Here is a 72089-nt window from a genome sequence, read left to right on the forward strand (position 1 = left end):
ACTGGAAAAAACGCTGTGCCACCAAAGTGTTTTCAAAAGCCACCAGCTCGTCATTTTAAGAAGAGCGTCTGACCGACTGAAAACTCTTTGGTGGACACGTTATTGAATATTTATTGTTAGGCATTTGGCCTACTAGTCTTTTTTTACATTTACTGGAGCCAAACCTGAGAAAGTAGACCAAAATATTCCTTTGTTCCTGGACACGCAATTTGCGTAGCTGTAATTCATAGGAGGATTATGCTAATTGTGAATGAGTGTGCACGTACGCCCTGCTTATGAATGATTGCAATTCATTAACATGTTTAACTAACAAATCGGACATTTCCAAAGCATTTGAATTGTTCTGCAAATGTTTTTATATGTAGCAGTGAATAGTTGTATGCAGTTGAATTGGTGTTAAATTGATACATTTTTAGCAAAATAATTTATCGTCTTGAATATTACTTTTTCACCCTATGCACCGTTCGACCAAAACGTAGTGTTAATTTAGAGCCAGATGTGTGTGTTAATGAAAGTATAGTGATATAAAGATGAAGTGGTATCCAAAAAAGGCCATAAAAACTTTTTGGCAAAATATTAGTTATCATTTTGAATGTTACATTTTTACCTTCTCAAAAAGTGAGAATTCACAGCTGGACGTCTGTGTTAGGGAGTGTACAGTTGAATTGGTGTTCAGATAAAGGGGTCAAGATCACCTTGTTATGCTTCTGCCAAAATATATGCTGTCATCTAGGATTGTACCCGTTTGCCCTGTTTGCCTTTGTTCACCTTGTTAATAGATTGAATATGTTGGATATGCATTTTTGTGATTTTTTTGAAGGTATTATGAATGTTATCTGTTGGGCTTAAAGTCTTATGTTTTTAGATAAAAATCTGTCATCATCCTGAATGTAACCGGTTCACCCAATAAGTACTGTGAATCTAGAGCAGGACCACTTTGTTTTTACAGCAAGATTTGTTATCACCCTGAGAGCTTCTCGCACCCAGATTTCCACAAAACCCTCACCGGCTCATTTTTCTTGCATGTGTCTGGGTCTCGGAGCTGCCCAGAGGTGTCACCTGGACCAGAGAAATGACCGCCATGACCGGTCACCTTTAAATGTCAACACATTTTCTCATTCTGTTCTTACATGGCTGGAAAAGCCGGCGGACCGCAGACGTTCTCTCTTCCCTATGTATTAACGAGAATAATGACCGGTGTGGTGAATTATGGCGCTGTGGTATTTTGGGGCGCTACAGAGTTATTGACCTGTTCTCTCTTTCGGTAATCAGCGTGGAGCTGGACGTTTCTCCCTAATGAGATAATATCCGATACAAATTACTACTGTGCTACCTCCTGCTGCCTCTGCTGCTTTAGTAATCCATATCTTTTTCATTTATTCTTGCTGTTTTGCATAGGTAACGTTTCTTGGTCAAGCTAGTCCTGAAGCGAGCGTTATCCGCCCCCCACCCCCAACATGCTTATTAGAAGGCATCTGGAAATTTTGCCACTTATCCTGAGGCTATTCCCACCGTGCTTGCAGACTCCATCGGGGGAAAGCAGAATAAACGCGGCTGTCACGTTTCCTCCGCAGGCGAACGGCATCTTGGGCTTCAATTAGCCAGCAGTGCCAGTCCTTCCCCCCTCTGGTCTTTTGTTATGCAAATGAGACGCATGTAATGTGCCGTTTAGCTGGAATTTTTGCAGATTTTCTCTTTCACTGAAAGGAGCTGCTTGGTGAATGGGGAGTTTTACTTTTACTTGACTGGCTTTGTGCAACTGTCAGTTTCGACTTTTTTCCTTTCTCTACAGCGAAAACGGCGGTAGTTGTCGGCGCAGTCAGTCACAATCACGTCAAGGTGACGATTGTTTGTTAATTTGTAGTTTTGTCTGGGTATATTGTTTAGTCTGGAAGCGTGTTTGCTTTGAATTGTCTAGATAGACTGCGGTTTTGAGCATCGTGCCTACCTACCTTGATGACATTTTGGAAATCGAACATATTGGGCTTCCTACAGCGTTTTGGAGCATCACACAGGAAAGCTGACTACCTAGGCAGCTGTTTTTGGGAATCAAATCTCCATTTTTTTTTTTTACGTCATACTTTGTAGACTGCCAATCTAGACAGCATTTCTGGTCATCAAACCTAGGGAGCCACCTAAATAAATGTTGCTTCTTGGCATTTTACTTATTTAGCTCTCTTTTCAGACAGCTATTTTGGGCATCAGACCTAATTAGCTCTCTATCTCGATAGCAGTTTTGGTCTTATACTTGGTGAGCTGATTAAGTAGACGGAAATTTGGGCATTATACAATAAAGTGTTTCTTGGCATTTTACTTACTAGGCCACCTATCTACACAGCATTTTTTGAGAATCAAATCTAGTGAGCCATCTACATAAACAGTGTTTCTTGGCATTTTACCTACTTACCACCCTATCTATACAACATTTTCTGAGCATCAAACCTAGTGAGCTCCTTTTTTGGACATAAAACCTAGTGAGCCATCTACGTAAAGTAAACTGATACTTAGCTCCCTATCTAGACAGCATTTTTGGTGTTATACTTAGCAAGCTGCTTAAATAGACAAATATTTAACAATAAACAGTGTTTCTTGACATTTTACCTACTTAGTTCCTTTTTTAGACAGTAATTTTTTTAGCATCAAAACTCATTCCTGGGCATTGAACCTTAGTTCCCTATCTAGAAAGCATTTTGGGCATCAAACAAAGTGAGCTCCCTAACTAGGCAGCATTTTTGAACATTCAACCTAGTGAGCCACTTATCTAGACAGTGTTTCTGGCCATTTTACCTAGTTAGTACACTATCTGGAAAGCATTGCTAAGCATCAAAACAAATGAGGTCCCTATCTAAAGCATCAAACATAGTTAACTTACCTAGACAGTGTTTCTGGGCATTTTATCTGGTTAGCTTCCTATCTGAAGATGATTTTTGAGCATGAAATATAGTTAGCTCCCTATCTAGACAGCATTTTTGAGCATCAAACCTTGTGAGCTCCCTATCGTATGTTACGTTTGGTTTGCTGCACATTTTGTTTGGTTTGCTGTGGTTTTGTTCATTGTGGTTTCCGTCATTTGTTTTTTTGGCCACATTTCATCAGTAATGCGCAAACCCTTTTCCGTGACCCACTTTTCCCGATGACCTCACCTGCCTGCATCGGTCAGCAACAGCAAAGACGTTTGCTTGTTAAACCTGGGCGTCTACCTAACCTCCTTCCAATTAATTTAAGGCATTTTTTGTTTGCGAAAATGTGCACAGAATTCTGGAGGTTTTTTTTTAAGGCACAAAGGGATGTCACTTTAAGCAGGGCGTGTGTGCGACTGCGGCACTGGGTTCGACGGGTAGCTTATGTGCAACCGAATAAGGTGGATTTGCAGTGCTGGCGTGCTCATACCCTGACAGACTGTCCCACAGTGGCACTTCGCCACAGTTGGTCGTGTGTGTGTGTGTGTCTCTTTGCCGTCTGCCTCTCTCTCCGGTCCACAGGGGCCATCTGATTGGCTCTCGAGGGTGGAGCCCTGCTTAGCGCTGACATACTGCACCCAGCCCTCAGGGCGCTCTGATTGGCCAGGGGAGGGATGACATCACAAAGGCCAGCTGTTGATTTGGCGGAGAGTTTGTGTGCGTGAGAGAGAGAGAGGAGAATCAGGAAGGATTGCGGCAGCGATGGCTTTGGGCAGGTACGCGAACGCTCCGCGCTCAGACGAAGGAGAGCAGAGCTGCACTGAGCGCGCTCCGTTTGATGGCACTCGGGCTGCTATGGAAACTAATGATGTGAGCCGAGCAGCGGATCATGAACGCCAGGCAGGTGTGTGTGTGTGAAGTCTTGGACGTGTTGATTTGTATTCTGACATTTTTTTCTTGCTTGTTTAAATTGCAACGAACGTGAACAAAAAAAAAACAAAGTAGTAAAAACTTTTGTTGTATATTCGTAAATGTAAATTTTGTACGTTTTTTTTTTTTTTATTTTATTTTTTTATTAATGAAACAAGATCACTTTAGACTATAGATTTAGATTTGTTTTTACAAATATATTCCAAATTGTACGTGAAAGCATACATGATAAAAGAATCTAAATTAATTTTACTGTTAATTTATTCCATGCAAATGTTAAATTCATTGCGAATAAATTTGCGTGTCAGCAAATTACACTCCATGCCTGTCTATGTGTGTGTGCTCACTTTGTAATGACGTTCTCATAATTGCTCTATTTTATAATTTAAAAAAGTGCCTGAGGCGGCTATCAGCAGAAAGCTGGGTGTTTGTGTCGGTGTAAATTACAGCCGAAGGCAGCCCGGCTAATATCGTTAATGTGGCGAATCGTGTAAATGAACTGATGAGGAGAGGAGAGGAGAAGAATAGCTTGACTGTGACAGCGGCCACACACTGAGAACACGGATTGAGACGGGAGCTTAATTGTGAAATGGTACACATATTGTTAAATAGGTATCCAGAATTATGGGCCATTTGCATATTAGTCTAAAATGGGGGTGAAGTGAAATACGTGTAGCCTGGAGCCCGGCGCGGTGATGCGCTTCTTTTGTCAGGAGGGTAAGTGCTCATTGCTTCCTGAAATATGTTGATTAATAATTGATAATGGGAAATAACGGATGGGCTTTATTGTCTTAGACAACATGCTTAGAGCAGGATGATGAATGTTGTGTACGTTTTTGTGAAAAGGTCAAAAAGTTGTGGCTGCGTTTGTCTTTTTTCTTTTACTTTGCATGTATTGTCTGTTTTTTGTCTTTTGTTTGCTTTAGTGGTTTGTTTGCGACGTAATAAAAGGAAAACAATAAAACAAAAGCGATATTTGTTTGTGGGCTGATGTTTTCGTTATGTCTGTATGTCCGTCCCAGAATTAGTGATTTCTGGATCTCAAAACCCAGGTAACTACCTCAACAGCATTTTTGGGCATTGCACCTAGTGAGCCTTCTACTTAGACAGCATTTCTTTTTCAGCTCATACCTACCGCGCTGCCCATCTAGATTGCATTTTTGGTCATCAAAAGCATGTTAAATGTTTACTTTGACAGCATTTGTGTGCATTGTAATTAGTGCGCTTCCTTCCTAGACAGCATTTCTGGGCATTACACCGTTTGAGCTTTCTAAGTAGCCGGTTTGGGCATCATTTTCACCTGCTTAATGCATAAATGTAAATGTAAAAGCTTGTTATACGCTCACCGAGACAGAATTTACGGCTATCAAATCTAGTGAGCTAGTTTCTTCAATGCATTTTAGGGCATTATACCTATTGAGCCGCCTACCTAGACTGCATTTCAGACACCAAAAGCTTATTAACTGTTTGCCCAGACAGCAATCATCCATTATACTTAATGCGTTACCTTCCTAGACAGCATTTTTGGGCGTAATACCTTGTGAACTGCCTTTCTAGATACATTTAGGACGCTATACTGTTTGCGCTGCCTAAGCAGTAGTTTTGGGCATCATTTTCATCTGCTTAATGCATATGTATAAATGTAAAAACTTGTTATACGCCTACCCAGACAGCGTTTTTGGCCATCATATGAAGCGAACTGATTTCCTAGATGCATTTTAGGGCATTATATCTATTGAGCCGCCTACCTAGACTGCATTTTCATGCAGCAAAATCATATTAACTGTTTGCCTAGGCAACAACTGCATGCATCATATTTAGTGCGCTACCTTTCTAGACAACATTTTTGGGCATTCCAAATGAGCTTCCTACCTACAACGCATGTTTTGGCATCAAACCTAGTGAGTGCTATACATAATCTAGTGAGCTGCCTACCTAGATGGCTTTGCTGAAAGTCTCCATAAACACCATCGTACGTTGTGTGCAACCTATCTAGACAGAAAATTTGGGCGTCTTACAAATACTAGATAGCTTTTCGGATTGTGAGACCCCAAAAGCTTGTAAGCTGTCTTTATAAACAGCGTTGTCAAGCTAGTGAGCAGCCTAACACGACAAGATTTTTGGGCATCATGGATTAGTAATTATGTAAGGTCTCTATATAGTCTGCAGTATTGAGTATTTTACCTTGTTATAGGAATATCTTGATTGTTTTTGGGCTTCATACGCAGTAAGCTGCATTTTTGGAAATCTTTATCTACCTACACATCGCTTTTAGTCATCATACTTTGTGTTTTTTGGACATCATAACAAGCATACTGCCTACCAAGGCATAATTTTTGGATGTTATTTGGATATTTATTTGAATAAAAATGCTCTCAAATACAGTGTAGTTTTCGAGACGCAGCTGGAGTATTTGTGTGTTTCTGCAGTGGTTGGTTTTCTATTTATTTTTTTATATCCTCAAGCGTCAAACTTGGACATCTGTACTGTCAAGTTTGTGTAAATATACAGCCGTCGAGGTCCACGGGGAGTCTTCTCTCTAGTGATGCTCGGAAGAACTTATTGAATATGGAGCGAAAACTGTTGTGCGAGCAGGAGGGGAGGGTAGTTGCAGTGGAGGGCGTATTTTGAAATGCAGATTCGGATTTTCACTTCACCTCGACATAAACGGAGAAAAAGATACGGCAGTGTCGAGATTAGCCCGCAGCAAGAGAAATGCTTGGATATTTATGAACAGCGCTCGCGTAATTCCTGCCCAACTGTAGGTGTTTCGATCCATGTGTGGGTGGAAAAGCGCTCTCATAAGTCATAATTGTCCTTGAGAGTGTCACTTGGTGCGCAGTTGTGCCGCCCATTGTCTCTGCGACCTGGAACGGCTCTTGAACCCAATGGAGATGAAGAGACGCATGCTTCCTGTGGTGACGTGGGATAACGCCAGTGACCTGTGCGCAAACACTCATGGAAAAGTCATGGCACGGTCTTGGATCATTCTGATGGACCGTCTGGCTGTTTGGATGACAGCTTGTGTGTTTGTGTGTGCGCGTGTGGTCGTACCCACCTGTTCTTGTCATTGCCGCCACCTGCGTTACTGTCACATCGCGCGCGATGCTAATCCCTTGAATTTTGATCAGTGTGTGTGTCACTATGCGTCTCCTCTGATGGTTTTAGTAACATAAATCTCTTGCCGGATGGTGTATTCGGACCCAGTTGGCGTACTTTGCGGGATTACTGAGTCAGGTTAGGCCCGTTTGACCTCGAGATAAAGGGTGGGTCTTGACTTGGCATGGGGTTGTTGTTGGGTCATTGATACCCAGGTGGAGACTGGCCCATATGTTCAGTCTATTTGACACAAGCTTGAATGGATGAATCCTTCTGTTATGACAGCAGTACTTTAGCGTGATAGGAAGGTTATATAACAACTTATAAATATGCATTATTTTCACGGGAATTTTAATGAATTGAATCAGTAGGATTGGTAATTTGCTGCTGTGTTGATTTGTTATAAACACCTGAAACTATTCAAAACATTATAATAAAGCTTAAGAAATATTATATGGAAAATCTTAAATGAAAATCGAAATGTTGCCAACTAACTGAAATTAATTAACTGGAAATTAAATAAAATAATAATAATAATAAATTAAACCTAAATAGAAAAATTTAAATAATGTGACTAGCAAAATAAATGTACAAAAAAAATTAAATAAAACTAAAATATTTATTATTTTTAATAAATTCTATGGAACTAATTCATAAGGATTGGTAGTTTGGTTTTTGATTTGAAAACATTACTGAAAACTTTAAAATAAAATTAAAGTATAAAACTTAAATGAACATTAGAGGTGTCACCAACTGAAATGAATTAAAGCACTAAAATTGCTAACTGGAAATAATAAAAAAAAAGTTAAACTAAAATAGAAAATAAAAATACAAAAATGAAATTAAAATCAAACAAATAGCAGAGGCACATAAAAATTACTACCAATTAAACTAAAATTAAAATGAAAATTTCAAATCTTAATTATTTCTAATACATTTAACAGAACTAAATCAGCAAGATTAGTAATTTGGTCATCTATATGAGGATTAAATGAAATAAAATATTAATATTAGATTAAAAGCTTAAATGAAATTAGAAAAATTTATTTGGCAAGTAACCAAACTTAATTAAAGCACTAAAAATAAAATAAAGAAAGAAAGAAAAATAGATAAATTTAAACCAATCATGATTTCGCCACTCATGTTAAGTTTCTATGAAATTTTCTTTAAGATTTGCAGTTTTGTCAAATTGAGTTGATACTATTAATTATTTGCAATAATTGGAACTCTTGTTGAATGGAGAGTTCTTGACTCAAGAAATTTGCTAATTAAAGTTATTGTACTCAGTAGGAAGGTTAAAGATGCAACATCAGCTAGACCTGTTGTCATTTCTACTATTATTGTATTCTAATCAACACAAAATATTTATAAATAGAGGGTGGAGTCATATTATCGGCTTTGTATTCGTTATAGCTCACTGAAACGCTTGAAATGCGCCAAAGGTTCAGTGTTAAACATGACTTCCTCTCTGTGTATTTTAATGTTCCTGTCTCTATGCGGCACAGTCTGTTCTTCATATTCATGTCACCACCCTGACACTTTTTCAAAAGCGCTGCAGTGCTTCTGCTCCCGAAAGACCTTCAAGACTTTCCGTTAAACAAGTTCAGTTCTCCCTCACGGACGCTACTGTATCCATGCATCCCTGACCTCTTGACCTCGCCGTGTTTGACCCCTGACCTCTGTCCTTATGTGTGTGTGACAGGTGTCCGAGGGTGATGCGGAGCGTGTGCGTGAGCCGTGGCTTGGCGACCCGACCCGAGTGCTGGTGACGGGGGTCATGGGACTGCTGCTGCCCCCTGTCCGTCTCTCAGTCCACCCCGCTGCCTCCAGAGGCCCCAGGGTCCTACGCTCCCTAAGGTTCCAGCCCAGTCCTGAAAACAGCACAGCCGGTAAACACAGTCACTTTGGTACTTATGTCATTTTATAAATACAAACACCTTTTGGTTGTATCACAAAATAACAATTTCATTAGTTGCCCAATCATTTGTCAAAAACAAAAACAAAAATTTGAAGTATAGAAGTATCTAGTTCTCTTACGCGTATCTAGATTTCAGTAGTTACATAACTTGCTTTTAATAGTTACAGACTATAGTTACCATATCTAGATTTCAATAGTTATGTAATTTGTGTAGCTCATAGTTACAAACTGCGCAAATGCATTGTCTTTTGCGTATCTACCTTTTTAATAGTTACGTAACTAGCGTAACTTATAGTTACGTACTACGTAAATGCATACTTTTCGACCAAAACCTCTGAAAAGTCATAAAAATATATATTTTGCTTTTTTCAATAGTTACATAACTTGCGTAACTTTCAGTTACAGATTACATGAATGCATTCTTATTTGCATATCTAACTTTCAGTAGTAATGTAACTAGCGTAACTTATAGTTGCGTACTACGTAAATGCATTCTCTTTTAATTTTAATAGTTACTTGCGTAACTTGTTATGGACTACGTCGTAAATGCATATTTTTTTCGGGGGGAAAAAAAGAGTAATGCTTAATATATCTCTAGCTTATCTATATTTCAGTAGTCACGTAACTTGTGTAACCTATTGTCACAGACTACGTTAATTGTTCTTTTTTGTGTATATAAATATATCTCTAGCTTATCTATATTTCAGTATTTTTTGTATTACATTATAGGTACTTGCACAAAGTACAATTAACTTCTCTTTTTTGCTCTTTTTTTTTTATTAGTTTCGTTAGTTGTGTAACTTTTAATTTTTGAATTTTTGGATTATTTATATTTTTAGTAGCTACATTTCGATAGTTACATAACTTGCATAATACATAGTTTCACACTATGTAAATGCATATTTTAATATTAATATGTTTACATAATTTCTCTATTATTATTTTTTGTGATCAACGTTTTATTAGTATTTTACATATAACAAATAACATTATAACGTCCATTCCGAATAGCACGCAAAAACAACAACAATGATTTCTCAATTATTTTTATGACATCAGTGACTAATTAATAAGCTGATATTTTGACTATATATCTTAAAATTACAAATCCTTTGGTGAAGTCTTCGTAAACGCATCATGACTATTAATGAGTTTGTGAATGCGCATTCGAGAAATGGTTATGACTCAATGTCAGCATGACATTATTGATACTCGTGATTAATAATACTCGTTTTAGATCTTCAAAGACATAGCCTTCGTTTAGTTACCAAATTGAGTCCGAAATTTGCCTTTGAATGAAATCACTCATGAATTTTAATTATGTAGATTGACATTAGCCTGTAGGCTTAACTGATTGGTCGAGATCAATAATCAGGCACTTAGTCAGGTGGCTAATTAACAAATACTACTATGGGAAATGGATATTAATTAGGTTACATGACCGCACACTCCAGGAAGGTTACGAATCACCTTCAGACATCATTAATATTCATGAGGCAAGCCTTTGGCATTGTAGAATTCGTAATTTTGCCCAACCTGCTACTTTTACAATTTTAACTTCAATTTGTTAGTGAAGAACCAGTCATTTTGACATCACAAGTTGAAATAAACATCATTAAGCTGTCAACTAAATCAGCAGTGTGTGTTTTTATCTCATAGGTGGTGATTTTCGGTCTTGCTTCTGAGGATAATGTCTGAATCTTCTCTGGACACCAGAAGTTGTGACGTTATGAAGGTTCTGGATAGTGACGCGCCGCACATGGCCGAACCGCCCGCGTCCCTCAACGATCCCCAACACGTGCCCCAGAACAACGGCACACACGCCCAGGAGTGTGTGACAGACCAAAGTTCCTCCAATCAAACTCAGGTAAACCTAGTGACAGCAGTGATGCAATATGGGTAATGTAGTCCAAAGCCAACAGGAAATGAGACTGTAACCTCTTGCTAATGACTTGTTATGGGATGGTAGTATGCTGTTGCAGTGGTTTCCATTATCCTAATGTCTCTGCTTAAATATTGAGATAAGAGAAGAGAACGAGATGAGTAGAATCAGCCAGTGGGATCCAAGCTGGCGTGTGATTGGCTAATGCCAGGGAAGAGAGGGAGGACAGTTAATCTGCACCTGAAATCCTGCTGGTTTATCTGCAAACCCTCAGGGTGTGTGAGCGAGTGTGTGTGTGTGTGTGTGTGTGTGTGTGTGTGTGTGTGTGTGTGCGCGCGCGCGTGTGACTTTGCCACCATCTGCTCTTGGTGCATTGAGAAAGGGCAGCGGCCAGGTGCATTGAAACACATGCTGATCTCAGCACTATTCCTCACTCATTGTTCATTTCTCTCTCCTCTCCTGCACAATTAGCTGCTTCACTGGTGCACATACTCTTTTAACAATATATATTACCTGCGATAACACGCAACGCAACTTTTTGACCTTCTGGATTTGACACAATTTTCCAGAACTGGGCGATACTTCAAATTATTTAATATAAAAGGAACATTATACTTATTACATCATACTTGTCTTTTGCAGACACGTTTGATTTTTTTTTTTTTGAATAATATATAATATATACATACTGTACATACATGCATATACATGTGTGTGTATATATATATATATATATATATATATATATATATATATATATATATATATATATATATATATATATATATATATATATATATATATAATAAATTAACTATTAAAAAAATTCAAAATTCAAAAAATATTTGTTATTTTCATTGTTTGTGTTTAAACATTGTTTCACAATCTCACGCCAGTGGTTCGTGTCTGTGAATTATGTTTTTTCTGCCTATTTCAATACGAAGGTTCAAAGATTCGTTTGTGTCATTACACAAAAATGTTCACCTTCATTTTACATGTCATAAAATGTTTTAGTAAAAATATACATAGGTAAAAATGGCTGTTTATTATTACTGTGTATTGTTATATCACTGCATATAAGTGAAACATTTAACTTTTTTAGATTATGATTTGCAATGGCAGTTTGATCGAAATTATAGTTCTGTAATTACAAAAAAGAACCTTTTAATGTTTCACATCAAATACATAAACGTATCTCTGTATATTTTATATATTTAATGATATATTTATTATATATTTATATGATATATATATAATATTGTAAATTTATATTATATACTTAATTTGTTTTAATTTATTATAGTTAATATAAAAGCAATGTAAGTTTTATTTTTTTATTTTTTATTTTATTTTTAAGCATTTCATACGTTATGACGAACAATGTGCATTTTCCTCCCTTTCTTCTGATTACCAGCAGCTTGGCCAATCAGCACAGACTATTAAAAGGTCCAAGGTATGGTATGATCACAGCATGAAGTGGTTTTCTTTTTTTTGGATCAGTTGGTTCTGTTTTGTTTGCCTGCACTCTGTGTGCCTTGCGAGAAAAAGAGAGCGAGAGAGAGTTCGTCAGTGCATTGTGGGAATAAAAGCCCCTGCTCGAGTCAGAAAAGAATAATGAATGTGCTTTGGGGGGAATGCTGCGTTTAGCACTTCTGCAGCATGTACCGAGATCCGGAGATTTTCCCACCTACAGTGGCGAATTCTCCTCTGCTCTCAATGCGTTTCATCACTGCATTTTAAACAGCCGCACTGTTTCTTTGCGATTATGTTGAGTACGTGTTTTCAGTTGTTTTGACATTGCCTGCGAGAAACCTTGCGAGTCTCTTGTGTTTATTATCATATTAAAAAATAATAATTTACATATGAAAAACTCTCAAGCTGCTTGTTTGTTTTGTGTTGTTCGTACTTTGAGATTTTCAGACTTTCAGGGGTGTCAGATCTTTACGCAAGCGTCGGTTTTAATAAACACGCTTCTAATTAACGATCTAATCGTAAACCCCTCCCTGAGCTCTGAAAAGTCTCCTGAGATGCTGCAAAATGGTGCTTGTGTATTTTTAGTTGCGTTGTTGGACGTTCTTTTGCGAATGAGTGCCAGACGTTTTGGTAACCATGGTTACTCTCCTCCAGTCCAACGGCAAGTTAAAGTTAGTCCGCAGCTTGGCGGTGTGTGAGGAACCGTCTCCGCCTCCACTCCGAGAACTGACGCACGAACAGGTAAACGTGTGTGTGTGTGTATGTATGGACTAGCATACTTCTTACTTATTAGGTTATGTGACTTACTAATTCACAAAATGTTTAAAATAAAAATAGTACATTTGCAATTAAGATTTTCTTCATTTTTTTTTTTTTTTTTTGAAAGAATTCTCTTTTCTGATCATCAAGGTTGCATTTATTTGATTTAAAATACAGTAAAAACTGAAATATTATTACAGTTCTAAATAACACTTTTTCTATTTTGATATCTTTTAAAATGTAATTTATTTCTGTGATTCAAAGCTGAATTTTCAGCATCATTGCTGCAGTCTTCAGTGTCACATGATCCTTCAGAAATCATTCTAATAAGCTGATTTATTATCAGTTATGAAAACTTATTTATTTTTAATAAACCATTTAATATGTTTGTGGGAAACTACCATTCAATAAATAAATAAATAAAATTAATACTTTTCTAGAGCAAGGATGCATTACAGTGGCCAAAATGGACAATGAAGACATTTATAATGTTACAAAAGATTTTTATTTTGAATAAATAGTGTTTTGAACTTTCTATTCATCAAAGAATCATGAGGGGAAAAAAATGTATCATGATGTATGAACAAAAATAAGCTGTAATAAGAACCATTATTAATAATTGAGTTCTCTAACTACCAAACAACAACTTTTATATTATCTAAATTTCTATAATTTCTCATTTCTATTACACAAATTAATGTTTAATATTTAATTTTTTATTAATTTATGATAATATATATAAAAAAATACTATGTAATAAAAATAATAATATATAAAATATTTAATCTTAACTGATTTGTACTTCTCATTTTTAATTTATCCATTTTAATTTAATTTTAAAACATTTTCTTTTTTTATGTAAATGTAATTGATATTTATTTTTGTAATCATTATACAATGACAAAAAAAAAACATTTAATAACATGATCCAAATTTCCTTCCTATTTGTCTGATTAACAACAGCTCACAAAATTTTTTTATTATTTGTTTGATTTTTAATTGCTATTTTTATGATTATGTTTGGATTTATTTAATATAATGTTTGAATTTAATTTATGTATGATTTACACACAAAAGAAGGAATACCAATAATAATTGAGCAGCATATATTATTAAAATAATTTCTGGAGGATCATGTGACATTAATGAATGGTTTAAATATTTTGAATTTTGGAATATATTCAAATAGAAAACAAATATTTTAAATTGTAAAAATATTTCACAATATTAGTTTTTACTGTATTTTTAATCAAATGAATGCAGCCTTGGTGAGCAGAAGAGGCTTCTTTCAGAAGCATCAAACCAATTAACCTTTGTCCTTGCAGCCCACAATAATAACGCTGTCAAAACAACAGCACTGCTCTTAGTTTTAAAGATGCTTGGGTGTGTTTGAAGTGGGTTTAATAGAGCTGTGTGTTTATTGAAGGTGCTCGTGTGCACGCACGTCCCCAGTGCAGGATTGCATTCATCCATCATCTATACCAAATACAATTTTCCTGTCTCAGCTGCCGAGCTCAGTGGATTGCTATAATTGCCTGTTCTTATCCGAACCCCATTTTTGTTCTATTTATTAGGTTAGTCTGCAGCTCAGAGCCACTATTAGGAAGCCCAGATCCCGCCGCGGGCGGTCAGCACCATCAGCTAGTTTTTTTATTATTTGGGGGCCTAATTTTTTTTTCGTTTTTTGTTTTTTCGGGGGGGGGTTTTTTGGGGTTGTTTTGGGAAATTGGTTGTTTTGTAAAAAGGGTTTTGCAATACAGTTGCATATTGATACGTCACAATTCTTTTTTTCACAATGTACAGGTAGCATCAATACTTTGGGTTTCAACACTAAATTAATAAAAAAAAAAAGTATATATTTAAAATATTAGTGAAAATATGTACATTTTGGAAATTCCTCTAGGCCGTTTTCAAGGTTTTTTTTGTTTGTTTGTTTGTTTTTGACAGGCACCAACTTTGAAACCTTTCTTTTTTTTCTTTTTGTTCATTGCTTTATAAATATAAACACTAATTATTTACATTATTACTCTTATTAACACTAAATTAATCTATAATATTCTATAATGTTCTATAATATCTAAAATCTACTATATTCATTTTATTTATTTTATATATAATTTTATATTTATTTTAATTATGTATTTTGTTTATATTTAATTATTTATAAAATCACTAAATACATTTGTATAATATATAAAAATATATAATATAGTAATAAATTGTATTACTTTTATCTGTCTTTAGAATTTATTACATTTATATTTTCACAATTTTTTATCTCGTTTATATTTTCACCATAAATGTATCTATATTTATTGATTTATAAACAACTAAATGAATCTATACAATTCTATAATGTTTTATAATATCTCAAATCTGTAAGATTCATATTAAATGGTATATGCTATAATTTTATATGATCTTTATTTTATGTATTTGTTTGTTTGTTTATTTATAACAACACTAAATAAATTTAGTATAATATATAAAAATAATTAAATAAAGTAATAACTTGTATTTTTGTGTATGTCTATATAATTGATTTATTACACTTAATAGCCTATAAATATTTTTATATATATTTTCCTCATTTTTAGGTAACATGTATATATTTATTATCTATATCTCTTACAACACTAAAAAAAAATCTTTTTGAAGATCATGTATATTTATCATATTTAAAGATCTTCATAATTGTCATGTTTTTCAAAAGTAAAGCAAAGGATGTAAATTTTTTTCTTTTTTGAAATCATAATTAGCATTTGTGAAGAAAACAAAACATTACATGTGCAGGCCACACTGGTTATTATTGACTTGCATTTTTTTTTTTTTATTTTTTTTTTTTTTTAAATATGCCAGTACTTGACTATATAATATTTAAGAGACAGGCAGCAGACAGTGTTGATGTCTTTGAACCTTGCTTTTTAAAGATGTTTTGTTAGAAAAGAGAGACGATCGTCATCTTTTCTCAGTCGGAAGTCATGCAGTGCGAGAGCAGGTGAGGAAGAAAAGAACTCAAGGTCTTTGTGGACGAACCGTCTGAAAGACGAATAAACGTCCTTAATCAAGTGTACATCCTTGAACGAGTGAACGAGACTTCCTCCCCGAGGAAAGAGGGTCTCTATTCATAGACGTTTCTCATCTCTGTACCTTTCCCCCTTTCGCTCTTTCACAACCTTCTCATTCACGATCCGTCCATTCGTCTTCTCTCTCTCCGTCCCTCGTGTAGCGTGACATTTTTGTCCTCATTCAGAAGCTCGACAGCTAATTCGGGCCGGTCTCTCTTCTTTAGAGAAGTGGAGAGAAAGCCAGAGACCGAAAAAACAGCGGCGAACGAATTATAATGAACACAAAAGCTCGCTGAAATGAAACCAATCATCATTTACTGCTAAGGGTCAGATTTACTAAAAGCTGCTGCCAGCGCAAACCATCTTTTGGCGTTAAAATAGTACTGTCAGGATTTACTAAAGACGTGCGGTGAAGAATTAGCACTAAAAAGGCGTGGACAGTTATTTTTGCGCCTGACCTTATTTAATATGCATTTGTAGGAGTTAACATTTCAGACGCAAAATTTATGGGAGGAGATTATTAAAATGAAATCGCGATTTACTCGTCAAATTACTGGTATTTGCGCTATAATTGAACACCCAAAAAAAACACGCCGCACCTGATGAGCATCAGCTCTGTTTATTTGTGAATACGAATAATTTGCGATGCGCTTGTAATATTGCGTTGGTCGATATGTAAATGAGATGTTGCATCTGTTTTCATTAATTTGCACATTGTGAGTAAATCACTCGCAGAAGTTTCCACGCCCATCGCCGCTGTTTTGGAATTGCGCTCTCACGCTTATTTGCCCTGTTTAGTAAATCTTGCCCAAAATCTATTTCAAACTTAAATGATTTGCCACTCTTTTCCCGTACATTCAGCATCAAAAATGCGCTTTAAATAGCCATAGACAGTAAATGTGCAATATTCTGTATTCTGAATTAATACGATAATTTTCATGATGATTTTAGTAATTTTTGGAGCTCGACAGCCCTGGTTCCCATTCACTTCCATTGTATGGAAAAGAGCAGCATGAACGTCCATCTAAACGTCTCCTTTTCTGTTTTACAGAAGTCAGTCAGTCAGAAGGTTTGGGATTAAATATAGTGAATAAATGATGACAGAATTATATATTTTGGGTGAACTATCTGTTTAAAGCCACTGCTGTTCATTTGGCTGCTCTTCCTCTCACTCTGTGTTTGAAATAAAGCCGAGTTTTAGCATCAGAGTGAAGGATCATGGCGGGATCGAGTCCAGAGCTCACAGAAGGGCAGAATGATCTCATAACCTCCACAGTCCTTCGTGTTTCTCCTCGAGGGAGTTTGTAAATCCCATTCATGAAATATAAATTCATGTGCAGTCGAAACGGCCAAATGCCCTCTAAACCCGAAAGCCGCGCACCTGAATGGAATATATTTACTATAATGACTCTCTGCTTGTACTGTCCCTGTACAAAGTAGTTTTTCACTGTTTGGGGTCCAATTTAATACACTTTACGATATGATTACAATGAGCATCATTTATGAAATATGAGCTAAATAAATTTGTGTAAATCCTTCACAAAGTATGAATGATTATCCATCAGTGGGTTTATTCTCAAAAAGAACCTGGCCACTTACCACTTTTTTTTTAATGCATTTCTTTTTCTTCTTTTTTTTCACATTTTAATGACATTTTTGCATTTGAACAAAGGATTGATTGATATTGATTGATTTGATATGGGTCTAGCTTTTTTCCCCTTTTATTGTAATTTTTTGTCGTAACTTTTGGCCAAAAATCAGTTGATATAACAGTCTACTATAATCCAAGACTAAAACAACTTCTAAATTATTTATTATTATTATTATTATTATTATTATATGGAATTTGGATTGCCTTTTTTCCCCATTATTGTGACATTTGGCTGAATATTAATGGGTGAGTTTAATAAGTGAATAAGTTAAATAATTTGTTTTATTACCAATATTATTGTTTGATATATTGGTTTATTACTAATGTATATAAAGGGAAAATCTTTTTTTTTTTTTTTTTTCAAATCATATCCAGTACTTCAATTACAAATCTAAAATTCAAACTAGGATTTTTTTTCTCCTTGATATTTTGCAGAGCATTATGGACCATTTAGTAATTTAGCTTTAATAGTTTTTATTTGATAGCTTTGGGTTTATATTAAACTTCTTTTGTTCTTTGTTGTGATTGTTCTTTGAGTAAAGGCAAGTCTTTATTACTTGAGATGATTACAAAGTCTTCTGCTAATTCTCTTCGCAAACTATTTTAATCAAACTCCTCTGATTAGCTGCAGCTAAGGGAAGGAGATCATAATTAGCTTTAAATTACCTTTCTCACTTCATAACGACAAAAAAGAGCCATTGTTTGTCTTCTAATCATCAAAAAAAGTCTCGTTTTTGACGACTAGGGAAATATATAAACGTTCTTAATACTTCCTGAAAGTGAATGTGTGATTATATCAAATACATCTTGTATTAATGAAACAACTCTTTGCACTTTTATTATTTCTAAATGTGTTCTATTATTTGTTTGTTTTTAACAGGAAAAGATTCATATCGAGCTCAGTCAGTCTTTCGAAAAAGATGAAACGTCCATCAAAAATGAGGACAGTGAGCAAATCTCAGAACAGCCAGAGAAAACAGACCCACTGTCCAAGAAGACGCTCTCAAGAGGTGTGTGTGTGTGTGTGTGTGTGTGTGTGTGTGTTTGTGTTTGTGTGTGTGTGTGTGTTGTTTGTGTGTGTGTGTGTGTGGTGGTGTGTGTTCTTTGTTTGTTTTTTTTTGGCTGTTTGTGTTTGTGTTTGTTTGTTTTTTTGGCAGAATGTGTGTGATGAATCTCTCTCCATCTCTCTCTCAGATCCCAGTCAGGACTACACAGACTCCACAGGAGTAAACCTCCACGAGTTTCTGGTCAACACGCTGAAGAACAACCCCCGGTGTGTGAAAATCCCCCCACTACTTCCTGCCGCTTCATTAAGCTCCTTCCAAAAATCAGACCTTTTTAAAACGTGCACTTGCGTTAAATTAAATAGGGACATATGGATTTTATTTTTTACCATTTTTTTTTTTTTTTGACAATTTTGTACTTAAAAAATGTTATATTGATAATATATGATGTTTATTAATAATTGTAATGTTTTTATTTTTTAAAAGTATAAGAGGAATGCTGTTTTGCACGTCTTGCGTCTGTTCTTGGGTGTTAATGTGGGGCTTGTAGGCAGATATTAATATATTCTGGCTCTTGTGCGCTGGTTGATGAGCTGTGATAAATGCTAATGAATGCTGTTCTTACAGGGACAGAATGATGCTGCTGAAACTCGAGCAAGATATTCTGGACTTCATTAGTAACATTGAGTAAGTCGAGCCAAAAAACTGAAGAACGGTTTAAATTTACATTATTTCCTTTCATGTTTCATTTCTGTGTGTGTGTGTGTGTATATATATATATATATATATATATATATATATATATATATATGCATATATATATATATTATATATATATGCACACACACACACACATATATATATACTATATTATTTGGATATATATATTAGGAATGTATATTATGTTTGAAAAAGAATTAAGTTAATGTGTCATTTTATGTATACACACACACACATAAGATGTGTGCCACATAACATGCACATATATATATATATACTATTTATATTGGGATATATTATATATAATGTCTCAAATATGTAACAAAAGAATAATATTCATGTGTAACATTTATAACATATACATATACATAACACTGTGTTTTTCATATTATTGATTTTTTTTTATATCTTATATATATTTTCAGTTTTGTAACATATATCAGCAGCCAGGCTGATAACAAAAATGACATTATTTATACATAACATTTATATTTTTGAGATTTTGGATTTTGTAGTCTGAATTAGAGCATTTGTAGTTTTATATTAATCATTTCAGCAGCCAGGCTGATTAATAAAAATTTGACATATTTAAATCACTCTTTCCACCCCTGATTTTCGATTTGTAGTAATGTACATAAATAAATTAACATTATATATAAAATATATATATTCATTTTATATTTATAATTTATATAATACATTTATATATTATCATATATAATAATTTTATTTTATACATTTATTTATTATATTATCATCTTTAAATGAGTTTTTATGTAGGTAAATATTTACATTTCTTAAACACACATTAGCCTGTGATTTATACATTTTATTGGTAAAAAATTTTTTTATGTTGTTTCATGCACATCAGTTTTGGCTGGATATATTAGCCAGGCTGGTTATTTAAAAAAACACAAATAAATAAGAATTTTATGTAAAATAGAAAATAATTTTAATGATTTAAAAAAAAGTTACATTTCTCTTTAAATACTACTTTTTAGATTTCGGCCATTGAAAAAAAAACATGGGTTTAATGCACCTTTATAATATATAATAATATTTAAATGAACATATTAATGCAGGTAACTCTACATTTTTATTTATTTATTTATTCATTCTTGTCACAGAAGTCAGAAGAGGAAGTTTCCCCCGATGACATCATACCACAGGATGCTGCTTCACAGGGTGGCGGCGTATTTTGGGCTGGACCATAATGTCGATCAGACGGGGAAATCAGTCATTATTAACAAAACCAGCAACACTAGAATGTACGTGTGGATTTCAACTAACCTTGGTTGTCAAAACGCCAACATTTTTTAATGGAACACTGTTTATTCACTTACAGACCAGATCAGAAGTTTTCTGAACACATAAAAGATGATAAAACAGATGATTTCCAAAAGCGGTACATCTTAAAGAGAGATAACTCCAGCCTGGACCAGGAAGACGGCAGGGTGAGAAATATATGATAGCATTCAGGGAGCTAAAAAATGTCGTACTTATAAATTCTCCTTGAAATAATCCAGCAACCAACAAATAAATGTAATACGTGTAATAACTGGCTCAATACAGCAGTCAGGAAGATAAAGTGTGTGTGTGTGTGTGTTTCAGCTGCGGATGCGTCTTAAGGACGACAGAAGGAGTAAATCGATAGAGGAGCGAGAGGAGGAGTACCAGCGTGCCAGAGACAGGATCTTCGCCCAAGACGTGCGTCTCCACAGCTTAATATAAACCTCTTATTTACTAATGACATTTGTTTTTAGTGTTTGTTTTTACTAGAATAAGTAATAAATAATACTACTTATGAATATGTAATTTTTTTATAATGTAGAAAGTTCATTATTAAAAGAAACCACTACTTTGTTAGAAATGTTCATGATTTATAGTAGTTAATTTAAGCATAATTAGTAAACTGTTTAATTAATTACACTTTTTGCAATTGTAATTTTATGTTACAATAGTTTAAATAAAGCTAGAAATGTTCATCTTCTGTTTCAAAAGTAGCAATTTTATTCACAATATTTTTTGTGAATATTATATGTGATTATGAATACATAATATATGTAATATATTATGAACGTAATACATAATACAAAGCATTAATACATATAACTTTGTTTTATAAATGCTTATATGTTTACTAGAAGTTAATAGGAGCATAATAAATGGTTTAGTGTGTTACAATTTTTTATGTAGTTTAGATAAAGCTTAAAAAAATTATATTTCAAAAGTGGCATTTCTTTATTCACAATATTTTTTAAGTTTATAAAATATGCTTTTTGTTAAATATAGAAATAAATTAGTAAATTTGGTAAATGTAACTAGAATGTTTATTATTAGAATAAACCACAAATTTGTTTTTTAAATGTTTATAATTTATAATAGTTATTTTGAGCATAATTAATAATTGATTTAGTTCACTATATTTTTTTAGATAAAGCTAGAAAATGTCATGTTATGTTTCAAAAGTACTATTTTTATTCACAATTATTTTATTTCACAAAAGTAGCATTTATTTATTTACAATTATTTACAAGTAGCCTATATATAAATATGATTTATTAAACTTAATATATATATATATATATAACTAAAATGTAGATAGATAGATAGATAGATAGATAGATAGATAGATAGATAGATGCTTTTATGTATATTATTGTATTTTCCCTTTTTTTTGTTATTTATTTTTAAAAATGTGTCTGTTTTCATCTGCAGGGACAAGAGCATTTCCCGTTTGATAAAAGGTAAAAATAAAAAAAATTTAAAAAAAGACAGCATTGCTAGCAAATTATCTGTGAGAGCGTCTTTGTTTTTTTCTTGTTTGTCTGTTGTCTTATGTATCTTATAATCTGTTTTTTTTGTTTGTCTGTTGTTTTTTGTGTTTTAATTCGTGACTTTCATTAACACTCAGCAAAGACGACAGATATTCAGGTAATTTTTGTGTGCTTTGTTTATTTGCTTAATTATGTGGTATTTTAAGAGACCGTGTTTAAGTGCTTTTTACTAAACAGTGGCTCTGTTTTGTTTGTTTGTTTTCTTCAGATTGAGAGACGGGCACTCGGGAAACAGTCGTCAGAGCAGCTCCGAGAACGAGCTGAAGTATTCGGACCCTCGGCCCTGGAGCAGCACGGATTCAGACAGCTCCCACAGGAACCTGAAGCCCGCCATGACCAAAGCCAACAGCTTCAGCGGCATCAGCCTGCTGATCCGAGGAGACAGTACAGCCAGCAGCAAGAGCTCCGGGAAACTGTCCAAAACCAGTAAATAACTCGCCCTCCTTCACCTCGAGACTTCATAGAGATGCACGATAGACAGATTTTGAGTGGCACCAACCATGGATGTTTTTTTTAGATTATAAATCGATCCTGTTTTCTGCATCAACATGAAATCAAAATGAAGACAATTTACTTCCTTAATAGTTCTTAAAGTTATTGCAAAATCTTTCATCAAAATATAATAATTGTTCCTGCATCTGAAACAAATTTCCGTTTCTGCTGACATCATCAAGGCCCTATGTTTCAGCCCCGCCCATTCAGCGTTCTGTCACGTTGAAATAATGTTTGATTAATATTTGGCCATTTTGAGAATTTTATTTCTTAGAATTGTGAGATTAAAAAAAAACGCATAATTGTGAGTTATAAAGTCAGAATTGAGAGATATAAACTTAAAATTTTGAAAGTCTTTAAATAAAGACTTTTTTCTTGCAAATGTGTATTTATATCTCGCAAATCTGACTTTTTTTCTCAGAATAGAGAGATAAACTCGCAATTGTGAGTTATAAAATTTTGAGGGGGGAAAGACTGTTCTGAGTGTTTTTGTTTATCACAGTTTTGAATTTGTTAATTAGCTCAACTGTTCTGAGCGAATTGTGAGATATAAACTCGTAATTGTGAGATATAAAGTCAGAATTGCTTGATATAAATTTGCAATTGTAATTCTGACTTTATGAGTTTTTATCTGTCAATTCTGATTTAACTCGCAATTGCGTCTTATAAAGTCAGAACTGCTAGATTAAACTTGTACAGTAATTCTAAGAATAAAAGTCAGAATTGCGAGTTTGTATAATCTGAGAAAAATTAATTGTGAGATAAAAATTCTGATTTAACTCGCAATTTTTTTTTATTTTGTGGGAAAGTTTATTTGTTATTTATATTTAATTTTTTTTAATGAATGGTGTGTACGTCTTTTAGTGTATTCATATAATAATTGTTTTTGTTTCTGAAACAACATACGTTTCTGCTGAGGCCCTATTTTTAAGCCCCTTACCTTCAACATCCTGTCACACAAATGTACTTTAATATTTGACCATTTTTTTTGTTTATGTACTTTAATATTTGACCATTTTGAGATTGTATAATGGTGAAAGTACTTTTTTCTCCAAAAAAGACTAAACAACTTTGCATTTATGCTGAAACCCTATTCACCATCAAGTTTAAATCTTAAAATTAACTCCGAAACCCTATTCACCATCAAGTTTAAATCTTAATATTTGAATAGCTCTGTTATGATTTAATATTTTTTTAGTTGAATATTATTTTTTTTTGGTTTATGTTACGTTACAGAATCAAAAAAAGTATGTTTCGCTGAGCCTAGAGCTTCAGTGTCCAGTCCATTTAAATTCTGCCACGTTTATTTAAAGTAATTTTCAGTCTAATCAGATGGTTTGAATTTAAAATAAAACATTTTAATATTCGTCCATACTGGTTATAGTCCCCGATATATCGTGCATCTCTACATGTCTGTGGTTTTTAAATAAAGCTAATATCATTTTTACAGACTTCAGTTCATGTTGGAATTACTGCCATTGTTTATAAAGCAAAAATTTTCCAACTACCAAATTCAACAATGATGTAAACTGTTTTGACTGTTTGTGGGTAATTCCAACATGAGCCCTAAATCCAAAAATACAGCTATTTTAGAAGTAATTGAGACATTTTTTAAGATCTTCTCTAGTTTGTCTTAAGTGTCCAGATACCACCAAGTGTGTTTTGACTTTCACCATCCCAGTCCTGCTTTGCTTTGCTCATCATTTTGTTCTTTTGAAGACCTTTTTTTAAATAATTTTCATCATTTGTTGTTCTTGCTTTAAGCAGCCGTGCATTGAGAATGTGCATGTGTGTGGAGGGAAGCATCTCTTTGCCCTCTTTTCACCCGTTTCATGTCCATCGAGGAACAGCTAAGAGAACACATTGATATTCAGAGCTGTCTGCTCTCCGGCTTCATTGGTTATTTATGCTCTGGCATTTAGAAGCTCAAGGAGTCGACGGCAATATATATTTATCATTTTTAATATTTAATGATGCTCCTCTTCCGTTCAGCAACCGCTGGATCATTCCTCGTGCCCAGTTAGATTTGAACAGATTTGAAAATGATTTCCAAATGGTTTTGATTTCGGTTTTGATTTTATAGTGGATTTTTTTTTTGGTTGCTTCAAGATATAAACAGATAAGAAATAATGTATGTTTTATTTTAATTTAAAAAAAAATATTAGTTACTTTTCCATTTTATTTTATTTTTTTATTTTTTTATTTCATATATATATTATTCAATTTTATTTTTAAACAGGTTATTTAATTTTTTTTTTTTGAAATGCCTTTCAGTCTAATCAGTCTTTGTAAAAATATTAATTAATAAATAATAAATAAACAAATTATTAAAATTAATTAATGAAAACAATAGATTTAAATAATAAAAATATAAATATTTATTAAAGGTAAAGTAATAAGTATTACTAATTACTAGTTAATAATAAAACTAATTAATAATTTAATAATTCTGTTATGTTGTTATCCAGTGGTTTCATCAGGATTTTTTTGATTTTTTTGGTTGAAAATTGTAATTTTGTTTATTTATTTTTTTTTTTTTTTTTTTTTTTGAATTTTAATTAGTTGTGTATTTTTTTTATTTTATTTATTTTTTTTTTTATTTTAATATAGAAGCATGTGTAATTTATTATTATTTAATACATTTTTATCATTTATTTTTTTTATTTCATTACTAATAAAAAGTACTTTGTGGTAAGGCATATGAATGTTTTGTTCAATTCTATTTTTAATAAGATTATTTTAAATGAGTCCGATCAATAAGATTTCAGCAATATTCTGAATAAATCCATAAAAAATAAGAAAAATAATAGTATACAAATTAATAAATAAACAAAATATTAGTATCAATTAAAAAAGCAATAGGTTTAAATAAATAAAAGTATTAGATATAAATAAAAGTATAAGAATATTAGAAGTATTAGAATTTGTTAAATGAAAAGTAATAAAGATTTAATCAAATTAATAATAAAGCTATTTAATAATTTACTAATTCTGATTATTGAAAAGAATATCTAGAAGAACCATCATCGGGTTCATCTTTTTTGGGCTGATTTTTATTTGATCCACCCTGCATGGTTCTTTTTCCTTCCTTATGACATCATTTCCTGTCATTTAGTTTTTGCCCCGCCCATCGACCCCTCTTCTTTCATCCTCCATATCTTGTATATGCCAGTAAAAGCTCTTTCGTTCTTCGCCCTCCTTCAGGTTCAGACTCTTCTAGTAGCGTAGGTTCCTCTTCCGGGGTCGTCACTCTCCTGTCGGATTCTACTGTTAGTCCCTTCTCGCTCAGCTGCCGCTCCCCACCCCTGTTCTGCCCCAGCCCGGTCGGGGCTTCACCGTGGCCCCTGCGGCCCCTCTACCGGCCCCGGCGTCTCAGAGCGTGACTACTAACGCTAACATTAATACTAACGCTAGCTTCTACATCGTTCCTCTGGACAGCAGCGCCATCCCGCCGGGCAGCGTGCTGATCAATCCACAGACAGGTTGGTACCATCTGACACCAACTCTTACCTCAAAGGATGGAGGTTACGCGGAGTCATTTTTTATTTGCAAAACTAACTTTTCATACTAACTATTGTTGCGCCAAATGAAATCGAGTTCAATGCTGATTTGGTTTTCTGACTGTTTGTTTGGTTTTTGTCTTCTACAGGTCAGCCTTTTGTTAACCCCGATGGCAGTCCAGTGATCTACAACCCCACTATGACATCACAGCAGGGGCGGGGCCAGCAGCCCATGACTCTACATCCTCCCCCGCCCCCCCCTCCTCCGCCTCTGCCTCTGCCTCCTCCCCCTCAACCTCAGCCAGCCAATCACCTTCTAGCACAGGTCAGGAAAAACTATTGTTTTGTCAAAAATGTTTCGTTTTTCTTGTTATTTTTTGAGTTTTTATATTTAAATAATTATTTTTGTTATTTTAGTTTACCTTTTTTTGTAATTAATTTTTACAAAATGTTTTAACTTACTCTCATTTTATTTCTTTAATATTTTTACATTTAAATAATTTAGTTTCATTTTTAGTGTAATTTAAATCAAATACATTTTAATTAATGTGTTTTCAAGTATTTTATATTAAATAAAAATCAAATAATTAAAATGTATAAAATATTTAGTTGAATTTATCTATATATATATATAATATATATATATATATATATATATATATATGATATATATATATATATATATATTATATATATATATATATATAGGTTTATTATTTATATTTATTAGTTTTATTAGGTTAGTAATTAAGCTGAATGTATCTTATTAATTATTTGTAATAATGTTTTTATCTCATTTTATTTTATTTTTCAATTTTTATATTAAATAATTTTTATTTTATTTTGTTTTTTATATTTAAATAATTATAGTATGTAGTATTTTATTCTATATCGGTATCTTTGTTTATATCTATATATTTTTATCGTGAATTTATTCAGTTTACTTAGTGTTTATATATTTCTTATTTTTATTTTCAAAGTATTAGTTTTTTTTTATTTAGTTTAGTTTTTCTTATTTTCGATTGAATTTAATTTGTCCGATTTTTACAAATAATATATATATATTATTTATTTATTTATTTATTTATTTTTTACATTAATTTACAATTTAGTTGACCTTTTCTTTTTTGATTCATGATATTTAATTTTTATAATTTAATGATCTTTGAATATCTACAGTCAAAGCAATATATCATATCGGTTATTGGCTATAACAATTTACCTGATGGTTGTCAGTATCTTTAGTTTTCTATAGTTTTGATTAGTTATTATTAAAAATAAAAAAAAACACAAAAAAAATGTGATTCATTATTCTCATTTATCCTTTGCTGTTTATACTGTATACATTTAAAGTGTTGGTCATCATATTGATTATCTGTCATAACACAAAAATATATGTTGTTTTGGTAATACATCAGTACTTTAAGTTTTGTTTAGTTTTTCCCCCTGCATGTTTTTTTATGGCGCTAGTGGAATAGTTGGTGTATCTTCAGTGGTTAATGTGTGTTTCTCTGCCGTCTCTTTTTTTTTTTTTTTGTGTGTTTTGTGTGTTTTTTCTGTGTGTGTTTTGTTTGTCTTTTTGAGTGTTTTTGTTATCTTGTGTGGTTTGGTGTGGTCTCTTGTCCTCCTCTCCTGCCTGCTGCTTTCACTCAACAGTACACTGTGGTACTTCTCTCCTCCTTCACTATCACTCCATCATAACGCCTGTCCTCCTGTAAACGTCTCTTCTCTTTTTCTCCCTCGATTTATTAAAGCGGCCATATCATGGAAAGCATGCAGAGAATTTTTCTTTTTTTTTTTTCTTTTGAGTTAAGTTTATTATATGTTAATTGCATAATATTATATTCTTTTAATTTTTTAATATTTTATTTGTATTTTTATTTTTTTTTTTTTTTTTTTTTTTTTTTTAGATTTTAGAATATTCGCAACTATTAAACTTTAAAAAAAAGTTTTTATTTTTATTTGTTTCATTTATAATTTTATTTATTTATATATTTTGTTAGATTTTTTGTTCTTTTCAAATATATATATATATATATATAATATATATATATATATTATATATATATATCTATATATATATATATCTATATATAATAATATATATATATCTAATATATATATATACGACTATAGCCAAAATATATATTATATAATATATAATATATATTTGTAGCCAAAATTATTTTATAATATATTTTTTGTAGATATTTTTAGGTTTTTTATACTTTCAGTATATGATACAAATAAATATTATTACAAAAGTGTACAATATGGCCTCTTTAATATTTAGGTTTTGTTTTCGTCTGTTTGTTTTTCTGTTCTCATTTTCCTTTGCCTTGCCCCTTATTCTTCTCCTTAGTAATTTTAAAAAATTTTATTTTCCATATTCTGTTGCCATCCAGTTTGTGTTCTCAGTGTGTCGCAGGAAACCAAAGAAAGTGCAGTTTATTTCTGTCAGTTTTATTGATTCATCTCTCCAAAGTTTCCAAGCGAGCCCCATGGGAGTTGGTTATACCCGGTGGAGGGGCTCATAACTGAATTGGGTCATTCTGTCATATTTCTTACTGTGTGACCCGTTTCTACCAAATATAACACCCTCAGTAACAAATTCAGACCACATTAATAATTAATGGCACCAGATGTTGTCAGTTTTTTTATAAAACGTGTGGCGGTTGTGGCAAGGCAGGGTCTCTGGTCCTGGTGACTTTGATCTCTGCTGGTTTTTAAAGCTTAAAGTCCTCGAAGTGACGCCCTGGTTTAGTTTTTGATCCACTTCCACTTCAAAAATATCTCCTTTTGTTGCATAATCAAATGAAGACGGACTCTTGGGCTTCAAATGAGAGAGATTGATTGATTGATTGTAGAATGACCCAATTCTACTTTAACCTTAGTTTATTAATTATTGAAGTTATATTTGGGAAAAAAAGGCATTGAGTAAATAATTTTGTGTTAAAGTAGGATTACAATCACATTTACATTGTGTAAATATTATTAAATATATTTTTCTGACAATTTGAACAAATAATATTGATTATAAATGAAATAGCTCCATTTTATATATACTTTTATGTAGTTTTTTTGCACATATACACATACAATTATTTAATACATATATATCTATATATATATATATAATATATATATATATATATCATATATATATATATATATATATGTATATATATAATATACTTTATGTGTATATATATATATATATTACATATATTTATTATGTGTGTATATGGATCCATTTATAATTTGTTGCATATATATATATCTATATATTTATATTTATTATGTATGTATATATGTGTGTGTATTCATAAATTAATATTAATTTTAAAAAAAAAATAAACCACATGTAAAATAATGTAGATTATAAAAATATTTAGTAGTTTTTTCAGTCAAATATTTTGTATACATATTAATAATAAAATGAAATATATACATATATTTTGCAGATTTATAAAAGAAAATGTTGTAAAACCATATTTACCACAAAGTATTTTTTTTTGTTGTTGTTGTTAAGAATAACCATTTTGAATTTCACAAAGTATTATGATTTTTTTTTAATCCTAAGTTAGTAGTTAGCTTGAGGCTTGACTTCATTCTTTTAAACTGACCTGAGCTGTTGTCTTTGTGTGTGTATTTGTGTTTAAACAGCAACAGGACGGTTTAAGTGCCCAGTTCAGTCAGATGAATCTCGTCCGGCAGCCTTCGGGTGACGCTCCGGACCCCCACACGGGCCTCTACCCACAATCCCTGGTTCTCCAGAACCCTCCGCCCACCGGCTACATGCTTCCATCGACGGGACAGCCCATGAGCAGCCACACCTACCCCCATCCCCCAGCCGTCAATCAAGCGCTCCTGCAGCCGCACGGATACATCCAGCAGCCCATGCAGCAGGTACAGACACACACAGGTGTACGTCACCGCTTCATGTGACCGCAGACGCGAGGGTTCAGGATAACACATGCGTGTGTGTGTGTTTCTGCAGGTGTCGGCGTGTTACTGCGCTCCGGGACAGTATTCGCACTCCAGCCAACACTACAGAGCGGTGACGCCGGTACACTACAGCGCCCCCCAGAGTCAGACACTGCCACCGCAGCACACAGGTACATACACGCGCACTTCCTGTCTGAGTGGGCACTTCCTGCAGGGTTTGTGATTGGAGCGCTGGGAGACGGGGCCGTGTCACTGTATGAGATTCGTAGTCATTCTCACAGTGAACCGGTCTCTTTTCCCAGCCCTCACTCCTCAACTCTCACCTCTGACCTCTCACCTCTGACCTCTGACCTCCACTGTTCTGCTGGCAGACTTTAATTACCGGACATCGTAAAGATATTCATAAAGCACAGTTCAAATCAGTCAGGTTGAGCCAGAGGAAAAAATTAATAAAAATCCAGCAATTATTCATTGCCAAAAGGCTATATTCATGATAAACAAACAATTAACAAACAAAACAAACAGATAAATATTCATGGCCATATCACCAAAGGCTATATTCATAACTAACAGTAATTATATAAATATATAAACAAACAAATACGTATTAATTCCTTTGTTACCAAAAGCTGTGTTTGTGAAAACCAGTTAGTATATATAAAACAAACAAACAAAAAATAAATATAAATTGCCAGATTACCAAAGGCTTTATTCATGATTAACAATTATATAAATAAATAAATGCTGAACAAATAAATATTAATAATATTATTATATAATATTCATGACAAACAGTAAGTGAACAAACTAACAAACAAACAAATAAATACATATTCATTGCTATTTCACCACAGGCTGTATTCGTGACAAACAAACAATAAAATAAATAAATAAATAATTATTGCCATGTCAGCAATGGCAATATTCATAAACAATAAATATAAAAGTAAATAAATAAATATTTATTGTGCCATGTCAGCAATGGCTATTCATAAACAAAAAAAAAAACAATTATTGCCAATATTCATAAACAATAAATATAAAAGTAAATAAATAAATATTTATTTATTCTTTTATTTTTGGACAAAGTGTTTTATTAATGATAAAAAAGTATATATATTAATTGTTTTTTGTCAATGTTTTTATATTAGTGTGTATTATAAAATATTCATTGCTGTTTCAACGAGGCAGTGCAGTAGCACAAAAATTAAACGTTAAATGTTGGAAAAAAAAATTATTGAATGCCAATTTTATCTGTGTTTCTACAAAGTTTTCTCAACAAAGGCTTATATTCATGATAAAACATTAATTTATTAATTTTTTATTGTTTTTTTATTTTTAAAGGATTTATTTTATTGTTGTTTGGTTGACTCTAGCATCATTCTACAACATTATTTATAAATGTACCGCATAGCAAACACTCCACGGCAGCCATGCTTATCAGTAAGTGCTGCGTGGGCAACATCACTCATATTTCCTTCTGTAGATGCAAAAACTGTGGCTAATAATTTAGCTGATTGTCATTAAACTAGTTTTTATTACGATAGAAACATGCTAACGAGAGCATCAAAATGAAATCAGGCTAACTGAAAGAACAAAATGAAAGAAATAGAGAGAGGATGCAGAGTTGCTGTGTGTGTGTGTGTGTGTGTGTGTGTGTGTGTGTGTGTGTGTGTGTGTGTGTGTGTGTGTGTGTGTGTGAGAAGAGGTAAAAAATTCAGACCTGGTCCAAAGTGACATTGAAAGTCCCCATTTCACAGGTACTCGAGTGTGTGTGAGAGTGTGAGTATATGTGTGTGTGTGTGTGTGTGTGTGAGAGTGTGAGTATATGTGTGTGTGTGTGTGTTTTGGGGGGAGTGCTTGTATGGTCTAAATTGACAGGCTTTTATTCTCTTCACTTTGGCCTTGCAAGGGCAGGTAAAAATAGCTGTGTACTCTCACACATGCGCACTCACACACACACACACACACACACACACACACACACACACACTGGTGAGAGGAAGCCGTCCACTCATCTGTACTGGATCTGATGAGAGCAGAAGTCGAGTGAAGAATCAGTAGAGTTTCGATGATCTGCCACCAAATAGATCACACTAAATCCCTGCTAGCCTTCTGTGACAAAAAATAATATTATAGATAATAAAAAAAGTTATATTTAATAACATTTATTAAATCTATTGTATGAATACAATATATATAGCAGTACTAACTATATAGTATTCATTAAATATATGAAATAAATGTTATAAATTTTAAAATAGTAAATAATGCCATTCTATTTAATATAAATATATAAATAAAATAAGATTTATAAATACAATTAATTTTATAGGTTATAGAATTAGATATATTATTATTATTATTATACAGATTATTATAAACCACTGTATTGTATTATACATTTTGTTTATGTATTCAATGTAATATTTAGTAAACATTATTAAATACTAAGAAAATATGACACCATTAATACCAAATAATATACTTTGTATAATTATTATGTATAAACCCGTATTACAGTATAGAATTTATTTGTAAATGTTACATATTAAACATCTTATTAAATGGTTATTGCGTTTAATATTTGATAAATATGTATTAAATAATTAAATGCATTTAGTATTATGAGATATTTATTTTTCATTTATTAAATGTAATATTTATTAAACATTATTAAATACTAAGCTATTATAACACTAAGAAATTATGAAATAATTAATACCAATTAATATACTTATTTACGTATAAACCCATAAATATATAACATATTAAACATTTTATATTAAATGATTATTGCATTTAATATTTAATAAACATTAAATCATTCAATGTTAAGTACTACAATAATACAATATTCATTCATTCACTATTCAAGCCAATCATTAAAAACCTATTTATTAAATATTTCTAATTCATGCATTAAAAATGGCCAAAATATTATCATTATAAACCTTATCAGTCTGGCTCGTGAATAATAACATTCATCCAGTCATCGTCACTGATTTTCTCAGAACATGCAGGTAAATAACGGATTATTCTTATTATGGCCGCCATATTGCAGACCTTACAAACTGGTGTGTCTAATTTTCTCGCTGCTTATTGTGCCACAATCCTTAGTCAGCGACTGTTTTTCTTCAGAAGCACTGCCATTTCCTTGAAAACTGTGAACGGTCTGAGACTCCACACGCATGAACGTCCATCTGTTCCCGCTCTCATTCACACCGTCTTTTACCTCATTTCACATATTTTAGTCTTTTCGGAATTAAACTGCAATTTTAAAAGTGGTTTACAGCTTTAATGTTGCGTGTTGCACTTTGTTCTAGATGTTTAGCTTCCAGATGTCGTTGTTGGCCATTGGCTGTTGTGTATGCTAATACGTTGGCATCTTGATGTGTTTTCAGGTTTCCAGACGGTCATGCCCGCTCAACCCCCCAGCTACCAGGGCATGATGGGAGTTCATCAGACTCAGAACCAATCGCTGGTCGGCTCTCAGGCCGGAATGGCCAATCAGATTCAGAGCGTGATGGTGCAGTATCCCACAATGCCTCCGTATCAGGTATCAGAGTGCAGCGTTTCACGTGCTCTTGATGTTTTCTCGCTGGTTTTTTGTTTTTGTGATTGTGATGCGTGTGTGTTTGTGTGTTTTTTGTGTGTCTGTGTTGTAGGGGCGTTCCTCAGGCAGCCTATCAGCAACAGATCGTGCTGCAGGGACAGACCAATCAGACGCCAGCGCCCTCCACCGGCATGCAGGTGTATTACAGCATGATGCCGCCGACGCAACACTCTAGCATCAGGTAATGTATGCTGCGTCCAGTTGTCGACCAATCAGATTAAAGCATTGCTAAATGTGATTGGCTCTGTACTGTGTGTCATGTGAACTTCCTGTGATGCGTGCAGCTCGACCGTTGGTTTCCTCCCTCCGCCGGGTTCAGAGCAGATGCAGTTTCCCCGACCACCCTCCCCCTGCGGCTCTCAGCCAATCACAGGCCAGCAGTGCACAGGTATGGCGACCAATCACAAAACAGCTAGAACAAGATATAAGCCTGAGTGCATTTTTTTTACCTTTTTTGTTTTTTTAAAGCCTAGCTGTCCATATTTTTTTTCAAAACCAAAATGAAATAAATATATTATATAGTTAAATATGTAATTTATATATATATATTAATATATTATATATAAGTTATATTTATATAAAATATCTAATTTAAATGTTTAAATATTATCTATTAATTATATATTGTTATAATTTATATATATATATTTATGCATTTAATATTATTTAATAATTTGTTATTTATATATTATATTTGTTTTTTAATAAAATGTTTTTATATATATATATTATATAATTATTATATATATTGTTTATATTATTATAATATATATTGTATAATTGTAATCTTTTTGCTATATAGTTTTTAACACACATGTTTATTTTATTTTATTTTACCTACCATATTTTTGCAGATAATAAGTCACACTTGACTTGAAATCACTGTATAACTCACATTTAGAAAAAGATAATAAAACTGATAATAAAAAATACATGTATAATAATAAAAAAAGTTTTTATTCCAGAAAAAAGTATCTATAATTGAAAATTAAAATATAAATTTAAAATGAATTACTAAATATGAACTATTTAAAAATAGTAGTAATTTAATTATCTATAATTGAAAATTAAAATATAAATTTAAAATGAATTACTAAATATGATTTATTTTTAAAATATAAATTTAAAATGAATTACTAAATATGAACTATTTAAAAATATTTGTGAACTTTTTTTTTTAATTGGTGAAAACTGAAACTCGCGTCTAAAGGTTAATGAATATAGCTCTAACGGCAGGTATTTTTTAATTAGCTACTAAGTCTTTGCACATCTCTCGGTTAATAAGTTGAGCACATATAATGAGCTTTGAGCAGTTTATTTCTCATTTTCACAATGTTTTACTTAGCCGTTTAATTAAATGTTGTTTACAATTCTGGTTTCTGCTCGTGCCTTCAGCGTTTGTGAAGAGCTCATCACACTTTTGAGAAGCAGCGAGAACAATCGATGTTTATTTGAATAAACCTCAGTGTTAATGAACGCTCAGCTGGTGTGTGTGTGTGTGTGAGTGTGAGGTGATTATGTTGCTGAAGAAGAGGGTGTTTTTAATGAGGAAGAGGCGAGACCCACACACTCTTTGACCTTACACTGTTTAATAAAGCACTTTAATTGGTCGGTGTGTGTATTGTGTGTAGCAGTTCCTCATTTTTGTCTGTTATTGAATAATTCAGTAGCAAACCTTGTATTTCTAACACCAGGGATGATATATGTCTGCACGAGTGAAATTTCTCAACTCTAAAGGTTAATAAGAATAATACTGCGTTATGTGTGCATGAGATATAATAATATTAAGAATAAGACAGCAATTTAATGAGTCTGTTTGACTAATGATTACATTTAAATTAGTGTTAGAGAAATTTATCCATATATAAATTAATATTTACTATATATATAATATTGTATTGTTTTGTTATACAATTCATATTTTAATAATTAATATATTTTACACACATACATGTGTGTGTGTGTTGTGTATATATATATATATATATATATATATATATATACATATACACACACACACACTGTGTGTACGTATGTGCACACACTTGTAAATTGTTTTGAAACATTTTTCATTTATCTTCAATTTTAAAATCATTACTGTTTGTTACACAATTTAGTTTTTAATGTTAAAGCCATTTCTATTTTATTTACTTCATTTTATTGTTTCTTACTATTTATTATCAAATTATTTATATTAAATAATAAATGTAAATAATATTATTAATAAAAATAATACATTAATAAAAGTAACAATACATTTATTGTATTTCATCACAGTTCGGAATTTAATATTAAAAATATAGTATTAAATGTCTGTATATGTAGCTAAAAAATTTAGTTAATTTGTTTTTACCGTTTTTTTCTGTTTGATAGAATGCATTTTGCTGCATAACAATTCATAATTTAAAATTACAAGTCATATTCTTTTAATTTAATATATTTATGCATGTCTTATTTTTTTTAGTAAACATTTTTATTTTACACATTATTTTATTTTACTGCAATTCGTAAATTTGTAATATTATTCATATTTTTATGCATATCTTACATCTCATATTTTTGTAATACACTGTATATTTGAATGTACTGAAATCTGTAGTATGTATTGTGATTTTCAGCTGTGCCTCCGCCGCCCCCTACTGGTGGCGTAATGATGATGCAGTTGAGTGTTCCTCCCGGCCAGCAGCCAAGAGCCCCGTCCCCACTACACTGGAAACCCAACCGCTACTACAAACCCAGCGACCTGCTGCCGCAGGACCCCACACAGGTACAATCACCTGCGTCACGTCCCATGTGACCTCATTCTCACATGACACAATATTCGTAACCCCTCTCTCTCGCTTTCTAGAATAATCCACAGCAGCTGCTAAGCCCCTCCCCCTCTCCAGCTCAATCGCCAGCTCCCGCCCATCTAGCCAATATGAAGGGGCCTCGTCCTGGCCACGCCCCTTTTCCTATCATGCCTCAGTTGTCCCGCCCGTACGCTCCAGGCCAAGGTGGGTCGATCAGAGTGCGCCTCTTTTGTTCCTCGTGTTGGCTCCATCCCATTGCGTTTCTTTCGTAATTTTTGGCATATTTCTGATGCTTTTGTTGTAATTATTTACATCTTGTATATTTTTGGTATTTCTGGTTTTTTTTAGGTTTTTGTTATATTTAAGGTACTTTTAATATTTTGGTACATTTTGCATATTTTTGGTATATTTCTGGTATTTTTATGATGTTTTGGTACATCCTGCATTTTTTGGAATATATTTGTTATAATTTTGGTATAACTTTTTGGGATATATTTGGTTTGTTTTTGTTTGTTTGTTTTTTTGTTATTTTTTGTATAAAATGACATCCTGTATTTTTTGTTATATATTTGATATGTTATTTAATATACATTTTTGGTATATATTTTGGTATGTTTCTGCTGTATTTTGATTTTTATTTAATATACATTTTTGATATATATATATATATATATATAATATAAAATATCATTTATATATATAATATATATATATATATATATATATATAAAATATAAAATAATATATATATATATATATATGTTTGTTTTTTGTATGTATGTATATGTTGTATATTTTTGGTATATTTTAATAACATTGGTGTTTGTGTGTCCACAGGTGATGGCAGGTATCCTCCTCTGATTGGGCAGCCCCTCCAGTATAACCCCCCCATCAGACCCCCACTAATGCACGGCTCTCATGTGGTCAACCACCACCATCATCATCATCTTCACCACCACCAGGTTGAACACACACACACACACACACAGTTTTCACACTCAAGATCAGGTGATCTAACGACATTACTGCACATCTAGCATCATCTTCATCGCCATTGTCATGTTAAACACGGGACTTTCTCGTTCTTCATGCACATTGGCTTACGTTCAGCTCTGTTGTCGTGTCTCAGGGTCCTGTGGCTGTCCGGCACGGCATGCGCAGTCGAAGACCCGCAAAGAAATCATTGTCTACTGACATGAGTGCAGGAGAAATGGGTATGAAAATCTGAACTATGAACATACAGTTAGATAAAGATTGAGTTTGACGCCTAAAAGACCAAGTTTACAACTCATTTAAAATATTAACTAATGTGTTTTCACTTTGAGGACATTCCTAAAATGATTTTATCAGAAACATAAACGCATTGGGAGATATATTGAATATAACACATGCCAAAAAATGTTGTGGGATTTTTGCCTCGTAGTTTAAAAATCAGTATGAGAGTGTTATGAAAGATGTTTTAAAGGTGACATATCATGAAAATCTGACTTTTCCAGGTTTTAAGTGCTATAATCAGGTCCCCGGTGCATCTACCAACCAAGGGAAAGCTTAAAAGATTAACCCAGTAACTTTGTTTTGGTAAGCCTTCTTCTGCAAGCGTCTGAGAAAACGAGCGCGTCTGATTTCGCTCCCTTGGTGACGTGGAAAAGGGACCACATTATAATATTACCACCCCTTAATCTGTAAGTTTACACCCAGGGTGCCTCATTTTGATTTCACAAGAGACAACAGTGTACCAGTTCCAATGCCATGGTGAAAGTTTGAGCAAAACATACTAACTGTTCTGTCTTTGGCTGCACAGACGAGCACAGAACATACCAGTTCCAATGCCATGGTGAAAGTTTGAGCAAAACATACTAACTGTTCTGTCTTTGGCTGCACAATTGATTTATTTACTGTATAAAGTTATGTGCCTTTCTGCTGACACACAGATCTAAAACAAACGAGGATTTATTCCCAGCAGTTTACCTTTACGGACATAACCAACTGTTTTTGTAACTTTGTTAATCGTAAACTTTGTGTGTGATCTGAGAACTTAGTTTAGTACTCACATGCTGTGACAGCATGTTTTCTGTCCATGTGCTTCAGAGCGGGTGTACACTCCTGGCTCACAATATATATGTATTTTAAGTTTATATTGTTTTGGTTTAATGATTTTGGTTCGATAAACATGATAATCAGAACCAAAACAGATGTTTTTAGCAGGTCTGAGCTGTAATGACGCAGCTCTATTCTGGAAAAGGAGGCAGGAAGCAGCAGCTCATTTGCATTTAAAGCGAAAGGAACAAAAAAGCTGTGATTTTGTTTGTCTGCTTCCACTCAAAACAGGCATTTTCAAAATGATATAATAAATGATAATGATTAGGTATTTTGAGCTGAAACTTTACAGACACATTCTGGGGACACCAGCTAGACTTATATTACATAATGTAAAAAGGGGCATGATATGTCTCCTTTAAGAGCATCTTTTATGCAAGCATGTAAAAATGCATGTGCTGTGTATTGTTATATTGCCTTTACATAACTGAAATATATTTCAATATAGTGTAAATGTATGGAAAGTATTATGGGGAAAAAAAAAATATAGTGTAAATGTATGGAAAGTATTATGGGGAAAAAAAAACAAAGTTTTCTGTAAATCCATAAACTAATTTTGATTTTATATATGTATATATATATGTGTGTGTTGGAAGAGTGACACGATGTAGGTGGGCGTAGATTTGTATACGGAAAGGATAGTAGTCAGTGGTGTACACGATCGCGTGTGTATGTGTTGAAAATATTTAGGATATTGTTTCTGAAGTTTGGCTTTGTAAAGTCCCCCATACAATTTTTTTTTCCTGCTCACTATTCCCAAAGTTCCTTGATGTCCTGGTCTGTGTTGGCTTGAGGGGGCATGTAAACAGCTGGTTTTTAAATTGAATATGAATTGTTGAATATGAATAATTTAAATTGAATTAAGTTTTCTGTTACTCTAATGGTATATTATGCATTTTAAGTAAGTATATGCTTTTTAATTTGGTTTTGTGTTGTTGTATTTGTATATTTTGAATTTTATGTAAGTATATGCATTTAAAATGGAATAACCCTTGTTTCTCGTAATGAATAAAGATCTAAGTTTGTTTGTCCCGTGACTGAAAAAAAAATGGGAGAGGGGAGGTCGGAGGGGGACGATGAATATGACGAGGAATTTATGTCTTTACTTTGTTTTGTTTGTTGATAGCTCATCCTATGAGCGCGGTGTCTGTAAAACAAAGCGCCTAGTGAATAAATCAAAGTCCGAAAATATTGAGTATGAACTCAGGAATGTGTGTCATATCGTAGACAGTTTTACACACAAATCCAAATAGAATTACAAGTTCTATGTTAACAATGTATATGCAATATATCGCAACACGGCCGCCATGTGCTCTGCTCCATCTTGAAATACAGAAATATTGAGATAACTAAATGTTGTCATAAGTAGATGGAAATATATTTAAAATGTTTATAGTTAATCGAAATAAGTGCACGCATCTCTATGACTTCTGTTAAACATGATGAGTTTTTGACTCGGATGTTTTTGTGTGTGCAGACACCGGGCGTGTTTTGGAGGTGACGGATCTTCCGGCTGGCATCAGTCGAGTGGAAGCGGACTCTATACTGGCAGAACTGAGCAAAGTTGGCGCGCTCATAAAATGGCTGCCCAAACCTCCGTCCCCCGGCCAATCAGAGGGAGCGGACGTTACGAACTCTGACCCTCCCAAACTGCCCCCTCATGACCTGGCGTCCACGTACACCATCCTGGCCTTGTTCCCGTCGAAATACATGGCGCAGCACGCGCTTCAGAAACTCAGCTGCTCCATCACCAAATTCAAACTGAGAACTAGCAAGGAACATAACGAACAGCACACGCTCGCCAGATCCAGCTCTCAGTGAGGCCACGCCCCTTCCCCTCTCTCCACCAATCACCACCATTGCCTCAGGCTCACTTCCTGCCATTTCAGTCACACCTTCCTGGTTTTGTTTGTTTTGTTTGTTTGTTTTTGCACCACTATGGCTTGATCAAAACGGGTTTCTTTCAAATGGGGTTTTCACGCTAGTTTGTTTTAAAAAAAATTAATTCTAATGTTGTAGTTGAATTGTTCTTTCACGGTTTCAGACAAGTTATCTAGCTTTATTTACACAAAACCAAAACGAATTCAAATGAATTGTGTTTGGCTTGTTTTTCTGTTCATCTTGAATAGATCAGGATCGCAAAACTGAAACCGGAGCATGTTGTTTGGGTTTTTTACCGCAAATGTCACATCATACGTAACAAAGCGCTCTCTTTTTTTTTCTTAAACAAATGGAAATAAACAACCAAACATGCTACAACTGACCCATGAACATGAAGACGGGACACAAGGGAACACTTTTCGACCTGTGCCTTTGAGCAGGGACGCACTGTTTACGCCGAACAACGATAAAGCCAGAAAAACAACGTCCAAAAATGTGTAATTTATACTGTAGACGAATCCAAATAAGCAAGTCTGTTTTTTTTTGTTTTGTTTTTTCGTCCGAGTGTCGTCTTGGTTTTTGGCTTTCCAGTATGTGGACTGAGTGTTTTTGAATTTTTAACTTAATTTAAACGTTGATGAAAACGGCGCAGCGGCCAAACGGAAGGTTTTATCGCTTTCTTTCTCATTTCCTGTCTTTGGGACGATGGACAACAGTCCATTTATGGGTTTTTAGAATTCTTATCTCATTAAAAGTCACTGGAATAAAAGTTTGCACTCTCTCTCACGTCTTTTCCCCCTTTTTTTCTCTCTCTTGCGTTTTTTTCCCCCCGTTATTTTATTTTCATTGCAAGATGTGTGGACTATGAAAGGCTGTAAAATGTTTGCTGGTGCAAGTTGTTTTTATCTCAGTTTGAAACCAATAAATGTTTACACATAACGGTTTTTCACATCTTTAGCATTCTTATTGACTACAAACATAAAAAAAATACATATTTCAAATATATATTTGATAATTTTACATAAAATATATATATACAAAAACTTTTTAATTAGAAAAATGTTATAATTCTGTGTATATTTAGATTTAAAAAATTTTTATAAATATATTTATTTTTGTTTCGTTTTAAATAACTTAAGAATGTGTATATATACATTTTTCCTAATTGTGACAATTCATGTCATTAGCAGCTTGTATTTTACTCCCAATTTGTTTAGAAAGTTTAAAAAATTATATTTAAAATTAATTTTATATTTTAATTCCATGCATCTTTTAAATTTAAAATGAAAAATATTATGTATTATTTTTAATACATTATAACTACACTTTTTTTTAAAATAACTTTTTTTTTTATTATTCCTGCAGTCTAATTTTGTAAATGAAAATGTTAAATTAATGTTATTATTGTATTAAATTACTTTTATGCAACCATAAATCCCATGTCAAAACTGAACATTTTTGTTCTATTAAGTTTCCTCTTATATAAAACATCCAAATCCAAACATCAGGTGAAATATGAAAGGATGTGTTGGCCGTGTCTCAGCCGTAATAAATGGGAATAGTTGTAGTTATGATGTGTTGGAATTGTATCATCAGTTGTAATTTGGAATGGTTTTTTTTGAGTGTCTGGTGTATCTTGATGTCCAAAGGCCCACAGAAAATGTCTTCGTTTGATTAATTAATTTGTAATCGCTTCAGTGAGTGTGTGTGTGTGTGTGTGTGTGCATTTATTGATAGATTGCTATGATATGACATCTGCATTGGTGCAGTTCTTGTAATTGCAGTTTAAATAACGTTACTGGGACCAATACACAGTTCGGTTTCTCATCCAATACCAATACGTCTTCGCTGCGTTCACCTTCAGCCCTCATCACAGTGTGATAGTTGTTTTTTCTTCCAACAAATATGAAGCGATTAACACCCATGAAAACGTACTTTAGAAAACGATCATAATTAATTTTAATTTACTTTTTTAAAATTTAAAACATATTATTGTGTATTTTGGCATTACATTATGCAGCCATGCACAGAATGATTAAAGACACACATCATTTTCTGAAAGCACTAAAAGGGCACAGAGAGAGAAGAACATCATGTGGAGTTATTTTTGTTTTGTATTATTAAATATAATTTTGTATTAAGTAATAATGAATCATTAGTATATCATGATACATATATTAGAGTAAGAGGCGAGTAGAGTAAAGGGATTTGTGATTTTTTTTTTTTTTAAGTAACAGATTTATAGAAGTGGCAAATTGATAATTCATGTTGTTATTTTTAATAAATAGAATAAATATAGAACAGATTAAACATATTGCAGTAGACAATAGACAATTACATTAATACATGTTTTGTCTATATTCTTAATGAATATTAGCTGGTTAGTTAAATGATTTGAAATGAAATAAATTTTCAGGGGGTGACTTGATGTATAACCAACCGTATTATTGATTATAAAGGCTAAAAAGCTCAAAAAAAAAATAAAAAAAAAAAATATATATATATCATTGTAGATGGATATACAACATTTCTTCTTGTCAAATCCCACATTTTTCTTAATCACGGATAGAAAGGGATACAAACAAATCCCACATTTCTCTTAAATCATCCAGTTATCAGGGATAGGAAATAAACAGTAATAGAGATATTAATTCATAGAAAGAAAGTTAAATATGAATTAAGGAAAAAAACACAGGCTATATTATTAATTTACTTTTTTTGGGCTAAAATAGCTTTAATGGTGACCAGGACAAAATAAAGAAAACCAAGACAATAGTTTAAAACAATATTAAAAAATAAATAGAACAATACAAAAATAGGTTTATTGTTTAAAACAATATTAAAAAGCATAGAAAAATTGCAAAATAAAATAAAAAAAGTTTTACAAATAGGTGTAGGCCATAGATGCTTAAATGCTACTTATTTGCTAAATGAAGCAATAAAGCATAAACATATAAAGTAAAAACATATGAATAATAAGAAACTGAATCAATATAATCTCGTTCTTGTGTGGATTTTCTGAATGTTGTCAAAGCTCCTGATCTCCTGACCCTCGTTCCCAGATTCATGAATCCATGAATCAACAAAGACAGCTCTTTTCTGAACTCCGTGTAGACCTGCTCAGACCGGATTACACCAGAGGACCCACAGAGGTGTTTGTTCACACGCCTGTCTGATATCAAACAAAGAGAAATGCTTTCATTCAGACACACAGTGCAGCGGAAGAGTCTGACAGAATGTGTGCGGTTTAACGCTGCAGTGCATGCAGGTACACACACACACACACACACACACTTACTCACTCACTCACTCACTCACACTCACACACTCTTCTGTGTGATGCGGAAACTTTTTATCCAACAGGAATTTTAAGACACACATTGGACAGAAAACGCTGACGGGTGTGTTTGAAAGATGATAACCATTCAGACAACGTTACCACAGTGAGAACTACACAGGGATGATAAAAAAAAAGAAAAAATCTTTTAAAATTGAAATGCATATGGCATGTTTTTAGAAATGTCACCTAAAAACAAACATGATAGGCCTTCAATATTATATAAAACAGTATCTAGTGTTGTTAAAATATTATTAAATCATTAAAATATCTGATTATACAGTTATACTAAACATTATTCAGACACCAGATAGATAGATAGATAGATAGATAGATAGATAGATAGATAGATAGATAGATGACAGACAGAGCGATAGATAGATAGATAGTCAGATAGATAGATAGAGACACCAGATAGATAGATAGATAGATAGATAGATTTTTTTTGTTTTGTTGTTGTACTAGTGGGTGCAGGACACTATAGCCTAGTTCATTTTTTTTTAGTGAGGATAGTAAAATAAAGTAAACTGACATATTATAACTAAAAAGTCTTCATACAGTTTTCTTCATTCTTTAATTGCAGATGTGACCTAGCGTTTACAATTACTAAGCCTTGCTTGGTAATTGGTGGAGCTAAATTGCTATTGTCTGAATTTACTTATATTTAACAGCTGACAGCTATTCAGCTGAATTCATTAAATACCTTTCTATCAGTTATCTGACATTATCGAGATGAATTAGTTCTGACACAGTTTAAGTTTTTGTCATATTTTATTACCATTTTCTAAACTATGGCAAATAAACTGTGAGAAATGTTGAAGGTGTCTGAATACATTTTGGTTTGACTGTATATTTATAAAGTGTGTGTGTGTAATTTAATGTTATTTGATAATATTTTTCAGTTTAACCCGAGAAGACCTGATCAGTTTTTTTAAAAATGATTTTAATATTTATGATTTTTTTTTTTTTAAATAAAAGGAAATATAAATAGATTATTATTAATAATAATAATAATAAATGACCATGCAAAACTACTTTTTCCTTTTTGAGACTTTAATTCTCCCCTTTTTGCTATCTCTGGACCAACAAAAATATCATTATTAAATTTACTTTTAATTCAGAAATTAATTTTCTTCCGAAACACGTAGGCCACATCAAAGAAGGCGCGTATTTAAGTTTTAAATAATAGATCAGAACCTAAAAAATAAAAAACGGTGTCATTCAACCTTAAACGAAATAGATACACCATACACCTGTAGTGCCGAGAACAAGCAGGTTACAGTAGACTAGAGAGTCGTGACACAGCACACGATACTGTAACTCCTCAAAGAAGCACCAGAGGGCGCCATTGCACTGAGGCGGAATGCCGCTGTGTACTGCATACTGCACACTAAGAGCTGCCTACTACAGTGTGAGAAACTGTGAGAGCTTCGCGCGGTTTTTACTGTCATGACCGCATGACGGTGCATATTTCATCAAATACAGATATGCTGTGTTTTAATCTATTTTGTGTAAAATAATATTAATATCGTAACCTTTGACCGCACAATCGCATAAGTCACGAAGGAAATCGACTAGGCTACTGTTTCCATTTATTCGTTGCATCAATGGATCGTATGAGGTTTGTTCTGCTGTTTTGATTACTGCAATCATTTTTGGAAGCTTTTTGGTCATTTTTATCGTAGAAATATGCTACTGTTATCTTTCTCAAACACATTTAACCATTTGTTTAGTTTTTATTGTGCTGTCGTCTGTGTTTGGCTCATTTCCATGCAATTAAGACAGTAGTTGTTGGATACAAACGACCTCATCACTCAAAACTAATAAGATTTTTTATAATACCTCATTAATAAATGTCAGCAGTTTTGTGATTTAAAATCATCTTTGTATATTCGAAATATGCACTTTCTAATTTGCACTAAATTACGCTGATTCATTAGCATCGTAAATTAATAATACTAGTGTTTATATGAATGCTAAGTGTTTAAACCTCAGTTCCCTGGATTTCTGTCATGTAATTGATGCCAGATGGAGAATTTGTCAGGACAAAATATGGGGCAGCGGCTCCCTGCCAGTGGAGAGTCAATGTGTGTCCCGCATAAATTAGCCCACAAGCATGTCTTGCCATTATAGCAGGTGTCAGGCAAGATGTTTGCATGGGACCAGATCAGAAAAGCAATGTTTAGGGCTCAGAATAATCGGTTTGGCCCAGGACGGTGTGCACAGACTTTATTTTTCAGGGTTGAAGTGCTGTTGGTTTGGATTTGATGGATAATTATGTGGTGCCGGTGGCTGTGGGCCTGGAGGAAGAGGAGGGGACGAGGGTGTGATGACAGACCAGCTGTCCGTACTCGCTCCTGTCGGTCAGATAGAAGGGTTTCTACATGCCCAGACATGTTCACCTGATACTCGCTGTGGCCAGCGTAATTCACTTATCACTCTCAATGAGAATAGAGACAATTAAATAAAGAATTTTAACTGAAATTACATCACATACCCTTTTAATTACAATATGATTATATAGATATAGATATAGATAGATAGATAGATAGATAGATGGTCAGATAGATAGATAGAACGATAGATAAATAGATAGATAGATAGATAGATAGATAGATAGATAGATAGATGGTCAGATAGATGGATAGATAGATAATAGATATAGATAGATAGATAGATAGATAGATGGTCAGATAGATAGATGGTCAGATAGATAGATAGATAGATATAGATGATAGATAGATAGATAGATAGATAGATAGATAGATAGATGGATAGATAGATAGATAGACAGGCTCTAAAAGCTGCCAGGGCCGAGCATATCCACAAACTCAAAAACAATCCAAAACAATCCAAGGTTTTCATTTAGCACAGTGGCTAGATTAACAAATAACCAGACGCCACCCGATCTAAATATTCCCTCACAGTTAAATTGTAATGACTTTATGAATTTCTTCACTGATAAAATAGATAACATCAGAAAATACAAGGGCTGATTCTAAAAGCTGCCAGGGCTGATTGAACAAATGTAGATTCTACAGCATCTAATACTTCAGCTTCTTTAGTAGAGGAAGAGCTAAATAAACTTATCACTGCATCTAAACCAACAACATGTTTATTACATCCTGTAGGCCCACTAAAATTACTGAAAGAATTGTTACCCTGCAGTAGCAGAAGAACCGCTTCTCAATATTAACAACTCATCGTTATCTTAAGGTCACGTTATATTTAAGATGGTTTAGATCCTACCTGTCCGATCGCTACCACTTTGTTTATTTAAATGGGGAGACATCTCAGTTATCACCAGTAAAATATGGAGTGCCACAAGGATCTGTCCTAGGTCCTCTGCTATTTTCAATATACATGTTGCCCCTTGGTAATATTAATAGAAAATACGGGATTAGTTTCCACTGTTATGCTGATGATACTCAACTATATAGTTCAACGAGGCCAAATGAAACTTCTAAATGATCTAAGCTAACAGAGTGTGTCAAAAATATAAACAATTGGATAAACAATAATTTTCTCCTATGAAATTAAGATAAGACAGAGATATTACTTATTGGATCAAAAAAACTAGACAGATGTACTGTTACTTCCTCTACAGTCAAAAATCACAAAACTCTGGACTTTTGGTAGTACCTAAGATAGCAGAGTCCACTAAAGCTCCAGTCTGGATCCAGAACACCTGAGAAGAGATGATGCCAACCCTGAAACAACATACAGAACTACCAATTTTTGCTATAATTTTGATTGCATCACATAATAATTGCTGTTAATAGTGTTCATCATCTGTTTGATTGTATTTAATTGATTTTTCTGTACATTTCTGCCATATGTACATTAACTGAAATAGTCACCAAGGATGAGCTACTACTAAGTGTATTGTAGAAACTTAATTTTCTGTAAAGCTGCTTTGCAACGATTTGAATTGTGAAAAGTGCTATACAAATAAACTTGAATTGAATAGATAGAGAGATAGATAGTGAATCTGTCATTGTAATCAGTGTAGTGCTTTAGCTTGGTCAGATAATTACTTGTAGCTTGACCCTCTGTGACCCTGTTGACCTTTGACCCTGTTCCCACAGGGGTCACATGTCAACTGTCCACCTTACTCTGGGAGACCAGAAGCATCTCGCTCACAGCTGTCCGCTAACATGCATTTCAGCACACAGATCATCTACACATTCAGTTCAGAAATAAACCATTATGAATGAATCAATTCATTAAAAAATGAACCACATATAAAACAAAGCTAGGAAATTGACTCTTAATAGAGTCTTCTAGTCATATTTATTTGTGCAAATCAAAAAAATAAGATATCTGTCTGTCTCAGATCTGTCAGTCTGCTCTGTGACTCTCAAATGCTGTTTCAATCCCCTCATCAGGCCACTCTATGTTGCCATAGCAACGTGATGGATGCCATCCCAGCTATACAATTTCAGGGGGAGGGGGATAATCATAAGAGGTTTACAGCCAATGTGGGATACAGAAACACCCCCCGTACACACACTCCAGTCCTGTTGTTTGGGGGCCTCTCCTTCACTCTGGGGGTCTTTCATCTCAGTCAAGGCCGCCAGCTCATTGATATGTTTCTCCATCTCTCAGTGTTGAGCCACTACGGCTCCCCCACCATCATCCTAATTGCTTTTGTTCGTCCAAGGCTCTCGTCATTTCTCCATTTCTTTGACTTCCTCTCCAACATTTTTGTCCCTTTTCAAAACCTCCCGATTCTTTGTGCTGTAGTTCCACTTTTCTCCTTGTAAAGAGTCAGTGGGATGTGTGCATGTTGCCTCACGGATGCTTCTGTCGGTCAGAGGTCTTAACTCGGTCCTGAAGGCGACCAGCAGAAAAATGCATTGTTAATTTATTATTTATTTACTCATATAGATTTTTTTAGGGGGTCGGGGAGGTCGCAGAAAGGACATTAAAGGTTTTACAGATCAATATTTACGTTAGGTTGTGAAAAACGACTGCATAGTATTATGTCAGCCAATTTTTTTTTTTTTCTGTATATATATATATATATATATATATATATATATATATATATTGTGTGTGTGTGTGTGTGTGTGTGTGTGTACAATTTACTATATATTATTTCATATGTATCATACACTGTATCAGAATTTTTATTCCTTTTAAATATTTACTGTATTTAACTTATTTTATTAAAATTGTTATTTTTAACGCACTAAATACAGAGAGAGAAAGTTAAAAAAATGTATGTAAATTTAAAATGTTTCATACACAATTTTTGTTTAAAATGCTGTTATTTAAAATGTACAGTAAACTGTATATATAATGTAAAAAAATAAATCACTGTTATTTGAAATGTATAATACACTGTATATACATAAATGCAAAATAAATAATTGCATTTTACGTTTATCAATTAATTAACTTATTTTCTATGATTTTACAGTTTCTTTATTTTTAATTCTTTACTTATTTTTGCTGCTTAATTAAATGGTAAAATGTAACTACATTTTATGTTTAAATACAGACAGATAGATAGGTAGGTGACAGATGGAAATATAGACATAAGTACAAAGATAGATAGATAGATATAAACTACATTTAAATAATGTAGAATTTTTCAAATCACTGTGTATTATTATAATTCACTGTATATACATTATTATGCATTTTAGTTTAATTTAATTTTCCATTTCTTTATTTTTATGTATTTATTTGTTTTGCTGCTTAATTACATACAATTTAATATGCAAAATTAACTAAATTAATCTGAATTACAGGGTTGCAGTATCTTCGCTTTATTTAATGCTGCCTTAAAATTTGGCCAAAGCTAGGTGTACCTGCTGTTTCAAATGCCGTCATGCTAGCCCAGTTCGCTTCCCTGCAATGAATTATTGGTAAAGTTATTGGCTAGGTCCTGCTCTGACTCAGGTCCTCTATTGGGGTTAAACGCACTAGCTCCAGGCATTTTAAACGCTTTCTCAATGTGCAACAGCAGGTCACAGATCACCTGCAGGAGTTGCAATTTATCTGCTGTGGTTACTTTACCTCCCATATCTTTCTTTCTCACGAGTCATGACAGTTTTTCAATAGCTTTTATAAATTAAATGATAGATAGATCGGAGATAGTTACAACATCTTCTCCTCTCAGGTTTTGATAGATGCAATCCCCCAGGTGCTTGTGTTTATTGGTCTGAGTGATGGCGCGCCCTGCTGAAAACACACTTCATTGCCTCAGTATTTTTCCGTTGTGTCTGCACACAAATCCGGCTGAGAAAAAAAGAGAAATGAGACTGTTTCCTGAGGCAACAGATGGGTAAGGATGATAGGAACCTTTTCTTTCCCAGTCACGATGCATCTAAAAGTCCATATGTCAAAAGCACATACTGTACAAATGTCCTGAAGCCCTTAACAACAATACATTTCCTAAAGTTTGTACTACTTTCCTAACAACTTTTCGCTCAAGCAACCACCTATCTAAGACGATTCATCTCCAAAAGAGATTTCATCGGAGACATCGCTAGTTGCCTGGAACACAGATGCGTCTGCGGGCAACTGGCAGCCGGCCTGCATGGACAGGATTTTCCTGCTATGCTAATGCCCATAGCTGCAGGCTAACAATTCTAGTGCAATGATGTTAACATGCCAAAGCCATATGGAAAAACAAAGGCAGGATTTTTACAGGGAATACCAAGCACAGTATGCATCAATACGGAGGGTGCTATTCATGACAGATTTCAATGAGAATTCTTGATAGAGCACAAACACATTTTGGCATGTTTTGTCATACAATGTATGATAAGAGCATGTTCAGAAAGGATTGCTAGCTTAATACTAACCGCATGTGTTTCAGTATACACTATATACTCTTTTTTTTTTTTTTTTTTTAAATGGTTTGTGAAAAAGTATGCATATGCACAGATAACCATTTTAAATAGTAGTATGAGATCACATGACCTCAGATTTTACTTTAAAATTGTTATTTAGTATATTAAAATTTTGTGTGAAAATGTCTTTACTTTTGGAAGTGTGATCAAATAGAAATCATACATTGCCGCTGTAATTTCTTCTGAAATATAAGGTCGAGTTGAACACATTGCATTATGGGATAAAGTTGGAAATCTGGGTATTTTATACTTACAAAAAAATAGCATACTGTGCAGAGTATTACTACTGCAGAAATGTCATGCTAGTACACTATTCCGAACATGAAGTGCATCTGAAAACATACACTTTGATGAGGAACAAACTCCGTAACCGTTAAAAAAAGTATGTTCTTTACAGTTTGAATGTGTGTAGTAAGAATGAAATCCAGACATACTACATCTACCATGTTTCAATTATCATGCAACTTGGCATCAGATGCGCATTTTGGAATCTTGTAAGCCGAATAGTAAGTCATCAAGGTACTTTTTGTCTATTTTATTAAAATTTATGTTTTCGGACATACTACTCATTTCACATAATGTTTTTCGCCTACTATATAGTAAGGAAGTAGGCATATTCGTACGCAGCAGTGAGTTTATTTCTTCATTGGAACATATTTGGAGAAATTTAGCATTGCATCACTTTCTCACCAATGGATCCTCTGCAGTGAATGGGTGCCGTCAGAATGAGAGTCCAAACAGCTGATTAAAAACACCACAATAATTCTATTAATGTCTTCTGAAGTGAAAAACTTCACGTCTATAAAAAACTAATTTATTATTAAGACATTTTTAACTCTTATACTGATAGCACCCAATCACTGCAGAGGATCCAATGGTGAGCGAGTAATGTAATGCAAAGTTTATCCAAATCTGTTCACATGAAGAAACAAATTTATTTACATGTTGGATGGCCTGAGGGTGAGTACATTTTCAGCTATTTTTCGTTTTTGAGTTAGCTTTTCCTTTAAGGTCAAGTTGATGCAAGTTCTTTAGAGTACTTTTCTGAATAAAAAGTTGCAGTGTATGATTAAAACAGCTGTTTTTGCGTTTCACAGTTTGCCTATATTTTCTATTTCCTCCCAAATGTTGTGTGTATGTGGGAGAGTTTTTTTAAGTGTTCTTTTTATGTGTTTATTAGAAGCAAGCAACAGTGTGTATTTGCATAAAAGCATCGTTTTTGTGTGGTTCATCTCTCTTGAGGCTGGTTTGGTGTGCGTGCTGTTCATAAGGTGTCTCTCAGAACTATTAACCATGGAAAAAAACATTAAGAGTTCTGTTATTTATCACGAGTGAAACTCGCCCACGCAGCAGCTCCCTCGCAAGTACACAGAATTCATAACTGCTAATTCAATAAATGATTATACGCTTGCTAATTGGCTTATAATGAAATATTCGGTGTGAGAGACTGAGAGCTACTTAGGGAGAAATTAATTGCTGACATGTTGTTGATATCTATTTTTGCTAAAAGAAAAAGTAACTTAAGACTGGGTCCTTAAACTTTATTCATTCGGCAGAAGATTTGATCATTCAAGCCATTCTGTTGCTTAAGGTTTGTACTGACAATTTTTTGCTCACAACAACATTTTTTGGTGGGTGGGTCCCACTCAGGGGGTCCTAGTCCCAGCAATTGGCCCCGAACCAGGCCCCGGGACAGCTTTCCCGGTTGTGCCCTGCTGTTGATGGCCCAGATTGGGTGTTGCAAGAGCCAACTGACCAAATGTTTGGAGAAAATCCAAGAATTGTAGTATTGGCTTATATATTTGGATTGAAACGTGGATTGCTCTGCCTCAGCTTTGGAACAAACACTCAAATGTAGAAATGATTAGTGAATTTTTTATGGAAACTGTGCTATTTCTGATATTTCATTTGGTTTAGGAACAATACTGTATGTGGCACAGACCAGAATAAAGCATCCATTAAGCCTGGCGATCATCTGAATTGGGTCAGAACCCAGCGTGAACGGCTAAAGTCCCCATTTGAGTCCAGCTCAGACGTTTTAACTCATAATCACGTTCGTTTGGCCGCTGGGCCTGCTGGAGGGTCCTCCGTTAAGACCCTGTGAGATAAAATACTGAGGAATGGCATGCGGAAGTGCTAATCGGATGAACGGATTGGTGCTTGTTGGACTTCCAGCTTTGTGAAGTTAGCTGCTGTGCTAACAGGCAAAAGGTAAGTGCTAACGCTAGTCTTGTAGCATTATGTAGAATTTTTAGAGTTTTTAGCATTTCTTTTTAATCTATAGGAAAATAGATAGAGGAAAAGAATGTTTGGGAAAAGAAAAGAGGATGGTTTAGACTAGACTAGATTGTCATTTACATTTACTGTTGTTTGATGAATTTTGGTGGGCGAAATCCAGTTATTTCAACTGGCGAAAGATTTCCCTTTATAGATTTTAGTTGATCATGTGAATTTGCCATGTTGACCAACAGAAAGCTGTTGGTTTGACTGCTTCATCCATCGCTACACTTTGACAACACTTTTTTTTTTTTTCAAAATTTCACCAATGTGACTGCACCTTAAATCAAATAACTCATGTAAATATAAACATTTTGAGACACCTCTCTGAAGAATAAAACGATTTTTTGTAATAAATATTCTAAATATTGTAAATTATTCTAGTCTTTATCTTTTCCAGAAATGCGGCCACACCTTTCGTACAGGGCCAGCAAATGAACAAGCTGTTGGAGTAAAATATTACAGGAAATGTCAGTGAAATCATTAAATGAGGAACTTCTATCATAAAAAGCAGTTCAAAGGGATTCCTGCAGTAGTGCCTTTATTAAAACGTGCCCTGACAGCATGCGGTGTCAGCATCTGTATCGCAGCACGGAGTTTATGGAGAGAATTACAGAGAGTGTGATGCCGTTCCAAAACCTAGTGAGCTGCGTAGCTGTCTGCAGCCGGCTAAACAGAAACTTAACTAGTAGAAACGTAGGTTACAGTTAGGATTCATCACAGGAGGCTTGATTTACAATTGATTTCAATAGAGTATGGTGTTAGCATGTTGCTAAGCTAACCATGTGGTACTCTAATCAACATAAACACACACAGATTGGGTAAAGTAGTTATTTTATTACATTTTATTTTTTATTGAACTATTGTTATATCTCTAATTTTGGTTTTCAGTGAATTATATTTCTCTCAAGTTCGCCATCTTAATATGCTGCCTACTTAGTGAGCTCTCTAGGGTTTGAAACAGAGTTCCTCAACATTCTTGTCTCATTGGGGTTTGTCTGTTGACAGAATTGTGTGTGAGAAATGTAAAAGAACCCAAAACCATGACCCCATTGACTCTTTCCAATTGTGAGCCATAACTTAATTATACTAACGCACACACACACTTACATGCTTGCCTAAAACCAGAGGACACTCTAAAAATCCTCAAAGGATCAAAGGCTGCATGCCAATGCGATCTCCTGTCGCGTGAACCGCAACTGAGCCCCTTAAACACATGCAGACCGCCACCGTCGTCAACGGGGACTGGCACGCTGTTGCTCCGGAGGGAACGGCCCCCCTCTGCAGCTCACAGAAAGAGGGTGAAACAAAAGACTGGTACAAACAAAGGCTGATGGATGGAAAGAAAAGTAGTGAACAAGAATAGAGAATTAAGAAGAATTGTGCAACCCCCTATGAGAAAGTACTACAGATATAACACAAAATAAGTCACTAAATGTGAAAAAAAGAGAACTGTATTAATTATTTACATCACAGTACAAAACTGGTTCCCAGTGCAACTAGCATCAAGTTTATGCTGCAAAAAAAATTGTTAATAAGGTGTTAATTAGGCGATGAATATGTTTTATTGGAGTCAACGTTTTATAGTTGTAAGTATTATTTATATAATTTATTATAGGTTTAATGTAATACATTATAGGTTTGAATTAATTTCAGTAGAAGTACCAAAATATAATTTACAGTATTATTTACTGATATTTAAATATTTTTATTGTAAAATTAGTAAATAAAACCATTTTATATATCCAAATTCGTTTTTGCTTAATGCGTCACTGTTAAAAAACCTATTTTAACATTTATTTTTAATTAAATCTTATTATAATTTAAATGGAATATAATGCATTTATATCATGCTTTTATGATACTTTTTAAAACCTTTTTAGAGTCTGTATCCACTTACATTATATGGAAGAGTGCAGCCTGGACGTTCTACTAATCGTCTTCTTTATGTTAAACAGACAAAAGGAAATCATGCAGGTTTGCAATTTCAGAACTACTTATTTAACTTATTCAGTGTAGAAAGCAGTACATTTTTGCTGCATTTACTGAATCACGTTTTGTGTGTGTCGTGGTGGAAGTGGGTCGAGCTCCTTTCCGTCTCTGTTATCTGGGTGTGTGGTATTGCAAATCTGCATTGCAGCTGTCGACTTGCTCTCTCACGGTCTGCAGTTTAATGGCATTTACCACAGACATTTCCCCCCACATCATTTGCGTCCTCATTCTGGAGTACCGCAAGGTTCAGTCCTGGGCTCCCAGATTTGCGGGCCAACAATCATCTTTGCAGCGCCGTTTTGATGCAGTCGACTTTCTACAGTGAGATCTGAATGGTCCGGTAATGAGATTTGGCTCTTATTGTTGCGACACTGACAAATGACACATCTTCGACTCTACATCAGAGACCTCAGGGAAAGATTTACCACAAAAGACTCCCCCTCTGTCCCTACTGTCCACACCCAGGGAATTATGGGACTCTTGTCACACAAGCATAACTCACAAGCACTGTATGAAGTCTCCAGTCAGTTTGTCACACGTTTTGTGGATCAAAAGTGTAAAATGCCACATATGTAGATGATTACAGGGAACTTGCACGAATCAGCCACCAACAGAGACACAGATTGAGCACCGCAGTGACAAATCCTGATGATTTGATTTAGCTTTTTCTTCCCTGTTTATTTATTACAATTACAGATGAAGTATATAATTTTTGTCATGTTAAAATACTTTGCTGTTATCCTAGTTACCATTCAAGTCAATTAATAATGATTTGTTCAGTCTGATTAGTGAACGATTCCTTCAGTCTGGTTTGTGACAAAATTGTTATGTCTGATTTGTGAATGACTCATTCATTCTGATTTGTTGAACAAATTGGTCAGTCCATCTTGAAAATAAAATGTAAACAAATTCTTTTTCCAAATTTCTGAACAAATTTCTGTCCAGTTTGTAAATGAATCATTGTTTCCACTTTTCGAAAACAAATCATTCTGTTCTGTTTGTGAATGAATAGTTCTGGAACAGTCCAGTTTGTGAACCTTTTGTGAACGCAAATAATTTTTTTTGATAAACTGCACCTAAATGCATTCTTTCCAGGGCTAAAGTGTAGTTATTGTAAACACCTGGTGTTTTTGGGAGTTGCTCATGTCAATCTGACACATCATATTTAATTTAATTAGACCGGTTTTTACAGCAGCGTCTGCTTATTTACATTGTGTTTCGTGTCTTGACGAAACTTGACTTCTTGTTAATGACATTTAAATGAACAGTTCATTCTCTGAGGACAGATTTTAAAGCTAGCACAGAGACAGATTTTGGTCTTTTTTTCTTACTCTGTGATTGACAGGTGGAATAATAAGCCAGTGAAATGCCTCTGGGTTCATTCCACAGTGTCAGGAGTATTTTGTACCTCAACCTTCCTAAAAAACCCTGTAAGATCATATCATAAAAATAAATGATCACTTAAAGTGGGAGTAAACTGTACGGTTGTTGAAATCTTTTTCATTATATATTATGTAAGATTCTTCATCTTTGGCAGCAGGGAGCTGAACAGCATTAACTTCTATTTAGAACAGAAATAAATTCCATAATGTAGCATTTTCCTACACAATATAGCAGATGTCTACACTTGTGGGTTTAATGATTATATATAATTAATTATTAATTATTATTATTTATGTATTGTTTAAAAATAAGCTTATTGTATTATTTAATGTTAAAGTTTGCGTATTATAAATAATATTTTAGATGTTTTAAGATAGATAGATAGATAGATAGATAGATAGATTTTTTGTTTTATTAATTGGATTTCCTCTTTTTTATATTTATAATTTATTTTCAAGTAATAATTTATGTGATTATGTGATTTATGGCCTATAAATATATATATGATATTTTTGTCTTTTATTGAAAAGTATTTTGTTTTACTAGTTGAAAGGGAAATTCTCTCTCTTTCTAGATTATTATTACATTTATAATTTAGTATTTAAGTATTAATTTTATTACGCCCTAAAAATTCTTTAGAAAAAATCTTCTAAAGAAAAAAAAGAAAATCTTAAGCACAGATTAATCCAAAGACAGCAACATTTATTTAGAACATAAATTGTGTCAATTTTAATTTCATGTTTCACTAATTCGGTATGTTTCAGACTGTATTAATTTAACAATTAATTTTACATCTCACACACTAAAAATTATATTTAAGAATTATATTTTAATTCTATTTAATTTTAAATAAGCATTTTTTTTACATTTTAATTTATATAGACAGCAGTCTGTATTTACAACGTAAGTTTTTTTATTTCATATTTCACTACTAGTTCTGTCTGTTTGGACGACTTGATGGCCCACTTACAACCCTCTGAAGTGATACATAAGATGTGTTTCCCATTCCCAGTGCAAGCCGACACCTTTTAAAGTTGACCGGCCCCAACAAATGTGTATGTGTGTGTGTGTGAGAGAGACTGTTTTGGAGGTCTTGGTTAGGGGAAATGTCAAATGGCAACCTGTTTCCCACAATTCTCCATTTCATTCTCCAGTGTATATCAACTTGTTGCTTGCTGATGTACGTTTGAAATGTACAACCTCATCTCAGTTCCTGATCTCATTTGCGCTCTCTCTTGCAGTCACCTCCACTCAAGGAAAATTAATCTTGGGTTTAAAGCGAGCAGGATTCTAGCATTTCTTTTGTGCTTTTTATTTGTGTCACCTCCACTCAAGGAAAATGGACATGGTAGATTCTGTATTGCTTTAGGCCTAATACTTAGCATTAGCGATTGTTGTATTAGTTTTGGCTGATGAAAACCAACCACCTATAAACATTCCTAGAATGCCCAGAGCACCTTAGCAACCACAAAGCAACACTAGCAACCACTCTGAACTTGTTAGCGTTGAGTGCTGGCTAGATATGTTTTGACACTGGGATGTGGTCCTTTGCTGGTCCTTTGCTGGTTTTAAGCATGCTTTGCTGGTTTAAGCGACCTTTGCTGGTTTAGATGGTCCTTTGCTGGTTTAAGATAGCTGGTTAAGCTGTCCTTTGCTGGTTTAAGATGGTCCTTTGCTGGTTTAAGCTTGTCTTTGTGGTTAAGATGGTCACTTGTGGTTTTTTTAAGCTTGTCCTTTGCTGGTTAAGATGGTCCGTTGCTGGTTTAGTCCTTTGAGGTTTATGCTGGTCTTTGGTGGTCCTTTGCTGGTTTAAGCTTGTCCTTTGCTAGTTTAAGATGGTCCTTTGCTGGTTCGTAAGGGGTTTAAGATGGTCCTTTTTTTGCTGGTTTAAGGCTGGTCCTTTGCTGGTTTAAGCTGGTCCTTTGCTGGTTTAAGGTGGTCCTTTGCTGGTTTTTAAGCTGGTCCTTTGCTGGTTTAAGATGGTCCTTTGTTGGTTTAAGCTGGTCCTTTGCTGGTTTAAGATGGTCCTTTGCTGGTTTAGATGGTCCTTTGCTGGTTTTGAGCTGCTGTCCTTTGCTGGTTTAAGATGGTCCTTTGCTTGTTTTAAGCTGGTCCTTTGCTGGTTTAAGATGGTCCTTTGCTGGTTTAAAGATGGTTCTTTGCTGGTTTTCGCTGGTCCTTTGCTGGTTTTAAGCTTGGTAAGCTGCTTGGTTTAAGATGCTGGTCCTTTGCTGGTGTTTAAGCATAAACCAGCAAAGGACCAGGTCCCTAGCCCGGCATTGCTGGTTTTTTTGGTTTAATACTGATACTATACAATAAATTAGAGCTTGTTTAACAAATAACAAAGTTCCTTTGCTGTTTAATCATTAACTTTTAATTGTGGTTTCCTTTGCTGGTTTATTGTCCTTTTCAGTATTATAGCTGGTTTAAGTTTGAAAGCTTGTGTTGCTGGTTTAAGGTGGCCTTAAGATGGTATTAAGCTTTAAAGATGGTGTTAATGACTTGACTTGTCCTTTGCTGGTTTAAGCGTTAATGGATGGTCGCTTTGCTGGTTTAAGGTGGTCCTTATCTGATCTAGTCCTTTGCTGGTTTAAGCATTCCTTTGTTTAAATAACAAAGTGGTTTAAGATGGAGTTGTTTAATCCTTTGCTTTGGTTTAAGATGTCCTTTGCTGTGTTTAGCTTGTGTTTCTATTAGATGGTCCTTTGCTGGTTAATACTGGTGTTTGCTGGTTTAAAGTCCTTTGCTCTTTACTTTGCTGGTATTAAACTGGTTAATGGTCTCTTGCTGGTTTATGTGTTTGTGCCTCACTTAAAATACACCTGCTCCTGTGAACAATTTATAACTGATTACTTCACATTCAAATCACAGCTGAACAAATCTGAAAACCGGACAGATGGAGAGAGAAAGTACATGGAGTATTTGAAAAATATTTTGACAAGATTTACTGTAAATAACCCATACTATATTATTGATTTCACTCATTTGAAATGTTTGTGGAATAAAATACCATCTAAAGTAATAAATAAAGCCACATTTCATAATATACAGTATTTGTATTTAAAATGTAGGCCTATTACAGTTTATTAAGGGTTTATTTATTTATTTTTGTTATTGGAACTCTGAGTTTCATAGCGCTATAGAAGCAAAGTCATATTTATCAAGGTCTGTAGGGTGCGCTCTTTGCCTCTCCCTACTGAAGGAAAGGGGAGGATCTCTGGGTGTCTTCAAGGACAGCCATTGGTTCACCAGGCTCATATAAAACACAGCACATACCCCCAAAAGTGAGAGGGCTGGAATTCAAGCAGTTGATGTATATCCTTGCAGGAGAGGGAGAGCGAGAGATCAGGACACGGACAGAGGGAATCCGCACCCTTTCCAGAGTGATTATAGAAAACTGTGCGTTTGTGTGCGTCTTCTCCGTTGTGCGCCTCCGCGGACTTGCGCTTAAAGGCAATCAATGAAGGAGAGGAGATCTATACAGAAACTGTCCCTTCAGCCCGGTATGGATCCGAGTCAGAGCCTTAAATGTAAGATCGTGGTCGTGGGGGACAGTCAGTGTGGGAAAACCGCTCTGCTCCACGTTTTTGCCAAGGACTGTTTCCCAGAGGTAAGATGCGTAAAACTCAGTGGATGCGCAACTGCGCTTTACGATATTGGCTTTAGTTCTGTAGCATGTGCATTCATTTTTACATTTTAATCTCTTAAAATAGACCTGTTTAGTAATATCTGCAATTTTCCATCATGTGTCTTTTTCCTAGAATTATGTACCCACTGTGTTTGAGAATTACACAGCAAGTTTTGAGATTGACAAGCAAAGAATAGAGCTCAGCCTGTGGGACACCTCAGGTGAGTCTCAAATTATGTATTTGTGCTACATGCATCTGGATATTTTAGTGTTAATTGCTTTTTATAGTGCAAATATATTGCATTTGCACTAAATATATACTATTGTTTGAGGTCTTCAGCATTTCTTATGACCCTTTGGGGGTGGATAGAGAGCCAGAATTTGGACTCCTTGTTACATATTTTATAAAACTGAGTGCTGCATGTTAAGCTTGGTCTATACTGCCATATGTATTTTCCCATATTAATGTATTAATGTTGAACTTTATCTTCTTTAGTTTTGGTTGGAGTTGTATAAGTTAATATATAATTATAAAAACGAGTTTGAGGTCAAAAAAATAATTTGTGGACTCCCTTCAGTAGCTATAAATAGTTTAAATGATATGCAGAGTAAATATACTATATGCACTATATATTGTGTAATGTTGTGAACATTGTGGGTTTTGTTACAAATTATATATATTTAGAGTTTGACCTATGCAGTAATTTTTTGCTCTTAATTTAGTATCTTTTATGTAGGTTTAGTTAATTTACATGCTATTGGTCCAAAACATGTCCAGACTTGTTGTCATTCTTCATAAATCCAGTGGACATTTCATTATTTTGATGCATCAGTGTGTTGTGCAGGGTAATGATGTGATTGCTAGCTCTTATGTTTATGCCTGAAGGAAAATCTGGGTTTGTTTAATAGCTTTTCTTTCATTTTCTGAGCGGTTGGGCGATTCTCGGTTTTTGAGTCAGTACAAGAGCCTGCCAAGCGTTTAATCTCACACACACACACACACACACACACACACACACACACACACATCCTGCAAATACACTCTCACTCACTCCACCCACCCATCTGTGGAATATGATCCACGGACACCTCACTTTTAAGGAATGTTAAGATGGCATCACGGGGAATGTTGCTGTAAGTGATGTTTTGGATAAACAAATGAAACCGAAACTGTTGCCACAGCTGGGGTCGTGCTGCAATTCACACGTTTAACAAAACCAAACAGCCGTGACCACACAGGCAAATGAGAGTGGGGTCTTGGCTCACTCTGTCTGAATGTAGGGTATTGGTACATTTCCAGAGTTCGCGCTCAAATCACCCAGGAGAGATCAGACCTGCTGTCTGGAGGTAATCACGGGCCCTGTAAAGCATCCAGCCAGACAGACTTCTTTAGATGGTGGCTTGTTTGGAGCTTAGCTATGATCTGGGGTAAACTGCATTCAGACCTGAACCTGGGGGTTTGGGTTGTTTGGTGCTGTGTGTGGTCTGAAATGTAAAGCTGTGTGCTAAATATTTCCTTCACGAGTATATGTTAAGCCATCAAACTAGGGTATGATGTTTGATCAACTTTACCAGCTATGTTTTTGCAGCCTGGCCAGTTAGAGCAACACCAAATCAGCCAAGCTGGTACTTTCAGCAGGGTTTGCAAATCTAAAGTAATTTCTTAAATTCTCAATCTGGATACATTTCTTCTAGAATCTAGAGTAATTTCTGAAGTCAAGAACCATGTGCTAATTTGACCTGCTGAAAGGCTAGCACAGCTGGTCACTAGCTTATGTTGTGTTTCCAGTGCTGGTATTCTGGAGGTCTAGGCTTCTTAACTAGCTTAATCAGCAAAATGTGATACTTGTGAACAGCGTGGCCAGCACCAATCCAGACATTGCCAAAAAAGGACATTTGCTAGTTTTTTTTTCTGCATGGTAGAATCAGTCCTAGATCTAGAGAACTGAGCTAATGTAGAGGCAAATCTCCCATTTTCTCAATATAGAGTTTTCTGAGTATGAATCGTCCTAAATGTGAACCTATATCATAAATCCAGGTGTTACATTTTTTTTTTCTGTTCCCCTTAAACTAGAGGTGGTGCTATAATCCTGAAAGAAAATTTCAACATTTGGAGTCTTGTGCTCAATCTGGATTAATTTCCTGAATCAGAGTCTGGAAGTACTTGCCTAAATTTTGAGCCAACCCTGTTGAAAAAACAGCATATGGACCAGCTAAGGACCAGTTTAAACCAGCCGATGACCAGCTTAAACCAGCTCAAACTAGCAGCCAAGCTTCAAAACATAAATAACCAGCATATGCTTGATTTTTCAACAGGGAAGTGCTAAATCTAGAGTTATTGCCTAAATCCAGAATCATTTCCTCAATCTAGAGTCATTTTAGACTCAAACTAGAGCTATATCTGATGATAATTCAATGCCCAGTGGATCAGTTAGGTTCGTGATAGGTACAGGAGTGTGTTTAGCTGACAGATGTCTGCGGTGGGCGTCTGCGGGCAGGACCGCCCGTCTGATGCTGGCGGTTGGATATGTAGTTAGTTGCTTGTGTCAAGCTGTGGGCTTCCAGCCTGCTGTTCATTACAGTGTAAGTTATTGTGTCAGAGCCAGGCTCCAAGGTCTCCCCAGTGTGTGGTCTTTCCTCTCAAATGCCTAAGTCTAGGATTTAACAAGTTCAGAACACACCTGAGCACATTCCAGATAATGAGAGAAAGAGACATGCGGACTAGGAAACCTTGGTTATTTGCCCTTGAACAATCTCAAATTCTTTGCCTAGAGTCTTTCTGAACAGTCTGGGGGTTGCTCCCAAAATTGCCCGAATGGGTAGTTTCTTGGCATCTCTTCTAAGTGCTGCTTTGTTTGCAACAGCTGCCACCCCCATCAACCAAAAGGCTTGGCTGCTCCTGTCATTGTCCACCAATCAGCTGTTGAGTCACGACCCCATTCACCATTCAGCTGGCAGCATCCGTCACTGATCTGCCATGGAACCCATTGATACAGTAGAGTACATGCGTACCATTTGGAATTTAAACAGTTCGCTTCCGAAAGGGTACGACCGAGACTTTTTGTGTCCGATACAAAAGAGGGGAATACAATTGTGTTTCTTTTTGTTTGTTTAACTTTTGACTGAGCTCAAGCCTTGCGTAACATCTTTTTTAGGACTGTTGCCCATTGTTGCGTTTGTTAAATTGATTCCCACTCCCACCAATGAAAAACTGAGTATTCTTTGGTCATTATTCCAGTGTCAAAGTGCCGTTGCTATTCTGCTGCATGAATGTTTCATTAGGCTTGTCTTGTGTATATTGATTACTATGGCTTAGTAAGTCCTTCTAAATCTGAAACCCAAGTGTATGTGCATGTATTGTGTGTTATGTGATACACAAGAGGCCAAGTGTCAGGATAAGACCCTACCGGATACAAGAGCCCACATACTCTCTGATCTTTCGATGGCCATGAGTATGAGTGTGTATATCCCCTAATAGCCGATCCTCCATGGAATCATACCCCTTCCCCCAACTCCACTCTTCCAGACACTTATTGACCAAAAAACCCCCTGCAGATGTGAAGCCAGGATCTTGACATGCCTGTCTCAAAAGGTTCCTTATCCACCAGTCAGACCATGATCAATCAATATACGCACACTCTACTTTGGGATCTTTTTGTCCCTTTGTGAGTTATAAGTTTTACAATAAGCATATTGTTTCGGATAATTATATCGCCAAATTCAGTCCATTGTTCCTCAAGCGTCCTATCTCCTTGCTCCCCTAGAGCTGGTGACGGATATGCTGTCATGACATAGTTCGATTGAATGGTGTCTTTGAATTAGCAAGTTTGATAGGATGACCTTCTAAGATGTCACTTGTTTGCAGCTGAAATTTTTATTAGACTTCTTGATCAAATTGCTGAGGTTGTGGGCTGAAAGCTGGAATAGATATTTCCTTACAGAAAAGTAATGCTTTAAACCTCTTCAGTGTGATGTATTTTAAATTGAAACAAGCTAGTGAATGGGGAAATAATGAAATGTGTGGCTTGAAATTTGATTGGATCTTGAAAAGTGTCAAGATTCACTACTAGTAGAATATGTTAGAGATTTATGGGTGGACTCTGGCCAATAAGATAACATTTCCGTTTTGCACAGGAAAAGTACCACTCTTCCTTGCAATATGTCAAATCTAGTTTCCTTTTATAAGTTGTATTATATATTTTTATTTTTATTGTGTTTGAAAATAAATGTGTTCTTAATCTTGTTTGTACATTCAACTATTGATTATTTTGTAAATAATTATCATTCAGCTATTGCATGTCTCTTTAAAGTCCTGAATTAAGACGTTGCTATGTAACCTCCTTAATCCAACCATTGACTGTTATCAGCAAGGGGAGACCTCATTATCAGATGACCTCGAAAACAAAACGTTCCCGGGATCATTTCAGTGGGCTCTTGCTGGGACAGGCTCTGTCAGACCCACTGCTTAAAGCTGGTCAACTAATGTCAGCTGGATCATATTTCTAACCTCGAAGATTTGGGCCTGCATGCCTCACATTCCTGTGAGGAAAGGTTTGCTCTCGTACTCCACAAAGCAGCTATTGTGTAGTGGGCCACTAGGGAAAAAAAGCGCCATGTGAACCGTTATGTTCTCTGAAATCATTCTTACCTTGTTAGTCACGAAGGAAATTAAATTCAGCAGGCACTCATGTACTGATGTGGAGTTCTAAAAGACCTTTTTGTAAAAGTTTGTTATGGCGTGTTAGCAATTCTTAAAAACAGGAATTAGCATCTTAGGGGTTAAATGTACTTTGCAGATAATTCTGTCTGATAATTCTGTCTGTTTTGATGTAGATTAGGAAGACATTGAGGGATCCAAGCCAAAAACACCAATTGCCAAGAATTCTTTACTGTGTGTGTGCATTTACATGGTCACCACATGCTTGGAGAAGCATTTGAACACTTGGGGAATCCATCAGCTAACAGTATCCTACACACACACACACACACTCACACACACACACAAATACATTATGGAATGTGGTGTGTTTGTGTGTTGTGATAGCTATGATGTTCCACAAGTGTGTGTGTGTGTGTGTGTGTGTGTGTGTGTGTGTGTGTTGCTCCAGTTAGCTATTACTTAGCTATAAGTTAGCTATACACAAACAGCAGGGTTTGGTATTGATAACAGAGAAACAAAATTAATATGTTTAGTGAGCTGTTTAGAGAGAAAACTGTGTGGTGGGGTAGGGGTTGCCATAGAGTATATGTATATTAATGTATGCGAGTGTGTGTGGGCATATGTTGTGTGTCTCTCTGAAAAGGCAGAAGGCCACACTAACAAAAAACCAACAGCAGGAACAACAACATATACAAAATAAACACTAAAATAACAAACTTCATTCAAACGATCTAAATTTAAAATAAGTTTCATAATTAGATCGACATACAGATGTAGTTACTAGTTGACATTAGAAATTAGAGATTAAATGATTAACCATAAAAAAAGCAATCAAACATCTGATGTGAAACAGTAAAACGTTGTTGCCCGAGTTGTTCGTTTTTTGGCCTGTAGCTGTGGTTGAAACATGAGCTGTAAAGTCCTGCGGCTGCATGTGTTTTCAACTTCACATTTTTTTACTTAACTTCTGGCACTGGGAATTATCATTCTGTCAAACTAAAGAGCGCTCCCTTCCCTCTTTCTCTCTCTGTCTCTCTCCTAAACACCACGTCTGTCCTGGAATCTGGCACATTATAAATGTGTTTGTCCTGTGTGGATTGTACATACCGTTTCTGGCAGAGTTAGCGGTGGGCGAGAATGCTTCGTTCTGTCAGAGTAAATCCTGTACTGTACCGTCCTCACAAAGAAAAACATCTCCAGAGTTTTAGCCAGGAGGGAAACGCAACATCTGGCGAGGGTCTAGTTATTAGCAGTGTTTGCTGAGGCAAGCATCAGTATTTTTATTTGATTAAGGGATTTGAAGAATTATCTTGTGCTTGTGTAAATCATTATTTAGCAGTGCACCAGTGACAGAGAAGTGGAAGTGTTCTGTGTACTGAGATTTTTTTTATATAAATAAAAACCTATTTAAAAGCTTTATTCCTTTTTAAAGCAAAAGTGTGCATCTATGTGTAAGTTAAAGTTTCATGTTTAGTATGTCTGAAAAGGGGATTCAGTGGTTTAAAAATTTATGAGTGCTTTCAAATAACTGTCTATACAATGTCGCCGAGTGAAAGTTAAATGAGGTTAAGTAATATATTGACGGCCCTCCAGACAGATCCTCTATCCTTGTCTAGTTCTTGTGCATGCTAATGTTCAAGTGAACTTTGTTCTTCCTGACCAATCCACCTTTTTGTGTTACAGGCTCCCCATATTATGACAACGTCAGGCCGCTTTCATATCCAGACTCCGATGCCGTCATCATATGCTTTGACATCAGCCGACCAGAGACCCTGGACAGCGTCCTAAAGAAGGTGAACATTTTCCCAATCTGTAATAACTGATTCAACACACTTAAACAAGTAAAACAAATTATTTGATTAACATCCTTTGTTGTTCCTGGAATAATATTCCTATCAAACAGATTTTAGGATTGGAGTTGGGGTTTTGAAGAACATTTCATCAACCAATCAGATTTTAGGACTGGGGTTGTGTTTTTGAACAACATTCCCATCAACCAGTCAGATTATTGGACTGGGGTTGGGGTTTTGAACAAAGTTCCCTTTCAACCAATTAGATTTTAGGACTGGGATTGGACTCTTGAACAACATTCCCATCAGACAATCAGATTTTAGTGTGAGGTTGGGGTCTTTAACAACATTCCCATCAACCTTTCTAAAACAGGGCTCCAAAATGAACACCTGAGAATCTTGATTGGAGATACCTTCATGTTACAGTTGTTGATGACCGCTAACGTCTGGTGCAGAATTTGGGTGTGGTGCACTAAATTTTGGGAGTTTCTTGGATATCAAACTATAGGCTTGTCCTCTCTGGTTCATGACAGTCTAATTGGCTTTTAAATGCCTTGCCTGTGATTCAGAGAAATACTTCTACAAATCCTTTGTCATCTGCCCACTTTTTGTTGCATCCTAATAAAGTCGTCATTGTTCAGAAGGGTTGGATATCTTCTTGTAGACTTTCAGTCTGGGGTCAGGTGTCTGGAATGGCCTGTGGCTCTGTTTCACTCGGTTAGGGTGGGCCCCTGGTTTGATAGTATTATGCTGGCATTGACTAGACCATGTGAGTAGAAGTTCAGCCGGGTGGTTTGTCTTAAAACAGTTGAGATCTAGGTCGCAGAATTGTAAATACGATCACGCTACACGTGGGTACCTGGTGGAATAAGCTAGTGTTGTCTACCGGGACTTTGAGGCCTCTGGGAGCCAGAAGTGAGCACAAAAAGATCATGGGAATGAGGGAATGTAGGGTGTCTGTGTTCCTGTGTGAACAATTATATGACTGTGTTGTACCCGCCTGTTTCCCACCAGATTAAATCCGGTGATTTAATGCCACACCGACAAATAAAATTCTTTGTTTGGGAAGGACAGGAATGCAGATCACCTGTAGCATTGTTGGGAAGATGCACACACCCTGAAAAGCAGTCATTACATTGCAAGCTTTATCCTAGCAGGAAGCATGTCCTTTACCAGTAGCAATGAAGATTAATACTTTTGTGCTCGTGAAAAAAAGGGATGGGATGGAATGTGATATGCTTAGAGAATTGGAACAGGAAACACTTGTTCTTGTCTTTTGTCCTCTCTCAGACAGCGATGGATCAAGGCCAATTGGTTTCATCTTTCCCTTTTGGTTTTGTCTCTTTCTCTCACAGTGGAAAGGGGAGATCCAGGAATTCTGTCCCAACACAAAGATGCTGCTCGTCGGATGCAAGTCAGACCTTAGAACAGACCTCACGACTTTAGTGGAGCTGTCCAATCACAGACAGACACCAGTGTCATATGATCAGGTGAGAGGTTCTCATAAACTGCTTTTGAAATGTGGTTTGACGCCAGTGAGACACTCAACTTTGGCTTGATATCTAACACCCATCTTATTACTTTACCAGTAATTACGTTTATCGGCAAGGGCAGTTCGGCAACATTTCAATGGTTTAGGTTACTAATCTAATCCTTCCATTAAATGTCTGAGTGATAAAGAGTGAAATCTTCCTGAGCACAAAGCTAAACTTAATTCTGATGAAATTGCAAGTAGAAATCGTAACACTTAGACCGCAAATCGTGATTTTATTACTAATTGTTGGTCTCGTTTCTTATCAAAACTCATTATCCTCACTTTCTCTTTTAGGGTTCAGCTATGGCCAAGCAGATATCCGCACCTTACATCGAATGCTCTGCAGTGCAGTCAGAAAACAGCGTGCGGGACATTTTCCATGTGGCAACACTGGCTTGCGTAAATAAGAACAACAAAAACATCAAGCGCAACAAATCGTCACGCTCCACCAAACGCATCTCGCATATGCCCAGTCGACCAGACCTAGCTGCCGTGGCAACAGACCTACGCAAAGACAAAGCAAAGAGTTGCACACTAATGTAATGCAAGGCGTTCAGGGGGAAAGATTCATTCTGGGAAACGGTGAGGGTGGACTGTGGAAGCAAGAAAGGAAAAGTGGAGAGCGGGAGTGTTTGCTCGATGTCCCCGAAGGTCTCTCCAGTTTGAGGGTTCCAATTCTTGTTGCCAGAACTTGACTAGCTTGCGGACGTAAACCCATATTACGGCCCCAACCACCTCTCCTAAACTTAGCCACTCAGCAGGAGGATGTCACCACCCTCTCGGCCAATAGGAGGCCTTCCTTCCTGCTCCTGGACGTGAAGCTGCTTCCTCTCTGGAGGATTCCTTCTGAAAGCTTCTCCTGCAGGAAAGGAAGGAGGAAGTAGAATCACATAACCATTGAGCCCAGAGTTCCGCTGAGCTTTGGCTTGCAGTTATTTTTAAAAGATGCACGTTTCGGTTGGCATTAACAGTCACATGGCGGAACAGCGAAGGGGAAGATGACTTCCAAAATGGCGAAATTTCAGATAAAGACAACTCTCGCTTCTTTCTTTTCGGGTCTGTACAGCTAAACGAGGATATGAAACGAGAGTGTATCACTGTGGCTACGGATCACTTCCTCCTTCAATCCTCCTCTTGTCTGTTTTGTTCTTTCTGTAGACCAAGAGCACGAGTGTGTGTGTGTGTGCGCGTGGTTTTCGTTTTCTTATGCTAAGCTCAGAGAGTGTATCACTGTTATATTTGAACTTGCACCGTTTTCCTTACGGTCCGTTTTCTGCAGAACTCCTCATAATCACATTACGGTTCATTAGGATTCAGAAAAAGAAAAACCAAAGAACTGGAAGGTTTTCAAGTCGGATGACTCAATGTTTGAATTTCTGAAGTGCATGATGGATGTGTATTTGAGTGCTTTTGGTGGATCAATGAGAATTTCTTTCACGGTTCTGTAAGAACATGGTTCCGCTTGTCTTTAGAGACCAGGTATATGGAAGTGCAAATACGACCTTTGAGAATTGGCCTGCCCATTTAGTATTCATTTGCATTCGGTTTATCCCTGAAGGGGCATTCACACTGACAGCCATTTGCAGTGACAAAGCATCTGGAAGTCATTAATTTGCAATGAGGGTTGGTGATTTGAGGCCAGACTGCTTAGAGTTCAACTTTATGCAAATCTGGAACAATACTTAGGGTGGGACTCTTAAAAAACAAGAAACAATGCAAGATGAGACATAATGGCCAAAGATGTCTTGCTGTAGCAGTATCAGGCTAACAACTAAAGCACAGTACACTGTTAGCATGCTAATTTAAATACTACTGCTAAAATATCATGAATGTAACCTATTTCAGACTTACTAAACTTACTAAACAACCAGTACATTTTTGGACAACTGATCATCAAAACCAAACAACAAATATAAGAAACCAATAGTATAACGAGTTGGTGACATCCAACGATTTTAATTTCTGTCAGTGTGAATGCTGCATAAGAATAACATCACATTCGCCGTAACAAATAATTGTTTAACACTATTAAAATAGCACAAAACTAGCTTTTCATTGGACAGTGTCTTCATCAGTAAAATGTTACATGAACATTTGTGCCTTTTCTGACATCTGTGAAATTTTGTTTAAGCACAATTATTGAAATAATAAATAAACAATCAAATTCAAGGTCATATTAAATCTGCACTTCTGTCTGCCCAGTCCAGGAAAGAAGAAATAAAAAAGGTTTTCAAAAAAAAACATTCTCTCCTCTCTCTATTAACTATGCAGTCTGCTTCTGAACACACGCGAGAGGATTGAGAAAAATGACTAATGCACATTCTTTCTCTTTCAAAACAAATAAAAAAAAAAAAACATTTGTTGTGACTATGTATATTGCCTTGCAGAGCCGTGGGGGAAAAAAAATGCGTCTCACCTTTGTAGTGCTGAAAGTTTCTCAAAACAAAATCTTCAGAAGTTTGAAGCTAGCTGCAGAGTCTCTTTTGCTGCATGTTTGTAGTTGCACTTTTCGTTAAAACTTACGCAAAACAAACAAAAACTGTCTTTTTTACATTCGTTTTTATTGTTTTTAACGGGTCAGAGAGAATTTCCTCGATTTGTTTTCACATAGGCAGTATTAAACAGTTTTGGTGTGTGTAAATGTTGAGAAATGTGTAGGTGCTGTTAAAAAAACAAAAACACAATGTTTCCTTAATGTAGGATGTCTGTAATTTTTTTTTTAATGCCTTCTGTGTGTTGAAGTTCATGTATGTCTGTTTTTGTTGATGTTGCCATAATATTTATTGAATTATATATTTTTTTCCCTTAAAAATAAATGAAAAAATAAAATGAAAATGGATCTTTTTGATATGAAATCTTTTCCTCTTTGCCATTTGCATATATAAATATATATATTTTTTCATTTTTAAATATAATTTTTAGAAGTATATCATATCCATAAAGCCAGCAGATATATTGAGATTCATCGTCTCATTCCTTATTACATTCCAAGTATGTGTGACTTTGCCTTGGGCATCAGATCTCTTCCTGTGTGCTCCTCAAATTCATTCACGCGGTTTCGGGTCACTTCCCCCTGAGGAAGGATGTGACCTTCAGATGACCTTCACCCAGCCCTTTCCAGAGCCTCCATTCATAAACCCCACAGGCCTACAGCTCAGCGCTGTCTGGCTTCATTTCTCATTTTGAGCCAATATATGGCCATGATTTCGCTCATCTTATTTTTGTATTGCGTATAAGTCACACTGATGCAAAGAGGAGAGCTTTACCTTATTCTTTATACATTTATGCAATTTAAAACATTCAGTGTGGCTTTCCTGAGACAAATATGGCATCAAATAGTCTATATGTGAACACTATTCAACTGAATATGAAAGCTGTGGTTCAGGTATTGAGATACCACATCGACAAGCTTCAGTCAAGGCCGGAATTTTCACTGTTTTCTCCTCGGCGTCTTGTCTTTGTGTGAATGCAGACTAAACACACACACTTTTTTTTTTTTTTTAAGGTTATGAGTGTATGGTGTTTTTTTGTTTTTGATTGTGAGATATGGCTGTGGTAGAGTTAAGTCAATTACTAACACACACTGTGGTCCTGATTAATTGTGCGAGTTGTGAAAGTGCTTTGTTGTTACGCTGAGACAATGCAGAGTGAAAGTGATTCATTACAGCAGCGTTTGACTGGAACACACATTAATAGTGTTTCCTTTACGCATGATAGCTCATATATCACACGCAGAAACATGGAATAAATTCACACAAGACATGATGAATGATAACGCAGGCCTGTCAGATGGCTGTTTTCATGCTTATAAACATTTTTATTTAAAAAAACAAAACAAAAAAAACAAACAAAGACAGTTGTAATGAAAATCTCATAAGGCAGGGAACAGTGACGGTATAAGATTTACTTTTAATACCTTTACACGGTACTGTAAAATCTGCTAGATTAAATTTCTACATATATTTTAAGTTGCAATGTATCATTTAAATTTGTTTTTATATTGAAATGAAAATTATATTTTGTTTAAAAACCACAGAATTAACTTATAATATCAT

General features: G+C 34.7%; 2 protein-coding genes across 2 annotated transcripts; both read left to right on the plus strand.

Moving 5' to 3' along the window:
• The first annotated feature begins 3613 nt into the window (after nucleotides 1–3613).
• Nucleotides 3614–41511, plus strand: LOC109046393 (R3H domain-containing protein 2-like). Its single transcript, XM_042756196.1, is given in 25 exon segments — nucleotides 3614–3804; nucleotides 8632–8818; nucleotides 10507–10714; nucleotides 12144–12182; nucleotides 12857–12943; nucleotides 18561–18690; nucleotides 18875–18953; nucleotides 19312–19371; nucleotides 20532–20672; nucleotides 20750–20858; nucleotides 21016–21111; nucleotides 22123–22166; nucleotides 22303–22338; nucleotides 22450–22667; nucleotides 26383–26558; nucleotides 29900–30142; nucleotides 30234–30351; nucleotides 33586–33748; nucleotides 33850–33978; nucleotides 34082–34185; nucleotides 36416–36564; nucleotides 36646–36793; nucleotides 37427–37551; nucleotides 37719–37803; nucleotides 40164–41511. Coding segments are annotated over 23 exon segments (3000 nt in total). The 5' UTR covers nucleotides 3614–3804; nucleotides 8632–8818; nucleotides 10507–10537; the 3' UTR covers nucleotides 40508–41511.
• An 18183-nt stretch (nucleotides 41512–59694) lies between these two features.
• On the plus strand, nucleotides 59695–69250 carry LOC109104583 (rho-related GTP-binding protein RhoE-like). Its single transcript, XM_042756192.1, has 5 exons — nucleotides 59695–60032; nucleotides 60184–60271; nucleotides 66394–66503; nucleotides 67856–67990; nucleotides 68329–69250. Exons 1-5 carry the CDS (start codon nucleotides 59883–59885, stop codon nucleotides 68575–68577), a joined length of 732 nt encoding a protein of 243 aa, XP_042612126.1. The 5' UTR covers nucleotides 59695–59882; the 3' UTR covers nucleotides 68578–69250.
• Nucleotides 69251–72089: the final 2839 nt, after the last annotated feature.

Source organism: Cyprinus carpio, unplaced genomic scaffold, assembly GCF_018340385.1.
Source record: "Cyprinus carpio isolate SPL01 unplaced genomic scaffold, ASM1834038v1 S000006810, whole genome shotgun sequence".
Taxonomy (NCBI): domain Eukaryota; kingdom Metazoa; phylum Chordata; class Actinopteri; order Cypriniformes; family Cyprinidae; genus Cyprinus; species Cyprinus carpio.

Excerpts from the sequence above, each read along its gene's own strand:
- LOC109104583 (XM_042756192.1), top strand. The coding sequence starts at position 59,883 with ATGAAGGAGAGGAGATCTATACAGAAACTGTCCCTTCAGCCCGGTATG. Across the intron at positions 60,033-60,183 it reads CCAAGGACTGTTTCCCAGAG|AATTATGTACCCACTGTGTT; the intron begins GTAAGATGCGTA and ends TCTTTTTCCTAG. Across the intron at positions 67,991-68,328 it reads CACCAGTGTCATATGATCAG|GGTTCAGCTATGGCCAAGCA; the intron begins GTGAGAGGTTCT and ends TTTCTCTTTTAG.